The 72,089-nt window shown below is 34.2% G+C and overlaps 1 protein-coding gene and 1 long non-coding RNA gene across 2 annotated transcripts; both read left to right on the top strand.

The window, feature by feature from the left end:
• Positions 1-32,178: 32,178 nt before the first annotated feature.
• Positions 32,179-32,736, top strand: LOC128235746 (52 kDa repressor of the inhibitor of the protein kinase-like). Its single transcript, XM_052950545.1, has one exon. It carries the CDS (start codon positions 32,179-32,181, stop codon positions 32,734-32,736), a length of 558 nt encoding a protein of 185 aa, XP_052806505.1.
• Positions 32,737-61,404: 28,668 nt separating this feature from the next.
• LOC128234029 (uncharacterized) lies at positions 61,405-64,343 on the top strand. The gene is made up of 3 exons (XR_008260846.1): positions 61,405-61,469; positions 62,549-62,632; positions 64,250-64,343. It is a non-coding gene; the product is annotated as an uncharacterized LOC128234029 (long non-coding RNA).
• Positions 64,344-72,089: the final 7,746 nt, after the last annotated feature.

The raw sequence follows: 72,089 nt of genomic DNA, 5'->3' as shown, positions 1-72,089 counted from the left end.
GCAAAATATTGATCTAAATGCCAGATACGTGTTGAGTTGCATATTTATGTTTCTTTAAAACTTATAAAGAATTACGAATTAAGAATACAAATAACCATCGTCGTTCATTTCTATAAACTAAACATGATGTTAGGGCTCTCAGTACTTCATGCACGATGGTAGGGCTTTCATGCCTTCATACAAGAAGTTAGGGTTCTCAGACCTTCATGAAAGATGTTAATATCTCAGTCCTCCATGCACGATGTAAGGTTCTCAGTCCTTCATGTACGATGCTAGGGCTCTTAGTCCTTTATGCACGAAGTAAGGGCTCTCAGTGCGTCATGCACGATGTTGGGGAATTCTGTCCTTCATGGACGATGTTAAGGCATTAAGTCCGTCATGCAAATTGATAGGGCTTTCAGGCCTTCGTACAATAAGCTAGGGCTTTCAGACCTTCATGAACGATGTTAGGGCTACAAGTTCTTTATGCATAATTATAGGCCCCTCAGTCCTTCATGCGCGAAGTTTGTACAATCAGTCTCCATGCACGGTGTTAGAGCTCTCAGTCCTTTATGCGCGATGTTAGCGCCCATATTTCTTAAGGCACGATGTAAGAGCTCCCAGTCCTTCATGCACGATGTTAATACTCTCAGTCCTTTATGTGCGATGTAAGGACTTTCAGTCCATCATGCTCAATGTTTAGGATCTAAATCTTTCATAACAATGTTAGGGCTGTCAGTCCTTCATGTAAAATGTAACAAGTCTCAGTCCTTTATGCGCGATGTAAGGACTTTCAGTCCATCATGCTCAATTTTAAGGATCTCAGTCTTTCATGTACGATGTTACGGCTCTCAGTAATTTATACGCGATGTAAGGACTCTCAGTTCACAATGCACGATGTTAAGGAGCTCAGCATCTCATGCACGATGTTAAGGCCCTCAGATTAAAACATGAACAATGTTATGGCTCTTAGTCCTGCATGAACGATGTTAGTGCTCTCAGTCCTTCATAAACGATGTTCGGGCTCTCAGTTATACATGCACGATGTAAGGGCTCTTATTCCGTCATGCACGATGTAAGAGGTCTCAGTCCTTCATAGACGATGTTAAGACATTCAGTCCTTCATGCATATTGATAGGACTTTCAGGCCTTCGTACATATGTCAGGGCTTTGAGACCTTCATGAATGATGTTAGGGCTCTCAGTTCTTTATGTATTATGTAAGGGCCCCCAGTCCTTCATGTACGAAGTTTAAGCAATCAGTCCTCCATGCACGATAATTGGGCTCTCTCAGTCCTCTAGAATTCAGCAAGGCTATAATTGACAATACACTGTTCTACTTGCACATTTACGTTTGAATAAGCCAGCAAGTTCATTACCGTTATTTTTGCAGTGTTAAAACAAATGTGGCGCTTATAAGGCAGCCAGCACCAATTGAAAAATGAAACATTTGCTTTTCATAAAATAGCTTTCCTCATTTAATTTTATACACCTATGAGAGATCCTACAAATTGTTTGGTGTTAGGTTTAGGTGTACTCTTGAAATTTTCTGCAGTTATATAATTACACAAGATGCAATACCCTGACATTGTATTAAATAACATTTTTCTTCTGAGGAAGACCATTGATCAGGAGTAATGTGTCCTGGTAGACTAATATGACACTACCAAGGACTGTATATTACCTTATTCGGGATTTATTCTGCCAGACAAGTATATAAAATAAAACTAGTGGGTAGAAGATATACGAGATACGTTGAACGTGATTATAAACAGGCGTTGAAAAGCCTGGAGATGGTATAGGTCCAGACTGTTCACCTACCTGCACTTTGGCACTTTGACCTTTGACACTTTGACACAGGTCCATGATCTTTCTTTCAATTTGTTCACTTCAGTCTTTGTCTTTCGTTTCGTTGTTTTATTCTTCATTTTCTTCAACGAAAGCATAGGTATTCGTAATTTATTCTTGATTTCTTCTTGCATATTGTCCAAAAGTTCGAACGTCATTCTAAACCCCGCCAACCTATTTTGTCTTTAGTGTCTTAAAATAAACTATATTTTAAATATTACAAGGTGCGTTCATAGCCGATTTTTTTCTGCCGTACATGAACAATATCTTTTAACGTATTTATAGACAGTAAATTACTGAATGATATTTAATTTTAATTAACAAATGAATACCATATGTGTCTCATAATGCTTACTGGCATTTCTGAAAGTGAGCGGTACATCGTATAGCTGCCCGGGGTTTATTAATACCCATCCATTAACATTGGTTTTAATTTAAACATTATCCTTATTTATACTTAATTATCATAGGTTGTTAACGTGTATCAATTAATAATTGAAGAATATTTTTCTGTGTTTTATTGATGTATGAAGTGTCGGAAACCTAATTTGCAAAAACAACTATTCAATACATATAATTACAACTATGAAAAGTAAAAGATCATTTTTATTTTGCTATTATCCAAGAACCGCAATCATCACTCGACATTTCCATGTAGTATGTAGCTTTCCCACGTGTATGAATACATCGTCGTATTGGAAAACATGGAGCTAGGTTAGGTCACAATATAATATTCGAACAATTGTTTTAAAAGAATTTGAGCGGTCTTTTATTGGTCCCGACATAAAGCACACACTAACATTTTATACATACTTCTAAAGAAATACATGCGTTTGAATGACTGATATTTGGATATACTTTTTATATCTATCTGAACGCCAGCCTCCGGCCGACATGATTCTACGTGTATCCTTGTGATGCATGGCTGCTGGTGTTGCCGCACCAATGCGTAACAATTGGGAAATGAACATTTTGTAGTTAATATTTATGCGAAAAACTACAGAAACAAGCTCATTAGCAAAAAGTTTTAACATAACCCCGGTTTAATGGCACTGGGTAAACGCCAAACACATAGAACATAAAAACAAAAAGTCACAAACCCTTAACATTGCACATTTTTTACTCGGTTGATACTCTACAGCGGTCTCGTGGTCTTCGTTGCATCGATCGAAAAACATCATCTTCTGGACAAACGTGTGTGTATGAACGTGGAATATGAATGGCCGGCCCCTTTGAATATGGTTCGTTGTGGACCCTCGAATAACAACAGTCAAGACATATTTTGTATACTCTTACTCGTCCGTAACCAATTAGATACGCTTGGGTTGCATAGGGGGAAATTCCAGAGAAAGAAACACAGACAACACATCAAACTATGTTTACAACTAAATGTTACGATACTTGAACGGTCAGCACAACAGAAATTCATGATTGGATACGTTCGGATTGCATAGGGGAACCCAAGAAAAAGAAAAACAGACAACACATCAGTCTATGTTTATAAGTTGCTGTTGAGAGTTACTATACTTGATCGGCCAGCACAACAGAAATTCATTGTGAATATAATCTGTTTGTTTAGTATAGTTCTTAAATAAGGCGAACTTTGTCAGGTAATTTACTGTCGTTAATACTTGCTTAATTTGGGTTTAACCGAGCTGTTCAATATTCCTGCGATGTACGAAGTTTATGGTAACAACATTTTATCTAAAATGAACATGTTTAATTGCACAATTATTTAACAGGCTATACAGGCAATACAATCAACACACTATGCAAATAATTCACATCGAAATAATGCTAAATAATAATAATAATAATAATAATAATAATAATAATAATAATAATAATAATAATAATAGTATAGTAAGAAAGTATAGTGACCAAGTAACGTTGTAACAATCTGTATGCGTAAAACAATCGAGGATCTTTCAACTAGTGCTAGACGAATTATCTATAAATAGAATCATAAATAACAAAGTAATTTCACTATCTATCAGATCAAATGGGAATAACTTTTCTATGCCCTGGGATGCAATATAAATGATTAATGATGATTGAACATACGTCTTAATCAGTCTCTGTCTGTGTTTGTGAGTTGTTATTGTATTGTCATTTCATTTGATATTAACTAATTGGATGTTTTTATCGCAGTACGTCTTCCTATACAGATGTAGAAGCAAACCCAGAAATAAAATGTAGGCAATTAAAGCACCAACAGCGGCTGCTAAGGCCTGTCAGTTTGTCAGAAGAGGTCAAGTGACTTCTTGCATCTAGTCAAGCTCGTGTCTATTGAAAACGTGCAAGTCGAATGGCACACTATGAACATCGACCAAAACATTAAAACAATAGTTTCAAAACTGAAATAAAACAGTATTGATATATCTGCATTGTAATAAATATGGACCAGAAAAGTGACATTTTTAAACTGAGCATGAATAACAAGTATTGAACTAATTGCTGAGATATCTCATAAATAGTAAAGGCAAATGTTTCATACCTCACCTTCAATTGCATTTAACCCCCCCCCCCCCCCCAACATATTTGTGTTCTAACATTATTGGAAAATAATAAACGGCACTGAATAAACTCTTTGTTTTAAGAAACAATCAGTTGATGACATACGTCGGTCACTCATAAAGACATCGGCGTTGATACAGATTTTGCCGTTGTATTTATTGAATTTAAAGATGCTATATACTTAATTATATTTCGAGACAGAAACAGCCTTGTCCATTCCGGATGATTTTGGTGATCTATTTATTTGTGGAACGATAGTTGTTCATTCCGATAGTGAGGCTTGGGACTAATTTCCAACATGCTTTATTTATATCTGGGAAGTTTGGAAAAATCGCCTAACGAATGTCATAAGTTGTTTTGTTGGAAATTGTTAATAGGCCGTTCTTTTCAGAAATGTAATGAAAGAAACAATCCTGAAATAACATAAGTTGATCATTGTCGTTGACACAGTTGTTGCCGTTTTCTAAGATGAATTAACAGTTGTCACGAACCTGATTACATTTCAGGACAGAAATGGTTTTGTCCATTCAGGGTAATAATGGTGATTTATGTTTTTCAGACTAACTATTTTCTCAAAAAAATATATTTACAACAAAGAATCGCATCAAGACTTCTAGGTAATTTCTAAAAACTGATCTGATGGTCGTTCTTTTAAAATACAAATGTGATGAATTTAATTAGAAACATCAATATTTTCGTCATGCTATAAACTTTTGACTTGTGGTGCAAAGACTTCCATCTTCCGTTACACTAGTTACATAATGAACACACAAAAATAAGTTGGTTATTACTTGGTTGTCACCAACGTATTCTTCAATCGCTTTAACTGAGTCACCCATGTCGACACTATTATGAACAAAGCAGCGCGTAGATGATTCCAATCTTTTAAAATAACAGTTTCCGTTCGCATGCCTAGTCATTGGTTTTCCCAAACATGAACCCCAACTCTAATTCCACCTTTATGATATACCTTATAATCCTGTATACATGTAGTATCGACTTGGTCTCTGTTAACGTGTTTACCTTTTATTCATGTTTACATGCCTTCTTTATTGTGTGTGTGTGTGTGTGTGTGTGTGTGTGTGTGTGTGTGTGTGTGTGTGTGATCATTTATATAACAGAAAGAATGTGGAATTTTCTAAATCCTATGTGAGTGGGATATACTCTCTATTCCAGTATGCATTTGTCATCCTCTTAAATCTCTTTTAATGTGATATATCATTTTCCTAGATATATATGGTATCTCTTTAGAAGCATCGAATACAGAATTAGATCGGATTAATGAGACCATTTAATTATACGCCCTAACGGCCCCGGATATAGGAGAGCACAAAAATGAAATAGGATTATGGATTCAAAGAAACACACATCGATTGTTTCCAAACCTTTGACCAGTATTTGTATGAGATTTTATACAATACTCTGAAAATATGTTACATATAAAGTGTCTTTTAAAAATAAAGGACATTTTATTGGACGATTAAAAACAGTGGAAACTATAAGAGCCAACGCAAAAGCCGATTGTGAAACTTAGCCTTCCACAGGTTAATTTCTGGCTAGTTTGCTAATGTTTGATTAGTAAGTAGTTAATATTGGATAAATATGTTTCAATTAGCAAACATTTTGAACAAGTTTGAAAAAACCGTTGTAACAGTTGACTACTGTAGTCTAAACTTTAACTAAATTTCTACTTAAAAGGGAAAAGATCGAGCACTAAAAATAAAAAAAATAAAAACACGTTACACGGCGACACAAACCATATAAAGGACAACACGCTTAAAACATTTAAAGAAAACATATAAGATACACAATGCAACATGGCAACAAACACAAGTAATCAACTATTGAAAAGATATCAATTACCAACATAGAGACACATCGGAATAAGAAAATAAGCAAAAACAAGACACATAACGCTTCAAGAAGACACACACATACACAACATAGTGTGCTCCATGGCAAAACACAAACAAACAAACAAGAATCACTATGATACAGAACGCCATATCAGAGGCATAATGCTCCAAAACAAACACCGAGTAAAAGACACAAGACAACAACCATAAACTGAAAGACATTAGGCTAGAGTATAATACACAGAAAACCAGATGCTGTGGCAGAATTATCGTTACATTATTGCTACGGGATTGCTGCTGTAGCTTCCTTTATGCTAATGAGGTACTACATGAAGTTATTCATTCGATGTAACACAAATGGGTATTTGATGAAAAATCTCATAGTCAAAAGTAAATTAAAGGAAATAAAATACTCGGACAAAATATGTTTCAAACAATGCACAATAATAATACATTGCTAATTCTGATTCATCTGGTCTATGGCAGTAATTGTAATACATTGGGCGATATGTTACGCACAAAAGTGATGAAGACCGCTTTGGTCGCATGCAAACATTATGTTGAACACATGATTGAAGAAAATATTGGCCCCATGTGCAGTTTATGTTGCGCCAAAAGAGGATAAATTGAATGGAGCGGACGGATACTTCATAAATCTTGCAGGGAGTTGTCATTTACGTTTTTATTGCCTAACAGGAGGAAACAGTGTTCGGAGTTATCATTTATTACTATATTAATTAATTTGAAAGATGATATACCCATACATTGCAGCTGGCTAATCTCGGGACAAACAATGAAGTATTTAAACATATATGGTTCGTATGTAATTGACAATGATATGATCCGGGAAATACTTAAAATATACATATTCCAATACAAATGGATCGGGACCGGTCTTATTCTTAAGGTTTCTTGATTAGCGTGATCGCATCCCTGACGTAATGGCGTCACCGTTCCATCTCGCGTACAAGGTCCTCTAATACGCTACAAATGGCCCTAATATACCTTAGAATGGGGTAGTTAATGTCGAAGATATCTCAGGATCCCCGCACGTGCGGAAGTCGAGACCAGTTTTTTTCCGCCAGGTCATTTTTAACTCAACGTAACGCATTCTTCAAGAAGCTTGGGACATTGTCCGATGATATTTAGGCTCTTTTTATGCCTTTAAAAGACATCTCATTTAAAATGTATAATGTTTGATTTGCTCTGAAATAAATAATATATTGTTTTCCGATCTGGAATGACACGCTCAGTTTTGAGTGAATGCCAAATTGTAAAGGCGGGGACTGAAAATTCAAGCTTGAGAATTGATTCAAATAACATTATTATTCATGCATTGCGCTGCTGAACTAACTCACTTGAATCGTTGATCACAATCTATTAACCGTTTGAAAAGCTGCCACAATGACGTTTGTTATACTTCGAATGCAGTTTTGATTAATTTGAAATTCCGAAACTGAGATCATCCATACGACTAAATAAGCCACTTTTTCGTCAATTTTGGTACGAGTTTGATTAATAAATATAGAGATGCGGCCAATGGAGACGGAATCACAAAACTATGATGTTTATGCGCTACTTACAAAGGACAAGGAAGGCAAAACACGGCTATAATGTTTAAGACATTTATTTTATTAGCAAGTAAACACGAATAGAGCCATGTGTATGTATCAAACACTGGAGGAGTTTTTTACTATGAGTGCCAGACGAACGGCCAGTATATAGGCCAGACTTATCAAAGCAGCTCAACTATCAAATAAGAATGACTGCTCAATACCCTAGGATGCAATTAAAAGTATTAATGATGTCTGAACATATGTTGTAATCCTTGTCTCTCTGTTTTAGCAAGTTTTTATGGCATTTACGTTTCGTTTGATATCAATTAATTGGACGTTTTATTACAAAACGTCTACCTATGCAGATGCTAACACAGACTATCGTTAATGGAATATGAACTTTAACAGCAAAAACAGCTAGCTGCTTAGGCTCGACAGTCTGTCACAAAGAGGCACGTAGTGTGTTTTTTTAAGCCAGTTGATGATGTTGTTTAGTTTTTGGAAAGATAGGAAAAAATGAATTTAGTGTAATGTTCGCAGAATTAAATCTACCGATCAATGTAGAAAGTTTTCTAAAGCTATTAAGAAATTAAATACTAATAAAATAGGCGGTCCAGATATGCACTTAAATAAATTTTGTACTCCTACCATATTTCCATACTCTTTTTAACAAAATATTTTATTCCGGTCATTTTCCAGCGTCTTGGTCTGAAGGTTTTGTTGTGCCTTTACATAAGAAAGGTAGTATAAATGATGAAAATACCTATAGGGTTATAACACTACTAAGTACTTTGGGGAAACGTTTTACACGAATTAAGAACTACAGACTATCTGAGTGGGCCGAAGGTTATTCTGTATATATTGAAGCACAGGCTGGATTTAGGTTGAATATGGGTACTATAGATAATATTTTTGTACTTCATGGTTTATTAACGCATGTTCTTAATCAAGGTAAGCAACTGTACTGTGTGTTAATCGATTTTGCTTAAGCCTTTAATAATGTTGTTAGGGATAATCTCTGGAGTAAACTTATTTAGTTAGGATTACGAGAAAAAATATTTGGAATAATTAAATCTATGTATTCATCAGTGAAATCCAGGGTAAAGTATTGTAACCAGTTGAGTGGGACGTATGCACGTGCAATAGTTGTACGACAAGGAGAATGAATATCTTGTTCTCCATGTTTTTAAATGATTTAGAGTCAATTTTCTATGAAAACGATATTAATGGTATCAATATTGATTCGTTTAAACTTTTTCTAATACAATATGCTGATGATATTATTGAGTTTGCTAATAATGCTGTGGAATTGCAGGAAAGTCTTAATTTATTGTCAGAATATTGTGAACGTTTGAAATTAGTGAAACTGATGAAACAAAAATAATTGTTTTAGGAAGGGAGGACGGCTGCCGGTAAATATTCATTTTTATTATAATGGTAATGAAATTCAGATTGTAACTCCCGGGGGCTCTTGTTCAGATGCCCAAAATACAATTGCAGGTCAAGCTTTATAAGCAATATTTAAGATGAACAAATATTTGTATTAATTTACGGACCTTACTATTGAACATAAGTTAGATTTGTTTTATAAGCTTATTTCGTTCATTCTTAATTATAGTAGTGAAGTCTGGGACTTTGTCAAAGGCAACGCCATAGAGCGAATACATATGCAATACAGTTAAAGATTGTTGGGTGTTAAAAGAAATACACAGAATGATTTTATTTATGGTGAGCTTGGACGTGTAAATTATCAGACAATTAGAAACAATAATATTATAAAGTATTGGGTTAAGTCATTGCGTACATGTGATAATAAGTTTAATAAGAAAATAGATCTTACTTTATTGAATAACTCTGAAGGGTACCCTAATAAGGAAAGTTGGTGTTCGTTATTAGGAGATCTGTTGAGTCCACTCGGCTTTTATGAAGTATGGCTCTTCCAAAAAGTAGGGAATGATAAATTATTTATTACTTATGTTAAACAGAGACTTAATGATGATTTTATCCAAAACTGGATTGGAAGATTAGAAGTCTCAAGTAGAGCATTTTTTTATAACAATATAGCATGTTTTAAACTCCAACCTTATTTAATCTCATGCAGTATTAAAAAGTTTCGTTTTAGTTTATCAAGGTTAAGTGTAACTGCACATATTCTTATGATCGAGGTTGGAAGGTGGGCGAAGCCCAATCCTATACCCGTTGATGTGAGGAAATGTAACACATGTCAAGTCTTAGAAGACGAATACCACTTTGGTCTGGAATGTGGCCTATACTCTGATATAAGACGTAAATATATACCACTATTTTATAGACGTACACCAAACATGCAAAAGTTTATTCAATTAATCTGATAAAGAAGATATATTAAGAAATCTTAGTATATATGTTTACAATGCATTTTAGTCAGATCAGTTGACATGTATGCGTCCTAATTATGGCATGTGTATTGTTATCTATCCGCTTATATTGTAACGTTTTGTATTGTGTAGTTAGTTATGAATATTTACTCGTTTATCAAACATGTATGAGATACTTTAACATAGAATTACTGTTACATAAGTGAGTGTTCAGCTTTTATTAATTAGTAAAACAAACTTCAAAATGATAGTTTCATAAATGACGCCTTTAAAAGAACGCATGATTGCTTAAATCTATAAGGATTTATTAAATATAACTTTTCACTTCGACACATACTTTCTGTCTGTATTGTTACTAGACCGAATATTTACACAAAGTGTTCATGTTAAATGATTCTCAGAAGTATGTTTCAGACAAACTGATCTTTCCTGATTCAGATACGACTATTACAAAAGTGAATTTTAAAGTTTTAGTGTTTTCCCTTAGGCTTCCTATAGTTTCGTTTTGTATAGATTGTCCGATATAGGGAGTTACAGATAGTTGAAAACATAACTCTCATCATAGCTCAAATGTTGTTTATATGTATATGTATACCCTCCATTTCCACGTATCTGTCATTAAACATATAACCTTATTGACATGTTGATTTAATTAATAGATTGTATTATATTTTTTTTGAGTAACTGAACTTATGAAGTTGGTGTATTTGCTCATTTCATATTTATGTTATTTTTGGCTGTTTAGTATTGCAATTTGTATGCATGGAATCACGTGAAAAGTCTATATTATATTTATATTTGTCCACATGGGCTATGGTCTCTGGATATTCTGTAAATAAATCTTGAACCTTGTAATATCTAGTACAAATAATAGAAATATATTTTCTAAAAAAGTAATCATTTTGAAGTTTAAAACGAATTATTGAAAAGATGCTAAGATTGCTGAGTTGGTTCGTTTGGTGAAACTGTCAATGCTAACAGTCTCATCTAAATTGTTTAAAAAACAACAACGGTTATTAGAAAAAATGAACAGACTAAATGCATTGAAAGACTTAAGAAGAAGTTATACTTTGTTTACAAAAGTCTTTTAAATATTGTCATTTCGACATGGATGTTGCCGTTTTCTGATCATATATCCGGATATTTTGTTAAGTCCATTTTAGGGAAATTAATCTAAAAGCTTTGATATAATGATATAATATTGACTGTGAGTTTTGTATTTACGACATATTATCTATGAATCATATGCCTTCACCAGTCTGAAACTCAAGATTTCTGAAAGTGTTTAATTATTTACATAATGAACGATTATGAATGTGAATGTTTGATGTTATTTAAGAATTGAATGTCTTCAGTTGGCTTACACTGCGGAAGCTTTTAAATACATATATGTCGGAACCGAAGTACATTCAATCTATCCATATTTGCCAGTCATAATAATTGCACTGTTTCGAATTGGTCACGCGAAAGCGGGTTACATAGAACACTAGAAACGAATGTGATGTACATTTCTATATGCAGCAATGTTGAATACACTACGTATAAAAATGTGACTCTACATATTTAGGATTTCTTCAACTGGTAGGCCAAACATATTGACACAAAAGAGAAAAAAATCAATTTGCGGAACCGATTGAAACCAGAAGTATAATACCTGATATGTCGTTGAGATTTTGCTGAAAAGACCGCCTTGTTACGAGTTCCTTGTGCGTTGTTAAAGCGTTGTATTTTGCATAAAAATTCGAATAAATATTCCCTCCGAATAATAAAAGGACGAAAAAACCTAATCAATTTTTCCGATCTGTTACATAGTTTCTGGACGCAAATGCAACATTGTCATTTAATCGCATTAAACAGATTCGAGTCATTGTTATCTCTCTTTTGTCACTGAGAGTGAATGCATTGTTTGCAAGTCCCATTATGTTTTAGTATAATATGAGTACCAACACTGATATTTTATCTTTGCTAAAATACTTGCATCATATATGACATATATTGTAACAGAAGTTTAATAGTTTTATGTGAAATTTCATTTGAAAATGTTAAATATTTCTTTAATTTTTTTTATAGTCTATTCCAGAAACTGCTCATGTACTTATCTACCTCATTAGCCTATGAGATCAGTAATCAAGTTTTGTATTTAGTTGTTTCTTTCCAAAACAATGTGTTACTTAAGCATCGTGTAAACCTAGAGAAATTATCAAACATTTTATGATACAATATCATAATTATATATACTATTTTTATATTTTATTCTGTAATAATTTCATTCTAAGTGGCACCTAGGGTTTTAAGCTTGTATGGTATCATCAGCCGTACTTGCTTGGCAAAGCAATTTGTTGTATGTTGTTTTAAACCTACATTGAAAAACTCCGTAGTTTTAGAACAAAACTAGCATTTATTGATTTACATTTTTTTCTCTTGAGATGATGTTATATAATTTCGGCAATCAGTTTTCAAATTGCAAAGGGACAGCTTGAAATTGTTTCATGTATATTGAGAAAGCACATTTTTCTTTCGTTAATTAATTAATATTGCATAAAGTAATGAGTATTAATTGCCTTCATCTGTATTTCCAAATATTCGTTTTTTTGTTAATGCTTATAGCACTTTTCAAATTGGAACATTGAATTGTTTGGCACAGGCAGAAATTTTAAACCATATATTTTCCTAAATTTTAGAATATTCTCACTTTGAAATTGAAAATAATCGTCTTTGTAGATTACATCTAAAATGAAAGGACTTGTTGATGACATTGAGCTATACAAACAATTATGTTTCATCTTAAAAAGTCTTCTTTTGTAAATAAATGTTAGGAAAGAGATTTATTAAACGTGGCATGTTTATAATTTTGAGCTCAAGGGAGAATACCAGAGTTTGTTCACCCACGTAATTCAAAAAGTGATCCTGCCAATAATCGGTAATAAGCGGCAATACGGCATAAATTGATACCACTAAGGCTTGAATAACTGAAAAACGCTTCTTTAGTATAATTAAGCAATTCCTTTCGTCACGAAAACTAAGCGAAATTTCATGAATTTCAGAACTTTTTGAGTAATGTTTCCTGGCGTTCGTTTGTTTTACTCCACACCTGCGTTAGGATACTCACATCCAATTAAATGTTCAAATTAAAACTTCAACGCCTTAGATACCAATTATATATATTTGGATGTAAACAAACTAAAACAGCAAGTTAAGGTTTACTACGAAGACAGCCACGACGTTTTCTGATGATTATTAAATTTCAGAAGAATTATCCGATTCAGAACTGGAAAGATAATTTCATCAATTACAGATAAAACTTTTAAACTGTGTCATTGGGGCAGTAGAGAAACACCTTTGGCAACTAGCAAATGGAAGATGAAGGTGAATATTGACTTAGAAAAATAAGTATGCTTCATTCTGATGATAAAATGAAAACACAGTAACCTATCATGAATGGTATCGATTATAGATCGGACATCACACCATTAAATCAAGCTCAGTTAAACTGGATCTAAGTTCAACTTTTGATCTATACGAATTTAAGAAGGCACGAGCAAATTCCACTGAATCTGAACCATACTCCCATGTTGACGGCATGGATATTACAGATCCCAGTAGCTTAAAGAGCGATGACTTCGCAAAAATCATTGATCTAATACAACAATCTTTTCATCAGAAACTACCCACAATTATCATTAGCATCGTCGATGGGGTTCTACAAGACATTAACAATAACGTTAATGCACTTGAAAATGAAAACGCCTCACTTAAAACAAGAGTCATAGATTTTGAAACCAAACTCAAAAGTACTGAACATTCTCTTGATATAAAAATCAGTTTATTGAAAGGTATTGGCATCACAAATTCATGTTGAACTATTTTATTATCTTAATATTAAATGCAGTATGTATAGGTATCGGCCTCACCGATTGGTCTTTTATCGTTTCATTGTCTTATTATATTATGAAGTATGTTGAATGTAACGGCGTTAATTAATTAAGTTGCATTTTAAATACTCTAGATAAAATGTGCACTATATTTAAGGAATTGACCCCACACGTTCATGTTGTTTCGTTTCATTCTCAGGATATACAATGTAGTATATATAAGGTATCGGCCTCATACATTCATGTCGTAACGTTTTATTCTCTTGATATACTATGCAGTATATTGAATGTATCGGCGTTATTTAATCATGTCGTATTGGATAGATGACATCATTTAAGGAATGAATTGCGGGGTTGATGTCATTATCGGGGTATGAACGCAATTGGGTTGGTCAATGTGTGTGGAGACCAACCCAATTGCGTTCATATCCCCGATAATGACATCAACCCCGCAATTCATTCCTTATATTTACACTAATAGTTCATTATTTCATTCAAGAATTGTTAAAAAAAAACCTTCATTTCATTTAAGAAAACCTTTCAGTAACCCGTTTTTACCCATTCGGTAAATAGAACGACCCGACTATAACCGGAAACATTTTTTTTCAAATGACGTCACAATAACGCGGGAAAAGATCAACCACTTGAAATCACTTTAAAACGTAAAATTGAAACACTTTTGGGACCAATATATTTAAAATATAATAAACTAACACTTTTTAAAATGTTGATCTATATTTTACGGGACCTGCAGACACAATACAACCAATAACAAGATCAATAGCTTTCATGTATATTGTTATGCAATGAATTACGATCCGAACATATCCGAAGATGTTGCGTTCACCAATTGATGAACGCAATTGCCGAAAGGCAGTTCATTTTAGGAATGGAAGTTGAGGTGTAAATATATATGTGTAACGTTTAGTTTAATGTTATATTTTAAATTGAACATTATACATTTAGTTACATTTTTACACGAAAAAATGCGAGAGACAACAAAACGATAAATTATATATTCTGTATATGGCTTACCAATCGCTAACATTATGCCTATAATTTCTCGGCTTTCTCACATGTCTTTGTATTAAAATATACTGGAGACACTCAATGTGTGTGCGCTTAACATTCGCACATTTATCACACTCATCAACAGATAAAATTGTACCGTAACTGTCCTTTAAACATTTTTTTTCTAAACGCTCACATATTCCTATGTGCTTCATTCTCATACCCGGGCGACTGTTCCTTGACCCTTCTGTATCCAAGCGACGCTTAACCATGCTGACATACTGGACTTAGTTCTCCTCTCGTTCGTAATATGTAGCCTCATGGAAACAATCCACTCAGAATGAAAGGTTTGTATAATGTTAGAATCAGGTTGTTACTAACACTGTTGTTTATATGACCAAACGTTATGTGTTTTGTACGTCTATTTTCACCGTTCAATTACAGTGTGCAATGTGCAGAGCATAACCAACTATATTTTGAACTTATATATTTTGAAATTCTTAAATTTTCTGAGACTTGGATGAGCAAGATCTTCCATCATCCGAGATTTGTTCAGGGAACCAGATAGAAAGGATAGCAGTGTGTGTATACCACATGATAAATTGCGTCATAAATGCTACGCCGGAAGGCAATATTTTGCTTCGAATGAAGACTTAAAACAAAGATAGCTTTCCTATTTCTTCACCATGTTAAATTAAACATAGCGCAGTCTACGCCACTTACGGAGACACGCCATCGGTCTTTTACCAGAGTTTGATTTAGAGTTAAGATTCTTACAACACTTCGGAAAACCTTTTCACAAAACGGTTGTCTGACGGAGTGCACTGATCACCTAATCACCTAATCAAACCCCGGTAATAAAGCTAAGGCCTCGCTCTTTAAGCGGTATAGACTGCCCTTTGTTTCATTTGAAATGGTGCAGTAACAGAAAAGTTATCTTAGATTGAAATCTTCATTTTCAGCAAGATGTTGCCTTCTGACGTAGCATATATGACGTAATTTATCACGTGGTATACACACATTGGATAGAGCCGATAGTCATTACAGGCGAAATCAACATCAATACACGTAACCAAACGTCTGCTGCTAAAAAATGAACTATATGTGAGTAGTTTTCCCTGACACAATAATTGATTATCCTACTTATTTCACTTAATCATCTGAGCCTCATATTGATCTGATCATGGCAGGAACACTAAATTATTCTAATGTTGTTGCGGTTCATTTCTTGACCAAAATGTAAGATAACACTGTCAAAATCTATTGAACTTCTAATTTCCAATAAACAAAACATTCCTCATTTTATCGTCATATTTGGCTTTTAGACAAGGGTGACTTCAATTAACTTCGCCGTATGGCTGCCAACTATAATTGGGTGTCTCTCTGCGATAATGATGTTGACATTCACGGTTCCAATATCATATCAGCCGTACCAGATAACTTGAAAAGCTGTCTTTCCTTAATGGAAGCGATGATTTTTAAGCCTGTAGCCAGTCATTTTAAATCTTAAAAAATGTATAACGTCTCATAAAGGCCTATTATTTGGATAAATCTCTACGTTGGAATACGTCGTGGGTTCACACTAAAATAACAATGTTTTACAATAAGCTTCCCATTTTCCGGTATAGCTGTTTAACATGTGCTTTGACATAGATTTGGGACAAATTAAAAACTTTTAAATCCGTTGTTTAATTAATAATGCTAGCACTGCAGTATTCACTGCTTTGGCACTGGGTATTACAAGTATCTGTTTACTCATTATTGTTGTTCGCTTGGAATTTCTAAGAAAGTGACAGTGTGGCACACGGTACGCGTAGCAACGGAAACTATAATAACTGCCATATACTATCAAGCAGTAAACTCAGTCCGTTAGGCAATGCATTAAAATCTTAAGCAATCCAAACTTGGGTTTAAAGTTTCGGTGATGAAGAAGTAGCATATCCCCGAGACCAGTTGGCGTTCGCCAGCTATTTTGCTTAGGCATTCCATATGATTCACAACAGTTCTTATGACTAGTAGACATAAACAGTCAAACATAATCAGATATGAATTTCTTATAGATGTGTTCAGTTGGAAAATATCCTATCACTGAAATATCCTTGTATAAGGGAATGGACTGATCATTCATTTTATATATGCATTATAACAAAAGTATATGAAAGGACATAATATCAGTAGTAGTCTTGATGACGTTTCAAAAACATGATTTTGTCTTTGTTCTGATTTAAATGTCCTGGAATTTGAAACTGTTATAACATCAATTAATCAGGTTGTTAAAGTACACAGTACAGCTTAACCGCAAATAAACACTCAATGTACACATTGTTCTGTTTTGTGGACGAAAAACGATTACGTTGGACGTTTTGAGCCAATATGTGGGCCAACATTATTATGTTATCCTTATTGTTGCATTATATAAGTGCATTGTTAATCATAATTTAACTTACAATAGAAAATTAAATTGCATTAGTGTACAACTTAGGCAATAAAATGAAAATCAATTTTTATTTTAAATAGACCATTGGCCTTCGCTTATATAATCGAACTGGCAAGTTCACTTAATGGCGCACAATGTAGGTTGATGCCAAACACACTATTTCTTATTTTAATGCATTATCATGTTTAACTCATTTGACTGTATGATCGAAACAACATGTGTTTATGGTATAGATAAACCAAATATAATGCTTTATAAATGTGGTTTATTAATTAATCGCTGCGTGGCCATAATTTCCCAAGTTTAACAATCGCCAAAATATCGTTAATGTTTTTTATACGTGTCTAAATCTTATGCTTTTTGGTATCATAATATCATAACATTCGGAACTCCTCGGCCATTTTTTCAAAAACAACCTCGGATGTATTTGGACGGTTTACATACTAAAAAATTGGTACGTTTAAGTCCGCTGCAAGTAGATCGCGTAGTAATTTTATTTAGCAGTTAAACTTTGTGACTTAACTCTTGGGATATTTAATTATGTTTGCAATAATACAATTCAATGGCAATCAATTTAAACTTAGATCAATAAATACAACTCTAACACACTACATTTAATTAATGATATAATTCAAAATTTTACGAACTACTTCAACTGATATACCTGTATACATCCGAGATTGTTTTTGAAAAAAATGGCCGAGGAGTTCCGAATGAATATCATAATTGTGCGCCCTTAATTATGTATTGTGATATTGTGACTGCTTTATTGTCTTCAGTTTTTACTGGACCCAGCTAGGCACCGTAGTCCAACTCTATGTGTATAAACTCGTTAACATGAGATGGATAGTGTGATCACGTGAGTCAGAGACCTGAAGCTCCAATTTATCTTTACCCACAGGAAAACAAAATTCCAAGAAACAACAAATGTCGATGTCGTCAGAAATTGTCAAACAGAAAGTATGTAATTATGTAATCCACATGGATGTCAAAGAGATCTTGTGTGTTTATAATTAGGATTGTCCGAACGAAACATACGATCAGGATCTGTTGTGATATCACGAAAAGAGTTTTCTATCCTTGAAACTTTTAATATCCGAAAAGATGGAGCTCTTGTCCCTATTCCCACGTTTAAATTCATACAAAACGTCTTCGTATATAGTCAAAATACATGTCTGATTATTCATACTGTAAAAACACATCAGGTGAATAAGTTTGTCTCTCTCTTCACTGACCACCGACCCGGTACACAAAATATGGATCAAAATCGCACATTAACCTGCTACAAACTGAGCCACTGTCATGTCGCTTATTGTTGCAATAAAGATCAGGAACAAATGCATGTGGCCATATTTAAGGTCATTTAATCGATAAGTCAGACACTTAAAAAAACTTACTAGAATTGATTTCATATCAAAGATGTCTCAAGAAAGCCTCTGGTCAACTTTCCGACTTAGGTCGGACATTCTGCGGAGAACGGCCAAATCAGCCGGCGATATCTGTGGAATAAAGAGTCTGTTGTCGGCAACGATCGCCATTGCTCTTAGATGTCTTTTCAAGAGGTAAGTTTCACGGAGAAACCGACGCCCTTCCTCGTCGGTACGCCGACGTCTACCGGCTTATGTAGAGCCAACCGTTCATGATGTGAGTCGTAAGAGGTCATCTTCTTCGGCGTAAAGTTTACATGCTCCTCTTGTAAATCATTTTTTAATCAGCCAGAAATTCGATAGCCTCTTGGACATTACGCGTAGCCTTTGTCTTCGGTTAATCGCCATTTTCTAGTGACGCTATTTTTTATAAGTCAAATACTTGACGTCTGGGCGGGACGAAATTAAACTTAACAAGATCGGAATAAAACAAATAAGCCATTATTGGTGACTGCACATTCAAAGTAATTCACCATAACTATAAAATGTTAGGGTAAATGCTGTTAAGCATTGTTGTTAGTGACGTTTATGTGTTTTTTCAATTGTTTTATCCAACAGGTATATCTAACAACGTTTAAAAATATCAAAAACAATGATGTTTCATTTTTTTGAGAAGTCATAAAAGCAAATTATCGAGACATATGAATTAAAACAGTTGGAGTATCCAATTACCATGGCAATATTGTGACAAGTTATACTAAGCCCCATATAAAAGTTATCGATGAAACCATATCATATAACACACCAACTTACTTTGTAGATAAAATGGAGGAAAATACAAAAATTAGTAAAATAGTCTACAGGAATCTTATTATACAACTTAAACCTGAAAAAAGAACTCGAGAAGAAAACTGGGAATCTCAATTTGATCTTAACTCTACACAATGGAAAAATGTGTACACACAGGCGCTCAAACTAACAATAGGTACGAAACTTCGGGAATTCCAATATAAATACATAATGAGTAAGCTTCCAAACAATGATAAGCTTTACACGTACAATATTGTTGCATCAAGGTTATGTGATTTTTGTGTAATGAACATCAACTCAAACATCCATATGTTTTGGGAATGTCACATTTCGCATACGTTTTGGGGTGAATTTAGAACATTCATAACAAATTCTTTCAATGAAGTGAGCTTTAGAGAACTATCATATAAAACCATAAGCTTTTGTGATTTAATGCCAATCAAAGAAAATTTGGTTTTCAAATATTTTTTATGATACTTCTAGGAACATATTTCATTTTTAAATTAAAATGTGAACGAAAGATACCAACATGTGCGATGTTTGTCCAATATCTCAAATAAACGACTTAAAATAGAGAAAACAATAGCAATAAAAAGTAAGAAGGTTTTTAAAGTTAGTAGGGTTTTTTTCATTTTAAAATTTAACATTTATGTTAGGAACACTTTTCCAAACATCAAATACACACCACCTCTCCCATTTTTATTTTTTTTGTCTACCTTTTTTTACAAGTCCCAAACACTAATAGGAGTTTTCAAACAAAGAGTTAGATCAATATTTATTTGTTCACATTGATATTATTTAGTATAACGGTTTGTATTAAATGGTATACATATATATGTCTTTTTATAAATGTTTATATGAATGAACATTTGGGAAAAAAAAAACAGAAGCCAGAAACCAACGTGACATTTGTTTTAGCGTTAATGATATACTTCCTGATGCAGTCAATATATGGTCAAGGTCACTCAGAGAATTACTCACGGAAGTGATGTAAAGATAAAAAGTGGACAACAATATGTTATTGTTAAAGATAACCATTCATTGAAAGAGCATTTTGTCACATGAAATAAATCAATTCCAGGAATTCCAGGAAATTCCGGGAAGAATCATAGCATTTTTCATTTGATGTTAAGCCAATGTGTACGGATGTAAAACAAAAGATATTGGCACAATAATTACGTATTTGCGCCGCTTTCTGAATAAACAGAGATCTTCCTTTAAGTAAATAATCATCACAATTACCCGTTGTAATCAAAGTGTCTGGATCTGTAATTAGGTACCTCGCAACTTGGGATTCAATTTCAAGAAACGGCAAAAACGATGTCAACGACACTATCTTAATGTGTGACCGATTTATTAAATTTGAGACGAAAGACGACAGTGTTGTTTTCGACATTTGTCACGTTTAACATATTCTGGATGTGTTTATTTCTGGTTCGGGCTTTCAGTCAACAGAAATAAAAACAAATTTAAGTCGAAGTCTTAAGTGTTTGTCAGTGAAGCATTTACTAACAACATTACTCTCAAGGAACAATCTCAAAGCAAGGCTGCCATTTCGTAGTCTTTGTTTCGAAAACATTACATCTCGATTATTATATATCGCGTCAGACAACGTAAGAATGAAGATTAACTTTATCAAAACGATATTTGATAGCTGTGTAATACTTGTTGCTTTAGTGCACTTTATGTCTTTTGGTTAGTGTTTATTTTGCCTTCAAACATAATCTTGGTTACTGTCAGGCTAGGCAGTAAAATGACCATATCAGATGAACGAATTAAAACGATGCGGTTGACATGGAAACAAGAAATAGACCAGGAAGATCCTGCCTGTTTAGCTTGTTAATGAAATAATAAACCATTAAGCTTCAAAACCTAAAAAGATGGAAATAATTAAAAGGTCTGATATGGTATAACCATACATTGAATCACTGCCATGTGTCAAATAAAAGAATTAAGGCATGTACTAATGAGTAGGCACTTCCTAAATTATGCAAAATACCCTAAAGTATCGTTTTACTGCGGTAAAACAGGAGGAAATCGACGTAACAAGTGACGCCATTCACGCTGCCGCTGTTCTAACAACCGCTTGTATGCTTGTACACAACGTCCAGTTGGAAGCGTTAACTTTTATTTTTCAAGTTGAAAAATCCAAGAGAAATGTTGCAAAAACGAGAGTTAATTTAATTATGACATGCTTAAGTACTATGGTACGTCAGTGTATGAGCACATAATATACCGGGACCCTTTTTGCAGTGACCAAAAGTTTGCATACAACGATTAACCGAAATGCTAGCACCATTAAACCTTAAAGAAAGCCCTCAAACAAATATGTCCCTGGACTTCAAGTATGTTGGCCTTTCTAGTTGTCGCCAAGGACTAAAGGCATTTCTGCGTGTCTGGTCGTTGCCCAGGACGTAAGGAATTCTCTTTGGATTTAAGGCCATTTCGCGTGTCTGTTTTTCGCCCCGCTCTTAAGGCCATTTCGCGTGTTTGTCTTTCGCCCAAGACTGAAGGTATTTCGCATGTCTGGCTTCGCCCTAGACTTATGGTATTTTCGCGTGTTTGTTTTTTGCCCTAGACTTAAAACATTTTCGCGTGTCTGTTTTTTGCGCCGGACTTAAGGAATTTTCGCGTGTCTGTTTTTCGCCCAAAACCTAAGGAATTTTCGCGTGTCTGTTTCTCGGTCAAGACTTAAAGAATTTTCGCTTGTTTGTTTTTCGCCTAAGATTTAAGATATTTTCGCGTGTCTGTTTTATGCCCAAGACTGAAAGCCCAAGCCCAAGACTCGAATATTTCCGCCCTGAAATGCATGCATTTTCGCGCAAATGTAATCTGTAACTGGTTCATCATATTCGTTTCCACGCAATTCCTCAATTACTCTTTGAGTGGCGGATATAATATGTAACAAAGATTGTTTAAGTAGGCTGTGCAACATTCCTTCAATTTTAAATCACTTCCTTCGGACGCACACACCTCAGTGACTCGGCAATGTAAAAATAACTTTCATAAATTGTATTTATTATTTAGAGCACATTATTTATTTTGCGTAAAGTATGTATCATATAGCCGCTCTTTTGAAAAAATGAAACAGGAACACACTTTTCCAGATGCAATACCCCTTTTCCGGTTTATATAATCATCAAGTATATTTCTGTATAACACATGCGCAATATTACAATATCACCCCGCATGTCTGTACACACTTTCAAAGGAAACACCAATTGCATATGTGGCAACATTTCAGCCAGTTATAAGTTTATTTTATTTATTGTTTTGTAATAAAAATTTTTTTGAATGAAGCAGTAATTTTTATTATATCACGAGAGCTAAACGTGATATGTTCTCTTGATTTTATAACAATACATCACTCTCTGTAGTCAAACAGTAAAATGACGTCAGATTAAGTTAATTTTGTTATTTAATACCGGATAACGACATTGATAAAAGGAATCTGACACTCATCATCATACAATACATTCTTTTATTCAACTCGTCCAGGAAATATGCAAGTAAGCTCGCAAAAATCTTATTGAATAAGGATGTGTGTTATTTGACGACTTGTGCACCTTACAATTCAACGTCTAAATGAAAATATATGATTTTAATCTATTTAAACTAGGTAACCTGGGCGAATTGTTTAATAAGTACTGGCCCCTAATTCACAGGTTTAGTAAACAAATTGCAAAAGTTGAAATTCATCTTTTGAAAAAATACATAAAAGTATGTTTGTAAAGAGTTCTTACCCGTACAATCTATTATCAATGTATTTGTTTTCTTGTGCTTATACGGATAACAAGGCTGAATAAATTATTCAATTCATGACCGTAATCAACGAACAATTCCTGAAATACATCATTGAACTACATAACTGTACAGCCATTCAAAGTAGATGAGGGATTGTGTCAGTTAAATGAGGTGAAATTCTAAGCCGGGTATAATAATTCAACTAACAGAGTACAAGCTACCAAACACTGCATGACACAATGTTATAAGCTGTTTACAAGCTCCTTTCAGAATACATCAATTGTTCCGATAATGGCCGTTTAAATATTCATATCGAAGTTGCTTGAAAAAAAGCTTCAAATCTCTTGTTACGGAATCTGTTTACTCCAAGAAAATAATAAAAGATAATTTAAAATCGACAATATGTCAGAATATCATCAATTGTTCCAATGTCTTTTAATGGATACAATGTAGCTGTGTACTGATAAAGAACAAGACAACGAGGGCAGGTTCGAGAGGTAATATATTACTATATGAACTATTTTCCTTTCCTAAGTAACAGATCGCTTATAGATGATTGGCTGTTTGTTATACAAATGAATATGTCCATTATTAGATATATCCATATGATAAGTATGTCCATTGATAAATATGTCCAATGATTAATATGTCCTTATGATAAACATATTCATTGATAAACAATCAAAATAATACAAATGTCAATTACTTGGGCTGTCTCACGTATGATAAAATAGCGAAATTTTTTTGTCGAAAACTGACATAAACTTGGCATCGATGTGTACAATACATTGGAACTTACTAACTGAAGTACCACATAGTTTACAATTTATTTAAGTTTAGGAGTTATTTCGTATTTTCCCATTAAAAAGATTACTGGGTATGTCTACCAGGTAGAATTTATTCTTAATGCGTGATTGGCTAGTCGGTGTTATCACGTGATATTACCGAGGTAGGTGTAAAGCTTAATTATGTCACCCGATTAGAATAAGCCTTTGTAGCTGAGTGAGTAAGACACTGGACTACAATTTTGGCGACGCGGGTTCGAACCCGGTCTCCGGCACATTTTTTTTTTTACATTTTGGTACTTTTTACAATTATGATATCAAAGCGTAACACATTTTATTAGATAATTGTCCTGAGATTCGTTACAGAAAAAAAACTTTATTTGGTGCCAATCTGTGACACAGTCCCTTTAATAAATGTCCATCGATAAATATGTTAATTTGATAAATATTTCCATTGATAAAAAATTCCATATGATAAATATCTTCATCAATAAATATGTCGATATGATTAATATATACTTATGATATATATGTCCATATGATAAGTATTTCCATTCATAAGCATGCCCATTTGATAAATGTGTCCATTGATAAATATATTTATATGATAAATATGTCCATATGATTAAAATATCGTTTGATAAATATATCCGTATGATAAATATATCCATATTATAAATATGTCCAGTGGATAAATATGCCCATAAGATAAGTATGTCCATTGATAAATATGTGCGTATGATAAATATGTCCATGTGATAAATATGTCTACTGATAGATATATACATATTTTAAATATGTCCATACGAAAAATATGTCCACGTAATGAATATGTCTATTGATAAATATGTTCATGCGATAAATATGTCCATATGATTAATGTGTTCATTGATAGATATATCCAAATATTAAATATGTCTGGTATGATAGGTATGTCCATATGATTAATACATCCACATAATAAATATATCTGTATGATTATTTTGTCCGTATGATCAGTTCGTCATGATGATAAATATGCTCCTATGATAAGTATATACATATGAGAAATAATTCCATATAATTAGGTCCCCTTTTCTAGGTAACAAGTTAACTTCCTTGCAAAATATTTACTTAAATGCAAGATATGGGTGCAGTTTTATATCTTTGTTCCTTTATTACCTTTCACGAATTAAGAATACCAATAACTATTATCGTTCATATTTAGAAATTTTGCACAACGTTATGACTCTAAGTCCTTAATGCAAGTTTTTAACGGTTGTCAGTTCTTCATGCGATGGTTTGGCTCTCAGTCCTTCATGTAGGATGTTAGTGCTCTCACTCCTGAATGCACGATTTAAGGGCTCTCAGTCTTCATGTATGATGTTAGTGCTCTCACTCCTGAATGCAAGATTTAAGGGCTCTCTGTCCTTCATGCATGATGTAAAGACCCTCAGTCCTCCTACCCGTTGGTAGGTTTCTTAGTCCATCCATAGTCGTGCAAGGCCCCTCATGCACTATGTAAGGGGTCTCAGTAATTCATGCACGATTTTATGGCTCTATGTTCTTCATGCACGATGTTGAGGCTCTCAATCCGTCTTGCCTGATGTCAGGGCTTTCAGTCCATCATACACGATGTTAGGGCTCTCAGTCCCCCATGCATGATTTCTTGGTTTTACGTTCTTCATGCACTATGTTATATCTCTAAGTTCTTTATGCAGAATGTTGGGGCTCTCATTCCGTCACGCACGATGTAAGGGCTTTCAGTAATTCATGCACGATGTTATGGCTTTCATTCCGTCTTGCCTGATGTCAGGGCTTTTAGTCCATCATACAGGATGTCAGGGCTCTCAACTCTTAATGCACGATGTTTAGGCTCTCAGTCATTCATGCACATTGTCAGGGCTCTCAGTCCTTTATGAACGATACTAGAGCTAAACGTCCTTAATACACGATGTTAGGCTCTCAATCCAGCATGCACGATTTTAGGGCTCTAAGTCTTTTGTGCACAATGTAAGGGCTCTTAGTCCTTCGTCAACAATGTAAGGGCACTCATTACTTCATACACGATACCAAGCCTTTTAGTCATGTATACGCGATGTTAGGGCTCTTAGACCTTCATGCACGATGTCAGAGCTCTCAGTTCTTCATGCACAATGCTAAGGCTCTCAGTCCTTCATGCACGATGTTAAGGCTCTCAGTCCTTCATGCACGATGTTAAGGCTCTCAGGCCTTCATACATGATGATAAAGCTCTCAGGCCTTCATGCACGATGTTAAGACTCTCAGTCCTTCATGCACGATGTAAGGGCTCTCAGTCCTTCATGCACGATATTAGGGCCCTCAGTCCTTCATGTACGATGTAAGGGCTCTCAGTCCTTCATGCACGATGTTAGGGCTCTCAGTCCTTCATGCACGATGTTAGGGCTCTCAGTCCTACATGCACGATGTAAGGGCTCTCAGGCCTTCATGCACGATGTAAGGTCTCTTAGTCCTTCATGGACGATGTTCAGGCTCTTAGTCCTTCATGGACGATGTTAAGGCTCTCAGGCCTTCATGCACGATGTAAGGGCTCTTAGTCCTTCATGAACGATGTAAAGGCTGTCAGTCCTTCATGCACGATGTAAGGGCTCTTAGTCCTTCATGGACGATGTTAGGGCTCTCAGGCCTTCATGGACGATGTTAGGGCTCTCAGTCCTTAATGCACGATGTAAGGGCTCTCAGTCCTTCATGCACGATGTTAGGGCTCTCAGGCCTTCATGCACGATGTTAAGGCTCTCAGTCCTTCATGCACGATGTAAGTGCTATCAGTCCTTCATGCACGATATTAGGGCCCTCAGTCCTTCATGCACGATGTTAGGGCTCTCAGTCCTCCATGCACGATGTAAGGGCTCTCAAGCCTTCATGCACGATGTAAAGGTCTCTTAGTCCTTCATGGACGATGTTCAGGCTCTTAGTCCTTCATGGACGATGTTAAGGCTCTCAGGCCTTCATGCACGATGTAAGGGCTCTCAGTCCTTCATGCACGATGTAAAGGCTGTCAGTCCTTCATGCACGATGTAAGGGCTCTTAGTCCTTCATAGACGATGTTAGGGCTCTCAGGCCTTCATGGACGATGTTAGGGCTCTCAGTCCTTAATGCACGATGTAAGGGCTCTCAGTCCTTCATGCACGATGTTAGGGCTCTCAGTCCTTCATGCACGATGTTACGGCTCTCAGGCCTTAATACACGATGATAAGGCTCTCAGTCCTTCATGGACGACATTAAGGCTCTCAGGCCTTCATGGACGTTGTTAGGGCTCTAAGGCCTTCATGGACGATGTTAAGGCTCTCAGGCCTTCATGCACGATGTACGGGCTCTTATTCCTCCATGCACGATATAAGGGCTCTCAGGCCTTCATGTACGATGTTAGCGCGTTCAGTCGATTATGCACGACGTTAAGGCTCTCAGTCCTTCATGCACGATGTTAAGGCTCTCAGGCCTTCATGCACGATGTAAGGTCTCTTAGGCCTTCCTGGACGATGTTAAGGCTCTGTTCTTCATGGAAGATGTAAGGGCTCTCAGTCCTTCATGCACGATGTAAGGGCTCTTAGACCTTCATGCACGATGTAAAGGCTCTCAGTCTTTCATGCACGATGTAAGGGCTATTAGTCCTTCATGGACGATGTTAGGGCTCTCAGGCCTTCATTGACGATGTAAGGGCTCTTAGTCCTCCATGCACGATGTTAGGGCTCTCAGTCTATTTTGTCCATTAATGTTTTCTTGATCACGTAAACTGAAGCCCCCAAATCCCTGTCACCATATAGCCACGTGCCTAAATCAGTTCATTCCACGATGTCTTGCCATAGTGAATGCCCCATTTACTAAGGACGTACCCAATGCCAAAACGCCCAACATAAATAACATATTAACAATATATATACATACTTTTAAAAACATACCGGCTTTGCAATGACTGATTCTATTCGGATATACTTTTGGTATGTCAACCTCTAACATTGCAATAGTTATTTTCAACACAGCTTAAAATTGAGCTCTAGATGAGCGGAATCTAAATGTCCTGCCCCTTTTTGTTCCTGGTTTTTGGTCGGTCCTTGAATTAGTAAAGTCATGAAAAAACTGGATACATCAATTGAGAGGTCGGAAGCAGAAACTACACTATTTACATATTAATACTTGTAAAAGTTATCTCTATATTCAACAAATAACAAGGAAAGCCGATGCAGCGGTCAACAAACTTCATTCATAGAAGTTAAAGCAGGTTAAAGGTACTCGTACCTTCGGTATTATCTGTTGAAGCATATTGAATGTAATATATTAACAGGATTTGATGTAGCCGACTTTTGAAACCCAACTTTTTTTTTCGAAACTACATAATAATCTATTACATCTACATCCCCACCAAGCTTGCATTTCTAGCCAATATCTATTTTGTACAATCTTGCAGTCTTATTTATTTGACATTCCAGTGACAAAGATGACATACACATATCAACCTGGTCTAAGCTTAGTGGCCAAGTTACGGACATGCCATACACACGTCTAAATTCTTCTAATTTATTAAGACCTACGATTGAAATGTATTACAGAATAGAGAGCATTCAATTAACCTTCACTTCAGATATCGTGGAATGGGATCCGATCTATGGCGCTTCTGCTTTAAATCTGCCCACCTGTTGGTGATAAATATTATCAGCAATACGTTTTTCGTGAAAGTCCCACAGGAACTGAAACCACATTGAACAATCCTTTCGCATATCTCGTTGTGTTTTTGTTTGGAGTCTTCTTTCATACAACGGACAGCTTCAAACAATCGCCTTAAAACGCGCTGCGAAAAACAAGGCTATCAGACTAAAGAACGTCATATTCTACGCGTAATTTTCATTTGTTGCCAAAACGCTTTCAGTTAAATTACTTAGCTCTACCAGCTTTGAAAATGGTAGCATTTCGTTGGAATCAATTTCTTTGTAAGGCCCAAATTTATCCCTTGGACAATTGATGTTCCAATTTCAAAACAGACGGAAGCGTGTTTTAAAGTTGGCAATCATTTGTTTCGTTTGATCCACAAAAAATGTAATCATCGAAATAATTGTCGTATTATTTTTTTCACTTCGAGATGTCAGAGACCCGCCAATGAACATTGAACAAAAGTTCAAAAAATTCTAATGATATGTAGCATAAATGTACAAAATTATTTATTTGTTCTTCAAGCAATTGAAAAACATAGAAGTTTAGAGGTAATCATCTGAATGACCCCAGTCTAATGTTAGTTCTTATGGTCGCCTAACACCCAATGTCAGAACATATTCTGGCTAAATTTACCTGATACAAATTATTTGTATATTCTTACTCACCAGTATCTGATATGATATGCTCATTCTGCATAGGCGGTTAATCAGAGAAAACAGACAACACATCAAAATATCTCAATAAGTATCTGTTGAGGGTTACTTAAACGAACAGCAGAACAGAAATGCATTGTGAGTATAATCTGGTTAACGAGTATTCAACCTTAACTATGTGCTACACGTACGACAAAACGGCAACAACGGAAGAAACCGATAACAAATACCTAAGAAAATGATTAGCAATACATATTAAGGTAACTTTCCTTTAAGGCATATACTTGAATACCGAATTCGTGTTATGCTGTCGTGTATTGTGTCAGGTAATTTATTGTCGTTCATACTTGCTTAATTGGGGTTGAACCGAAAGCTGTCAAATATGCCTGCGGTATACGAGTCTATGGTATCAGCATTTTATCTAAAAAGAACATGTTTAATCGCACAGTAATCTAACATGCAATACAATCAACTCACTATGGGCAATAATTCACATCGAAATAGTAATAAGTCATAAAAACTAAAAACAATAGTGATAATAATTATATAAATAATAAATCTTTCAACTAATGCCAGACGATTTACCTTTCTATGGATTTGAAATCTTAAAGTAATTTTGCTATCTTAAGATCAAATAGGAATAACTGTCCAATGTCTGATGCACTAGAAATGATTAATGCTGATTGAACAAACGTCTGTCTGTGTTTGCAAGATGTTATTGTATTGTCTTTTCGTTTGATATTAACTAATTGGATGCTTTTTTTTATCACAGTACGTTTTCTTAGGCAGATGCATAAGCAAACCCAGAAATAGAATGTAGGTAATTAAAGCTCCAACAGCGGCTGCTTATGTCTGTTAACTTGTCAGAAGGGGGCAAACCACATTTAGCATGCAGTCAAACTCGTATCGGCTATTAAAACGTGCCAATCGAATGCTACGCGATGAACATCGAATGTTACGGTAACGTATAACCAAAACATTAAAACCATCTTTTCAAAACTGAAACAAAACAGTATAAATATATCTGCATTGGGATAAATATTGACCGGAAAAGTGACTTTTTTAAACTGAGCACGAATAACAAGTATGGAACTAATTTCTGAGATTGCTCGTAGATAGTAAATGCCTTACCTTTAATTGTTTTTTTTAAAAACAACAACAACAACATATTTGTGTGCCATCAATATTGGAAAGTAATTTACGGCACTGAATTAACTCTTTGTTTTAAGAAACCATCTGTTGATGACCTACGTCGGTCAATCATTAGATATGACCGCTGATACATGTTTGCTATTTTTGTCTTAAATTTAATGAATATATTTTACTTGGTTATATTTCCGGACAGAAACGGCCTTGTCCGTATAATTTTGTTGATCTATTTATTTGTAGAACGATCGTTTTTTAATCAGAATGTGATATTTGAGACTCATAATGAACATGTGTTATTTATATCTGGACAGTTTGGAAAAATCGCCTAACGAATGTCATGAGTTGTTTGGGTGGAAATTGTTCCCAGGCCTTTCCTTTTAGAAATGTATTTGAAGAGACAATCCTTTTAGAACAAAAGTTGATCATTGTCGTCGACACAGCTGTTGCCTTTTCTTGATGAATTAACAGTTGCCACGAACCTGATTACATTTCAGGACAAAAATAGTTTTGTCCATTCCAGGTAATTATGGTGATTTGTTTTTTCCAGACTATTGTTGTTTACTCAGATCACGGCGCTTTAGACGATTTTTTTTCTCAAGATGTTCTATTTACATCAAAGAATCGCATCACGACAGCTAGGAATGTTCTAAAAATTGTTTTGATGGCCGTTCTTATCAAGAATGATTAGACTCAATTGTATAACTTTGAGTTCTCCACTACTTTTTAAAATACAATGATGATGAATTAATTAGAAACATCAACATTTTAGTCATGTGATAAGCCTTTGTACTTGCGATGTAAAGACTTCTATCTTCCGTTACACTTGTTACGTAATGATCACAAATATAAGTTGGTTATTACTTCGTATTCAAAAAAGTACTCTTAAAACGCTTAAACTGACTCAGCTATGTCAACACTATTATGAACAACGCACAACAGATTATTATAATCTTTGAAAATAAAGCAATGTGTATGTATAAAACACTGGAGTCTTTCTTTCTAAGTGCCAGGCAAATGATTTGTATTTTGGCTAGACATATCAAAGTAGCTCTACTATCAAATAGAAATAAATATTCAATTCCCAAGGATGCAATTAAAATTTATATTGACTAAACATCTGTTGTAATCATTGTCTCTCTATTTAAGCACGTTTTTATTGTATTGTCGTTTCGTTTGATATCAAATAATCGGACGTTTTATTACAAAACGTCTACGTATGCAGATGCTAACACAGACTCTAAATGGAATGTGTGCATTTACAGCAGCACAGACAGCCAGGCATACTCCCATACTCCCGGGAGTACTTCGATTTTGAAAAATGAAAATTCTAAATGGCCTAAATCCGGTGTAAAACTTGAACCCTAAGGGGGTACAGGCGAATTTGAAACCAATCCAGCTCGGCATTATAAAAGTTAAATGTAAAATTTCATCGGTAGAACTGTACATAGAATCGTTAACTACGATGTTCCAAGCATTTGGTCACTGATGGTGGCCCTGATGCTCACGTGAAAACATTAGTCACCACAGTATTGAGAGATTGGAGCAACATATCCAAGGTAGTTTTGAGCCACATGAAATCAGAGGCCCACCTGTCTAACTGTGATTCACCAGATCATTTCCTAGCAATAATGAAGGGCGAAAAAAAAGACATACTATGTAACATGTCATCCCAATACAATGTGGCCGTTGAAAAGAACAGAAAGATCCTTGTTAGTATAACAGAAGCGATAGTGTTCTGTGGGAAACAGAACATTGCCTTGAGGGGGCATGAAGGTGATAAGGGAAAATTTCAGGCCCTATTGCGCTTTCAGGCCAAGCAGGATCCCATTTTAAAAGAGCATCTAGAACACGGAGATCCAAGATCTATGTACCTTAGCCCCGATATACAAAATGAGCTTATTTCCATTTGTGGAAAACAAATCGCAGACAGTATCGTGTCAAAGTGCAACAGCGCACCCTGCTTCGGGTTTATGGCTGACGAGGCAACATATGCCAGCACTATGGAACAGATGGCCATGGGCCTAAGATACTTCGACGGAGCTGATTTACGCGATGATTTTTTGGGGTTCGCTGAGTGCGAATCAACTACAGGCGAGACGTTGGCCAATGCCTTCTTAGCAAATCTTTAACTGGCGGGTGTTGACGTAAACAAAATTCGTGGCCAGGGATATGATGGCGCTGCCAATATGTCCGGTATCCGAAGAGGCGTACAGGCAAGGATCCAACAGCGTATTCCTGGGGCTGTGTACACCCACTGCAAAGCCCACTGCCTCAACCTGGATATTATCCACGCATCAAAAGAAATGTATGCAAGGAACATGATGGCTACCGTACAACAAATAGCGTTTGCTTTTAACTACTCCGCTAAACGCCTCCTTCGCTTCCAGGAAAACGTTGACAACGATGAAGTTGCCCGTGTCGAGATGGATAAGCGCACTAAACTGCAATCTCTGTGCGAGACCCGCTGGGCAGCTAGGGCGGATGCTTTGCACACTTTCCTATGCTCAATTAGGTAATCTTGAGTAAACATACTTAAATTATATAATGCCTTAATGCTCTAAATCAATATTCTTCAAAGTGTTTATTGTATTTTTTCCTAATTATGTGATATTTCTTAGTCTGTTATCTTATCACTTTTTTATTTAAAATAATGTACGTCTGAATAGCTTTTGATGTTCATATTGTTCGCTCACAAACCATTCTCGAAACATTGATTTAATTGTGTCATGAATTTCCAGAGTTGTTGTCAGTTCCTTGGACGAACTCGCTAGCGACTATGGTGACAGCAAAACCGCGGGATACAGTCGCCCTATTCAGAACTTCGAGTTCATCACTACCCTAGTGGCTGTCGAACATGCGTTGTCAGGGCTCGTACACCTGTCGAAACTCCTCCAGAAGAAGACGTGCGATTTACTGGAGGCAACAGAAGAAGCACGTGTTGTTGTCGCTATGTTAGAGGTTTGTTATTTAATTCATTTTCCTAACGGCTAGTTGTGGGATGAATTCATTTCGTTATGACAGCAAAGTTATAGAATAGTGTTAATCACGCCTCGGTTAACCGACAAAATCATATGTAAGTCAATATGTACCAGTGTACTTGATCTTACTTTGGGTCGGACTATAGTTATACTTTTCATCGGCGTAAATGGCCATGTATATTTTTTCCTAGACCCGTCACTCATAAACAGTGCACTAATTTCATAGCGTGTATATATGTTTACAGAAACAATTCAATTCTTGTGTGTGTACATATGAATTGAACTTATTTGCAGTCATATGTTATTAAATGTTTTTCCCATCTTTTGACTTACAAAAAGAAAGATGGACGTTGCCGTGCGCTTTACTAATGCGTTGTTTAATGTTACGTCACTATCAATATCATTTGAGTCTGAACGCAACGATCCAACAGTAAGGGACAACCTGTACGAAAAGGCTATGTCACTAGCAAGAGACATTGGGGTGGAGCCGTCCATTCCTCGAGGCCCGGGGCGACAGGCAAACAGGCCTAACGCACCAGCGGCAACACCCACAGAATACTGGAAGGTCAACAGGTTCCTTCCTTTCATTGACCACCTAGTCGTTGAGTTAACAACCCGCCTGCTTAAACCGCATGGGAGATTTACTGCACAATATCTTCTGTCGACGAAAGTAGGTTTTCATTCATCCTTTTTTGATGAAACAAAATATGTGATATCAATGAAAATACTTGGAATTGAGTAATTTTATACATGTATAGTTAAATAAAACATCAATTATATTATTGTTCCGTAGAAAACAAAGTGTGTGTACCAAAACGTTAAGTTCTGTGAATATCTATATTTTTCTCTAAATCAATTGCTTATTTTATTGTTTAATTATAAAAAGTGGGTCATGTTTGTTTTGTTATAGGCTACTGAACTGACACCTGCCAGGGCCGCAGAGATTTATGCAGAGTACAGTCCAGACTTAGAGTGTGACGAGGAGACGTTTGTCCGGGAGTGTAAAAGATGGATTGCTAAATGGACCACAACATCCCCAACTGAGTATCCAGACCTGGAAACATCTTTGCGAGTGGCCACCGAGGCATCATATCCAAACATAAGACTTTGCAGGATGGTGTTGATGTGCATGCCCGTTTCAACAGCTACGGCAGAGCGGTCCTTCTCCACGATGAGGAGAGTCAAGACGTACCCCCGCAACACGATGACCGCCGAGAGGCTTTCAGGGCTTGAGCTTCTTAACATTTATCAAGAGCGAGATATCAACGCTGAGCACGTAGTGGATGTTTTTGCACGTAGAAAAGACCGTCGGCTGGTGTAAGTGGTCAAAGTTTAAACGTGTGTTGTTGTGTAAAAATAGTTCAGAATGGGAAAAAATCCATAAGATAAACTATGTATACATTTGTGTATTATTTGCTTGTGATGTTTTCCATGTTTAAATCAAACTATATGTGATATTTGTCCTCAATGCAACTTGTTCATCTGTATATCCTATATATTCGGAGGGAGGCATCTCCACCAAGTATAAATATGTTTTGAATAGGTATTGCTCGATCTTGCAGTTTTCCTTTTTTGCTTCAGTTATTATTAACTTAAAAATTGCATTTCAAGTTACCAGATATGCGTCCAATGCCACCAAATCGCACGAGTCAGGGGGAGGACCCCCCGCTAAAAATGGGAGTACTTCAAATTGGGTTCCAGCTACGCCCCTGATAGCTAACTGCTTAGGCTTCACAGCCTGTCAAAGAGAGGCACATAGTATGTTACATCTAGTAAATATCTAGAAATATTTATCTGCTTTTGAAAACGTGTATCTGTGCACTATAAACAATACAATTAAGCTGCAAAACTACGGTTACATAAAACAAGCAACATATTTCTAAGCTGAATTGAAACGGTAAAACATTCGCATTGGAACCATGCAGCTTAAAGATTATCTGTTTGAATCTGCATAGGAATCATTTAAATAAATGCTTAGATTGCTGAGTTGGATCTAAAGGAGTAATTGTCAATTCTTTCTGTCACCTTTAAACGGTTTAAAAATAGGTATTAGAAAATAATGAACGGCTCTACGCTCAGATTATAATTTTGGAGAAATATAATTTTGTTTACATAATTCATTTTGACATAGTTACTACCGTTTTCTGATAACAAGCCCGGACATTTATTTTGTCCATTCCCGGCTTTTATGGCGATCTGTTCATATGACAGTGTATGAAATTCACTGTTCATTCAGAAAGGGGCGTTTGAGATGAATACTCTAGTCTCAACATGCTTTATTAAAGTCGCCTTACGACTTATATGAGAACATGTATACTTCATTCATCTCTAACTTTATGGAAGTCAAGTGAACCAAAGTATGGTATTTCATCATATGTTTTTTTTTGTAACCAACGGATGGTAACGGTAACCATCGAACATCGAACGTTAATTTAGATGGGAATAAACATGGGAAATAGCATTCTCTAAAAACTAGAAACTAGAAACTATGCCTGAAATCAAAATGCATAGTACCTACAGGTCGTAGGAGTCCCTGTCGAAGACTGGTTTACGTCGCCTGGTACTTGGTTGTTATCATGCGATATTTTTTGCATCTACTTTGTGAGTGGGTTTTACTTAGGGCGTTGTAAACATTGTTAGAAATAGTTTGATTAGATACTGGTGCTTCATCAGCTATGCACATAATAAGTAAACGATTCGTCGGAATGTGATTTAAAGTTTAACATATACCACAAGAATGCATATATTTTCCATAGATCTGTAGAACTTAAAGATAACTATTTGGAGTACGATTACCTATATGTTTGTCTCATTGCAAACTATGTTTAAAAATAATTATCACTAAAGGTGTCTAAAAGGCTGGACATAAGTAGAGGTTCTTTTAAATAGACGAGATGTGAAAACGGATTAGGACAGGTTCATGTGATCCACACTACAATGGCTCACGGAAAGGTAGAATCTAAAAAATGGAATTCATGGAAATACTGAGCTCATTTTTCCCAAACAAGTTACTATCATGTTGTAACATATTGAAGTTTTATGCTAAAGTAGACATATTGTCTACATCGGTGACACACATAATGTATCGTTGCGGTAAAGAGCGTTGCACGGGAAAATGCTAGTATTATCATCTCAAACAATCAAACAATGGAATATATATCAGTTCTTTTTAATGAAACCAAGTTATGTTTAAAAGCACAATGATCAAAGCCAAACAATAACTAATCAAGTGGCAAAACCGCTTCATGACAACAGACGTCATAAAACAGACAACACATAAGCATTGGTCAATTATGGGGAGACCGCCTTAGTCAGTGACAATTAAGTAAGGAGGCCGATTGAACTCGAGAAGATATGGTCTCTAAATGCAAAATGTAAAGCTCATGTCTTCGCGTTCATCAATCGAAAAAGTTCGATATTAAAGAGGTTGAAAAATGCGAGTACGTATTCAAGAATCTTTTAAAACTATTGTTCTACGTCATTCAGGCATTAAAAAGTAAGAAGGCCGCTAAAACTTGAACATAAATGGCATTTAAATGCTAGGCAGATTGTTTGTAATGATATCCGTATATCAATTTAGCTGTACGTTAATCCTGCATTAATTTCAGTCGTAATTAAGTAATAATCTATTAACAGATGATGTTTTAACACGTTGTATGTCACCATGTGTAGATGACTTAAATCCTTTCACAATTTAAAAGCAACTTGAATATCATGAATTCCATATGTGAATGAAGCCTGACAACATGATGAACGTAGGTGTTGAATACGTATACAACTAAAGGGAAGAAGGCAACACTTATATGCATGATCATGGTATCATCAATCGAAATAGTTCAATAATGAAAGGGTTGTAAAAACTCTCTTGTACGAGTACGTATTCAAATATGATTTAAAAATATTGCTCTACGTCATTCAGGCATAGATAGGCTTGCGCAAGATGAACGGTTATGATTCCTACACATTCCTGAGATTTGTTTCGACAGTATGTTTGCCTATATATACACGTTGATCGAGATGTATTACACAACTGGTATTGCAATCTGCAACTTGAAATTGTAAGGTTTGATACACGTTCAAGTACAATTAGTGTTTCGCTAGGTCTACATAGTATAATTCAACGTTTCCAGTTCGTCTTAAACATCTTACAAAAATCTGTGAATTTTCTGTTTGGTTATAATAAATCTTAGACGAATGTTTCATAAAACGAATTAAATCATTCACTTGATCTTTTAAACTGCACTTCAAAAATCCTTGAAATGGTATCAAAACGAAAACAGATTGAAAAAGCACTCTAATTGGTGCATGCATTAGTTTAATTAGCATATGAATGATCTCAATTTCTTAACTGTTTCTTTACCCGTTCGTTTGTATACCTATCTCGAAATGTAACGGGTAATGGATTTAAGCATTAAGATAAAAATAGATATACATAAATTTTAATTTCATTGAACTGAATAAATATGTTTTAAACTAACATAAATCGATACACAAAAACAAGAATATGTATGCGAAAAGCTACAGAAACAAGCTCAGTAGCAAAAAGTTTAAACATAAACCCGGTTTAATGGCACTGGGTAAACGCCAAAGACATATAACATAAAATCGCAAAAAAGAAACCTGGAAGAACAGCACAAAACTCCAAAAACAGCACAGTGCACATATACTATATATAAAAACTAGGTATGTTTACTAAGGATTGTTAGGTACCGCCTTGGGACGGTCAGTAAAATGTAATTTTACTGGGGGTTTAACCAGTTTATGTGCACAAACCTCACTCTTATCCCAACAATCCTTAATAAAGATAAAACGCAAAAGGTAAATCTTATCAAAGTATGCATTAACTTGAGGAAATTTATCAATTAAACAAATAATAATAAATTTATAGGTAAACCACAAGTACTTCTATGATTAGAGATCCCAACTCTATCTGCAGACGGAGGAATACAATTCAGAGCACCTAATGCAAAAACGTTTCAAAGAAACGATGCAGTCATTGTTTGAAACTATGAATATTACACAAAGTCTGCCTTATAAAATAAAGGTTTAAAACTTGTGTGCTCATAGAGTTTCATAATAAAAAGCATCATTTTACTTAAACTGGGAACAAATTAAGAAAGCATTAATAAAAATAAAAGCGACATGTTTTAGCTAATCTTTCCTTCCAAATGATTTGAAAATGTAAAATATTTAGAGAAAATAAAGTCACATGCCAAAACACTCCGAATCAGCCAAAAACGTTTTCGTTTTCTAGCAAATCTTATCAACTGTGCAATAAAAGCACCATATGATGGTGAACTAGGAACATCGCCATCTACAGAAGGGTAATTAATTATTTTAAAATTAAAATCATCACGTTTATCATTAAGATTGATAGTCAATATATCTTCCTCTACTTCCGAGTTGCAGATCTAAATAGGATGCTTTTTAAACGGATGTATTAGATTTAATAAGGTGTAATTGTGAGGGGTATATCGATTGAATATTATCTGTAAACACAGAATTATCTAAACTTAGAATATCATCAATACATCTAAAAGTGCTATTGAAGTTATCAACAAGAGCAAGATCTCCAGACTTAGATGATTTCAACATATATTCACTTTCATAGCAGTAAGAAGCCAATTTTCCAGAAAACCAAACGGGTTTATAAAGTAAACTTAATATTATAAACATTACGACTTTCTAACTATTTTCCAAACAGTTACCTCATAAGGCGCTGATCGTGTTTAATAAATGTCTAAACTATGTTATATCTTTGGTTCTATGTCTTTTTACGAGTTACAAGCCACTGCCCCTGTCACAATTGACTATTCCGCGATAAATGGTTTCTGGTCAAAGGAAATGGGAAAGGTAATAAGACTTGAAAATGAACTTGACAGAAAGAGAAATTAAATAAGTATCTCCCAGCTGGGTCTTCGCCCTTCTCACCTAGTCCTTCCGGTTATGGTTCCATGTTATTCTACAAAAGATGCTTTGCATATTTACAGTACTGAGCGAAAACACCGTCGTTGAAAATGTTTCCTGTCTTTATAGTAAAAACCAGATCTAGACACATTAATTAAGGATGTTTGCCTATGTAAGGACATTAATCTAAAAGCTTGTGAACAAATATATAATAATGACTGTGAGTTTAGTCTTTAAGACATGTTATCTATGAATTATATGCCTCCATAAGTCTGGATTTCTGAAAGTGTTTACTTATTTACATAACGATAATAGATAGATAGATAGATAGATAGATAGATAGATAGATAGATAGATAGATAGATAGATAGATAGATAGATCTTTTATTTCCTCCATACATGGAGAGCATAACATATATACAGCAGGTTTAGTTGATACCAAAGTACAATACAAATGCCAAATAATGCATGGATTTATATACACAACATTGGACAAGATATAAACATACAAAATAAATGAACTGGTGTTTTTAAATTTGACGGATGATTACATCTATATGTGCACGGTCAGTGAAGATAACTACTCAATTATCACAACTAAGATATAAATGAGTAATTGCCCGAGGTGTTTGGTTGATTTGTTTATAATTGCAGATTTTTGGAACCTAGAGACGAAAGCGAAATTCTAAATTCAATACTGCATAAGGAGAATCAAATGTAAACGACTGAATTTATATGAAAATACAAATGTGAGAAGCTTTTTTTGTTTATAAGAGTAAAAACATTTGAAGTTCTTTGTATTACCTAACATACTTCGAGTTATTATTGCTCGTATATATCATCAAGATCTCTGTATGTTGAATCAATAGTGTGGCAGACTAAGACTAAATGTTCAGATGAATAGTCAATAAAAAAAAGCAGTTATTACAGTTATTGAGCATTTAAAGACATAATAACAACAACAGCAACACTAAATGCAATATAAGGATGCATGTTTCATTCTTAACAAACGAACCTTCATTAGAGGCGATATATGCACTGCCTTTATGTGTAAGTCTAGGTTATATTACGCAAATTCAAACATGTTTTTAAGCACCTTTGCTGAATCCCAAAATGACAATTTCATATCTGACATTTCTGCAGAAATGTTCAATATATTAAGGCACTGTTCTCTCCCACTTAGAGTCATGAACTTTCTAAAATAAACCACACCTTTAAGGTCATTGACATGTTCCCACAGTGTTTGCCTCACATGGTCGATCTTATAACAGTAACATATGATATGTTCTGGCAGGCTTTCACACATAAGATGACACATTTCACAGTTGCGAGAGTATTGTCTCGTCATAAATGAGGCACTAAAGTTCATTAGAAATGAGCACATCGACAATAGTTTTGGAGAGGCCTTTGCCGCTAACCATGAATTTGAATATTTCCCCGGTGTGATTATGTTTGGGGTGAGCCACCTTGAATTAAGTTGGAGCACAGAGTCGAACACTTTTTGCCTTTCCATTTTCAGCACCTTATTTTGGAGAATACTTTTCCAAGCGTAGGAAGAGGGGAACGTACCGTAGTCCACGTAAGACACTATGTATTTATATAATGAATATTTCATCAATAAACGAAATACGTCCGGAACGAAGCCGACAGTCTGTTTGTCACAATGGAGATAATTGACAAGTCTATGGTTAAATATTTCCTTAGCAAAATATTTTGTCGGCAGTCGACATAATTGGCCCAAAAATGTAAGTTTTCTATAGTCTATAAACACTTCGATAGGGTGAATCGTCAGCGCACTAAATGCAAATTGGTTACTGGTGTTCAGCTTTGTTTTCTGCATATGTTTAATGCAATACCTATGAGCTGTTTCGAGCTTTGGTATGTCTGATTTCGAGTAACACTCTCATAAACAGTCTTCAAAGTTAATGGAGACATCGACTTCGGATGAATTTCACTGTTGCAGATGTTAAGGTACGTGCCACGAAGCTTTATGGAGCTTGTCGATGACAAATTGGAGTTGCATATTATTCCCAAATGTGTATACGCATCACATTCACTGATAAGTTCATTGGCCAGATGGAAACTGTGACATTGATGTAAACGATTGTTGAATGTTAAGACAGCACATTTATTTGAATTGTATAAAAATCTCCATTTTCGCGAGTAATTACAACAAATGCTCACCATAGTGTCCATTCCGTGTTTAGATAAAGAAAGCAACACCATATCATCGGCTACCGTTGGTGATCCTATGGAAATATTATAAATACACAGCCCACAACCACCGTCACGCAACTCCTTTATAAGTCCGTCAATAAACCCAAGGTACATTATAGGTGACGTCTTTCGGTCTTGAGGATTTCCTTGTAGGACGTGAATGTGAGGGTAAGACTTATTATGTAAGATTTGAATGTATTCAGTTTGCTAACACTGCGGAAGCTTTTGAATAATTATGTATTGGAAGTAAAGTACATTCAATATATCTATAGTTGCCATTTGTAATTATTGCACTGTTTCAAATTGGTCACGCGAAAGCGGTTTACATAGAACACTAGTAACGAATTTGATGTACAATTGTTTAATTAGTAGTGTTGAATACACTATATGTAACAAATGCGACTGTGCAATAAATCTGATTCAAGATACAAAAGCGAAGTAACTGACAGTATATATACATGAGCTATGTAATTCATAGATAAAAAAACTGACATAAGAGAGAGTCAGTATGCTAAGTAAATACATGTGTGCAATACTCATTAGCAATATGACAAAAGTTAACGAGATAAAAGATTATTGAAGTAGTATGCCAAGCATATTGACACAAAAGAGAAAAAAAACACCTTTGAGGAACCGATTGAAAACAGTAGAATAAAATGCCCGATATGTCAGTGAGTTTTGCTGAAATGGCCTTTTTTGTTACGAGCTCCTTCGTTAATATGATATATTATTGGTAATGTAAAGAAATTCGAATAAATTTTAATCAGAATAAGAAATGACGACAAATGCTAAATCATTTTTCCCGATTTGTTATATAATTCATGTAAAAATAAACAATGGCCACGAAATTAAGGACGCAATTGCAACATTATTTTTAACCGTTTTAACAGATAATTTAATTGTTGTCTTCCTTTTTTCCCTGGGCGTGGATATGAATGCATGTTTTTTTAAAGTTTGTATGTAATCATCAACCGTACTTGCTTAGCAACACAATTAGTTGGATTTTTGTCTTTAATCTATTGTTGAAATTTTCATAGTGTTAGAAAAAACCCACTAGCATTCATAAACAATGTTTTCTTTTGAGATGGTGCTATCTCATTTCGACAAGTAGTTTTCAAATTGCAAAGGGGCAGCTTGAAACTCTCTGGTGTATACTGTTTTGAGGAAGCAACGCAAATATCTTATTTATATCATGGCGGAATAATCTTTCGTTTAGTTCATTAACATTTCATGAAGTTGGAACAATTACCTCCATCTGTATTTCCATTCACTCAACATAAAATGAATTGGTAATGTTAGAATCAAATTTTTACCTACGCTGTTATTTGTATAACCGAATGTTATGTGTTTTGTATGTCTTTTTTCATGGTTTTAATTACAAATTCAATATTGCATTTTCTGAGACTTGGCTGAACAAATATCTTCCATCATTGGAAAATCTTTCAGAGAACCCGAAAGAAAGGACAATAGTCGTAACAGGCGAGTTTAGCCTCAATGCCCGTAACTAAAGATTTGCAGCAAAAATTCGAACAATATCTAAGCAGTTTTTCCTGTCACAAATAATTGATTATCCTACTTATTTCATTAAATCAGCTGAGTCGATTATTGATCTTACCTTTGCAGGGAAAACTGATTCATTCTAGTTGAGTTTCGGCTTTATTTATATACCAAAATATGAGAAGCCAATGTCTCATCTATGGAACTTTAAGTTTTCAATAAACGACACATTCCTCATTGTATCGTCATATTTGGCGTTTCGACAAGGTTGACTTCAATCAACATCGCCGTATGTCTGCCAACTATAATTTGGTATCTCTCTGCGATAATGATGTTGACATTCACGGTTCTAATATAATATCAGCCGGACCAAATAACTTGAAAAGCTGTATTTCCTTAGAGGAAGCGATGAGTTTGTAGCCATATTCTAGTGAGAAAGTTAAGACTGACGAATCTTTGGTATGCTGTAAGCATCCTTCTTCGTTATTTTGTTTAATGGAAAACTTGTTTAATGTCCCTTTAATTGCTATCGTTTGAATTAATCTCTACTAATGCGGTAAGGGCACACAACCTCAAATGGCAATGCATTACGCAGTGTTCATTTTCCCACCATAGCTGAATAATATGGTACTGTGCTCTGACATAGATTGTATGCTAATTTAATACGTTTTATGAAGCACGTTGTTAAGATGGATAGCTTACAAAACGTATCGATTGATATATATATTTTAACATAGGCACTAAAGTGGTATTGTTTTCGTTTTTCCAAAACCTTATCAACACTTAATACTATCTACATTGGAAGAATACACTTATTTATCTAATAGAACCATAGATATGATTATCAATTGATAACAGAGATGTTGTTGCGTGAAAAGTTGATTGACATTATCACGTGATATTATCAATGTATTGAACAGAAGTCCATTATATTCCATGGTTGCTAAAGACCCTTTGGCTTAAAGGTTTAGGCTTCGGTTTTCCTATTTTTTCTTGTCTTTATCGGCGTTGGTTTGCACCCTTATAAAACCCAAATATTTCTTGTATATTAGAACTGTATTTGATTCTGCAATTTCGATATCAAAGAGTGAAATAATGATACAATAAGTGTTTTCAGGTGCATTACCGGAAAAAAATAATTTTGGTCCAACCTTCTCGTGCAAACAATGTACAATATTTGCTCAAGAATTAATTTTAATTTCTATTTTCACATGGAGCATTGGTTTTCTTATAGGCGCACAATGTTCGTTGATGCCAAAATCAAGTTTTTAAGCTTACACACTGGAATGTACAATGCGACCTTTAAATATATAACTACTTGAAGAGTTTTCCGTTCGTTTGGTCACTTAGTATATACATCTCTCTTTTTAGAATATATTTATTCTGCCTTGTACGTCATTTTATTATTATTTTTATTATCATTTTAGTTTCAGATGGAGATTATTTGATTGTAAAGTTGTAGTTGTTAAATATATTGTATTAAAATTAACTGCATTAACAAATATACATTAATTCGCGTAAGTCTCCCGTAAACCAACCTTACATCGGTCGTTATTGCAATGTTTAACCGCATTCGCGTGACTTGTGTGGAGCAGTGTTATAAGTATACCTGGCATACATAGATATGGATAGGGCACACATATTTGCAACACTCATATTCATTTCCGTTTTATAGTTATTCGAAAGCTTCTCTAGTTTTAGCCTAATAAAGGCATGCGATTCCTAAATTATGTGTCTTACACTGACCTATATTATCCTTCCGTAAAGTAATAGCACTAGACCAGAGTATTAGACTGATGGAGACTTGTTAAATAATAGGTCTAAGCGCACAGTCATTATCATTTGATTAATTAGAAAGCTTTTAGACTTTCAGAGAGTTTGCTTAATAAAGGCAAACACCCGTAATTAATGTGGATAGATATTAGCTGTACTTTGACCAACAGGAATTTTATTTCTACCTAAATCATATCCTTTTTATCATTTAAGTCAAATCTGTTTTGAGTGTCCAAAAAATAAAAAGTAATCTATGTTTTGGCTTTAAAAACTTTATTTATTTTCTGTGTTAAATGAATGCGCGCTATTATACGATATACTTATAACTAGTATTCATAAACTGCCCAAATTGAATATAATGCTTAGGCGTTCCTAACCAGAAACCGCATTTAACGCTTTTACATTTGAAATTCAATTGTTCCATCCGAAAATTAATGTAATTGATTTTTCTCGTAGACTAAATAACGCAACTTTGAGAATCGTTTCGCTCGACCTATACTTTTATTTCGTTTCAGGTATCCTAAAATATATTTCGCCATTTGAAAAAGATATCATCATGACGTTTGTAAAACATTGATTTCAGTTTTGATTATTTTGAAATTCCAAAAAGGAGAAAGCAATATAAATACGACTAAATGAACCACTTCTTTAGTTTTGACACGAGGTTAACTATTAGAAAAAGGGGAAAACATGAATATGCTCTTGAAGATATTTTTCAATATATATTAAACTGGTAAAGTAACATTGTAACAATCTGTATGTATAAAGTACTAGACGGTCTTTTAACTAGTGAAAGACGGATTATCTTTATACAGAAATATTAAGACATGGCCATTGATACGGGTATTTCCGTTTTCTTCATTGAATTTAAAGTTGCTACATACTTGATTATGTTTCCAGACAAAGACAGTTTCATCAACTCCGAGTAATTTAGGTGATCTATTTATTTGTAGAACGATCACTGTTTATTCAGACTTATACTCTTATCTCAACTAGTGGTATTTATATCTGTAAATATTCGAAAATTCGCCTAACGAATCGTTTGAATTGTTTTGTTGGACATTGTTCTTCCGTCGTTCTTTTCAGAAATGTTAACACAATTATTGCCGTTTTCAAAGATGAGTTAACAGTTGCAACGTAATGATTACTTTTCCGGACAAAACTAGTATAATCCATTCCGGATAATTATGGTGAATTATTTATTTTAGGACAATCGCTGTTTACTCAGATGGCGGCGTCTCAGACTTCAGATTATTTTCTCAAGATGTTCTATTTACACAAAGAATCGCCTCACGAGTGCTATGAAGCCTTTTGATGGAAATTGTTCTAATGGTCGTTCTATTTAAGAATGTTTATACTGCTTTGTATTACTTTATGATATATCCACTACTTTTAAAGTTAAAAATGGGATAAGTTTATTTAATAATATCTATAGTTTTGTCATGTAATATGCGTCTGTACTTCTGTGGTTCCTTCTTAGTATCTGTAAATTTCTTTGTCAGTATGCTTTGCTTATAATGTATTGCATTGAAAATTTATACAATGAGTTAAGATAACTCTAAATTGTAAATAATAAATATTTTGCCCCTTTGCATTTTGACATGCATGTAAACACATATACATCAATAACTCAGCAACTACATTGTAGAAAGCATTAAAACTATGATTACTTTGTCTTAAATAAGATACAAAGAAGGTGTTGCCACTTAGTATTTGACTTAAAAATGCTCAAGATCGTTTATCAAGAGAATTGCATGAAGCGTACTAAAGTCAATATCTATCTCAGCATCTACTGAGATACATTGAAACGGTATACAAGGGTTTCCTACCATTCATCGTACAATTCTGGTTCAGGTTTTGCGCGTATTCTAATTATACAGTGATCCGTGCGTCTTTCACCAATACTTTGCAATCCTTAAATCTAAAAGCGGAATGGTCAAGCGAACTGTCTCTTTGAAAGCTCTTGTTCATACATACATCAGGAATATATACTTGTTATGTAGATCTGGCAAATTTAATGATAATTTCATGGCAAACAATAATCTTTATTTTTTTAAATGCAAGATTCATTTGAAGATAAAGAAATATTTGTGTTTAATTGTATTCACGAAAATAATTAACTCTTAATCAGAAATTTGTGAATAGTTTAGGTCAGGTACATGTGACCTAAAAATAATACGCCAAAACGGCATAGGTAAAGGTAAAGCACAAAACTGGAAAAAAGTTATGGATTTTAAGAAATACACAGCAATTGTTTCCAACCCTCAGCATGTTTTATGAGATACTATATTTATATATTTTAAACCAACCGCTACTCTCTAAATATGCGTCATAAAATTAAATAAAAGTTTATAAGAAATATGCACAAAAGTCAACTACAAACTTTTACAGTCATCCACAGGCTATATACTGGCTAGTTGTCTCACTAAAATGGTTGATTTATGAGTAGTTATAATTTGATAAATATGAACAAATAAGTATAACATTTTGGAGAACTTGGAACAAAAAAAAACAAAACGGTGTCTTACAGTTGGCGGCTATAAACTGAAATTTAACTAAAATCCGGCTTAAAAAGGAAGGGAATAAGGCCAAGTATCAGACAGGTACAAACGTAACAAACGGACACAAACAAGACAGGTAAGATACAAATTGCTACAGATAAACAAAATACCAAAGAAGAGATACGACTCTTCAATACAACACACAGCTACATAACAGCAAACACCAAACATCGAACACAACGTTAAAGACACAAATCACCAACAAAGACACGCAACGCTTAAAGACAACACACACAACATAGTCTGCCATGGCACACAGATCTCTCAATGATACAGGACACCAAACATTAAAACAGAGACATTATGCTTTAGGGTAACAGACACCAAGCAAATGATACAACAGTACAAGACGGCAAACACGGAAAGACACAACGCTTCAAGACAATACACACCAATACCAATAAACACCGAACCAAATGTAAGGATAGAATTATCGTTACATTTTGGCAAAGGGCTTCTTATCGTAGTTTCCTTTGTGTTATTGACGTACGACATGAAGCTTTTCAACCGTTTTGATACAATAGGGTTTTTAATCAAAATAATAATTTCTCAAGAGTGAAAACCAAATTATATAAAATGCAATACTCGGACTTTATATTCTTCAAACAAATGCAATGTCAACACAGTTGTAAGGGACGTGAACATGAATCAGTTTTTACTAGCTAAGCATGGTCGAAACGAACATGAGCCTTACGCAACAACCACACAATAACCTTGCCCTTGTGGTACTCTTTGTTGACGATGTATCTGCTCAAACAAAACAAATATTAATATACGACTAGTAATCTTTCGCATATGTTCAAACGACAAAAAGTTGCCCAGAACGGGCGAATGCTTCATAAATCTCGAAGGGGGTTGCTATTTATGTTTGAATTGCCGTATAAGATGAAAACGTTTGCGCGGTTATTTTTTATTATTGCTAAAATTGCAGCTGGCCAGTTATGTGATAAAACAATAAGAAATTCATACATACATGGTTCGTTTATCATAGAGTATGATGAAATACTAAACATACTTATATTGCACTACGTGAACTGGTCCAGTATTCCGAAACCCACATTTCTTAATATGAAAAATATCAAATGCCGATGAAAAATTACACTAAAAAACGATCTTAAGAAGTTTGGTTTAATGGATTTGAAGATTCAGGAAAACCATATACTAATTTTTCAATCCTCTACAAGAGGAAGCCTAGGAAACCAGGTAGTACCAACAGTCAAGTAACCTTTCATAGTACACATAGTACAGCCAGTCGCTGTGATGAGGAGCGGCTGCTTGATTGTGAATTGAGAGGTCGACCAAAAGAAAAACACCAACTAATTAAGTGATAATGTACACATTCTTACATACAATCAATAACATCCTAACGACCTTATATGTGTTTTGTATATTTATATTCGTCTAGTTATAAAATACTAAACATTCCAAAAAGCATTACTTTAGTTTAACATTTACTGATTCCAGGCTAAACAATTAAAAAATCATGGTGATACTATATATGAAGGCTGTATTTCCAAGTTGTATATGTACGGGCGAATATTGCCCGATAGTTAATCGAAATGCCTGATCTTCTTAGACTTGACTTTGGACAGCAAATGGAGACAGAGTTTTAAACAATAATGTATTAAGCCATTATCATCAATGATTAAGAGGTAGATTTGAATCTTTATGGAAGCAAATGGGTCAAAACCAGATTGTTAAAGGTCGTTATTTATAAGTTGTAGATGATTGTTATCTTCTAAATCAGATGATAAAATACATGCGAATATTCATATACTAGAAGAATATTGAATGGTAAATATATGTCGTATAAAATGTCAAATTAAAAAGAAAGAAAAAATCCTATATTAAAGAAAGACGGTTGATTACTTTTATATAAACTTTTTGTGTCAAGAAATTCTCGTATTTATGAATCATCTTAGTCAGATCACTTATGCAGACTACCGAAATCTTGTCTCATCAAGTACATGAGGTAATATATAAATAACGAAAAAAATTGAATACATTCTCTAATATATCACATGAAGATATTCTTTATAACCTTATTAGACCATTTTTGTTATAGTGTTCAGAAGTTCTCGGATTGTCAATGCGATTGAAAGGATACAAACTCATTGCATAAAACATTAGTGTTCGGTGTGTTACCAGATATTTATCTATAGTGATAAAAGTACCAAATAATAAATGCTTAAGGGCTATCTACAATGTTATGCTTGAAAATGCTGTAAGATTTCTAAACAAACAAACTTAGCTGTCTATGTTTAAACTAAAGCATGTTTTGGGTTTTTACCGTGTTATGATAGCATGAGGGGAAGGTTTTTCACATTTTATGTCACTTATGAAGCTGCTATTAGTCAATTGCTGCGGTTAACATTAAGGTTGTTATGTGAAATATATCTGTATTTGAACAACGAATATCACACATTGTAATGTATTAGTTGATAAATTTTATTTCTTGTTGGAATGCCAGCTATATACAGAAATTAAAACTAAATATATTCCACGAGTTTATCGTATACAAACGTGATTGAAACGATAAGAGTGTTGCATACAGAAAATATTGCAATTATAAAGTATATATTTGAATTTTAATAAACAAAAGATTTGGTTGGGAAATAATTGAACTTTCAAGTTTAGTGTGCTTACTCCGTGATAAACTACGTAACAAATAATACGTCTAAAGGCAACATTTTGCTTCGACTGAAAAACAAAGATAACATTTCTTTTTCTTCACCACTATCAACAGTGTAGTTATGTTCCGCTTAGGGTTTACACAGTTTAGTACTTTATGTCCCAGAACCTTTGGGAGTACATGACCAAGTGATTCTTCTGATATGTATGCTATTTCTATGGTTCCGAAAGATGTCTCATTAAGAATGTATAATGATTGATTTGCTATGGAAAAATAATATATATTTTCCGATCTGGAATGACGTCTTCAGTTGATTGAATAATAAATTGTAAAATATATCATCAAAACTATTATTCTTGATAATTTACGTTATGTCCGAGCTGCTGTTAAATCGCCTGTAATACGCAGCTATTCCAATCACCGAAAACGCTTTTATCATCAAAATCCATTGAACTCTGTCGGTAACTGAACAGTTCAACCTTCAGAATTATTTTACAGGACATATTTTTTTCAGATTTTGCGCTATTCAACGAAATCACTAGAAACATCGATCACAATATATTTACCGTTTAAAAAGCTACCACAATGACGTTCGTTAAACATCAAATGCAGTTTTGATTAATTTGAATTTTAGAAATCGAGATCATCATTACGTCGAAATAAGCTACTGCTTTTTCAGTTATGGCTTACCCTATAAAAAAGAGATGTGGCCATTTCAGAGCGACTTACAAAACTGTTTGATGATTATGGTACTGCCTGTTTAAGGACAAGGAAAGAAAAACACGGATATATTTTTGAAGACATTTATTTTATAAGCACGTTATTATCATGTACAGAACTTATATGTTGCAGTAAGGAACCCTAATTTTTTACTATGAGTGCCAGGCTAATGATTTGTATTTAGGCTAGACATATCAAAGAAGGTTTACGATCAAATAACTATTCAATGCCCTAGGACGTTATAGAAAGTATTTATGATGTCTGAACATATGTTGTAATACTCTATTTTAGCAAAGTTTTATTGCATTGTCTTTTCGTTTGATAACAACTAATCGGATGTTATATTGCAAAAGGTTTATCTAAGCAGGTCTTAAATCAGACTTTCCGAAAAGGATTGTGTGCAACTATAGAAACACGAACAACTAGCTGCTTAGCCTTGACAGTCTTTTAGAACGAGGCACATAGTATGTAACACGTAATAAAAAACTAGAAAAATATCTTCGTGTTTTAAAATGCACTATAAACAGCACAATTAAGAAGACAAAATAGCGTTTACATTAAACATGAAACAGGTTTTCTAAACATAATTGAAACGGTTAAACATATACATTGATAACATTCAGCTTTACGATTATTTGTTTGAAGCTGGCAATGAATATTTTTAATAAATGCTGTGTTGGTTCAATGCCAGAAATTGTCATACTTACTGCCACGTTTCAATTGTTTTAAAAAAATTGCTAATTAGAAAATATTGAAAGGCTCTACAAGCAAATAAAATCGATTTTGAAGATTCAAATTGGTTACAAAAGTGTTTCTTAAGTGTCATTTTGACATTACATTTATTTTTAACATACTCGGCTATTATTGTAATTTGTAGGAAATTCACTATTTTTTCAGATAACGGCGTTTGAGACTGACACTCTTCACACAACATGCGTTATTTACTTCGGTAAGTGATGGGTAGAATCGTCTTATGAATTATATGAGTACATGTGTACTTGTTTCATCTTATGATAATCAAGTGAACAAAAGTATATCATTTATTATTTCATCAAATAGTGTTTTTTTTTAAACTAACATGGCCTTCTATAAACACATAGCATTTACAGGTCTGATAAGTCTCTGCTGCCGACTGGTTTACGTCTCCTTGTACTTCATTAGTTTTTGTCAGTGAGCTTTGCTAAGAATCGGTGTAAACATTGTAGGTTTTAGTTTGGCAAAATACTGGTGCTTCATCAGCTAGGCATAGGAGCAAGCGATTTGTCGGACTGTGATTTATTGATTCATATATACCACACGAATGCATATATTTTCAATTGAACTTAAATATGACTTATTGGCGTACGATTTCCTATATTATTGTTGTTTCATTGCAATTTATATTTTGTAAATACCACCAAAGGAATCTTTAAAGGGTAGAAAATAAGACGATGTACTTTTAAATAAACGGGAAAACTAAGTTCAGGATTATGTGATCCTTAATTGACACACGATAACGGCACAAGGAAAGGCAGAACCTTAAGAATGAAATTCATAGAAATACTGAGCTCATTGTTTCCAAAATAGTTACCAACATGTTTTGTGAATACATTAAAGTTCTATGTTAAAGTAGACTTTACTGTTTACATTGGTGAAACATATCTTGTATCCTTCAGGTAAAAAACATTGCACGGGAAATATGGGATTATGGCCTGAAACAATAGAACTATGTATTTTACAAGAGACTTGTTAAGTTGTTATAAATTAAACAAAGTGTTGTTTAAAGTAAAATGATCAAGGCCGAACAATCATTTACCAAAGCGGCAAAACCGCTTCATGACAACAAACGTTATCAAACAGACAACACATCGTCATTGGTCAATTTTGGGGTAACCGCCTTGGAGTGGTAAGTAAGAAGGCCGATTAAACTGGAGCAGATATGGTCTGCAAATGCTAGACAAATGTTGTTGTTTTTAAATATATCCGTACGGCAAATTATCTTTGCGTTCATCAATCGAAATAGTTCGATAATGCAGAGGCTGTAAACAGCTTCTTGTAAAAGTACGTACTCAAGTATGATTTAAAATTATTGTTCTACGTCATCCAGTCATAAATGAGTTAGAAGGCCGCTTTAAATGGAGCGAAATTGGTATTTAAATGCTAGACATATGTTTTGTAAGGATATTTTTATCATCCTTGCGTTTATCTTGCATTAATTTCCGTCGAACCCGATTATGATTATGTTTATATATGAAGTTTTAACCAAATTAAATGTCACCATGTGCAAATCACTTAAAATTCTTTCACAGTTTAAAACGCAATTTGAATATCATAAATTCAATATGTACTTGAAGCCAAAGAAAACAATGGACGTAGATGTTGAATACGTATACAACTAAATGGAAGAAGGCAACACTAAAACGTATGGCTGTGGTATCATCAATCGAAATAGTTTGACTATGAAGTGGTTGTAAAACGCTTCTTGTACAAGTACGTGTTCAAGTATAAATTTAAAGTATTGGTCTACGCAATTCAGTCATAAATAGGCTTGTCTAAGGAGACAGTAATGATTCCTACACACTCACTAGATTTGTTTCAGCGTATGTTTGCCTATACGTACAGGTTGATCGAGATGTATTTCACCACTGGTATTGTCATCTGCAACTTTAACTTGTTTGTATACCTATCTGGAAATGTAATGGGTTATAGATTTAAACATTAAGTTACAAATAGATATACATTTACCTTAATTTCACTGAACAAAATAAATATTTTTCAAACTAACATATTAAACGGGTTAATAAAGTTACTTTTATATTATAAAAACTACGACTTTTTAACGATTTTCCAAAAAGTTACCTCATATGGCGCTGATCTTGTATAATAAATGTCTAAGCGGTGTGATATATTTGGTTCTTTGTCTTTTTCATGAGTAACGTGTCTCTGTCCCTGTCATACATGACAATTACGCGATGGTTGGTGACTGGTCCGGGAAATAGGAAAGGTAATAAAACTGGAAAATAAACTTGACAGTGAAAAAGAAATGAAATAAGTATTTACCAGCTGTGTCTTCTCCCTTCTCTCCCCCCAGTCTTCTCCGGTTATGGTAGTCATGGTCGACAAAGCCCGAATAATCATCGGTAGCTTACCTTGAACCCTTTATTGTGGAAAGAGTGATCTTACAGCCCTCGCCTAAGGGATAGTAGGTTGGAAACCTCTGTAATGGGTGCTGGCATGTGTTTCCAAGGTGCTACTGTTCTTTTGTTTTAGGCTGTAGATGTCGTTATACGTAAGTGTGTGTGATGGTCTGGTATTGGACCTGAAGAACTGTTTCAGCTGAGTCTTGGTTCTTCTGGTCTCCCGTGTTTACTCTCAGCAATAGGCTCAGCATAGTTGCGATGCTACTGGTGTTGTGGTAATGTCGACTTTACCTTTGAAAGTCACAGTTCAGCTTTCAATCAACTGGGTCATCGCGTCTTGGCCAGAACATAAACACGGATATATTGATATACATCATTTCTCAATTCTTCTTAGAAAATTCATTCCAATGCAAGCAATATTCTTGACAAATAACAAATAATCAAAATAAATTAAACAATTAATTTTGACTAGCTATTTTTTAATATTTTCCAAAGACCTTTTTTTGATATCAGCTGGTGGAAAGTTTACTTTAGTATAAAATGTAATATTGTGCCTGCTATGTTGTTTTCATTTGGTGTTGCCATTTATTTTAAGGCCAACCTCTTTCGATCTACGCCATTCATCTTTTAATTAAAACGTGCCTTTTTCAATTATAAAATATTTGTAATCAAAGCTGTAAATTTCGTGACCATGAAAGACACGTTCTGGTATACTTTCCATGTTATTCTACACAAGATGCTGTTTATTTATAAAGTATTGACATAAAACGCTGTCGCGGAAAATGGTTTCAGTCTTTCAAAGCACAAACTAGATCTAGACGAATAATTTAAGGAAGATTGCCTGTGTAAGGACATTAATCTTAAAGCGTTCAAAGAAATATGTATTAATGACTATGAATTTATTGTTTTAGACACATAATCTATGAATCATATGCCTCAATAAGTCTGACTATCTTGATTTATGGAAGTGTTAAATTTCTTACATAACGATAATGAATGTAAGTGTATTTAAAAATTGAATGTATTCAGTTGGCGAACATTGCGGAAGCTTTTGAATAATTATCTATCGGAACTGAAGTCCATTCAATCAATTCAATAGAAGATATATAAACAATAGCATTGTCACACTAATCAGATCAGTGTATTGTATGTCAAAGGACAACGCTTCCAAGGTTTCTAACATAGGGTCATCGACCTAGGATCTATTTAATGGTATTGTTTTCCCTTATCAGACGATGGACTTATCACAACCTCCACCATCTTTATATGTGATCAAACTTCAGATTCTTTTATATGTTAGATCACAGGTCATTGACAAACAAAAGTTCATTAGAACCCAGCCATCGCGTGATCGAAAGTGATTTCAAGAAATTTAAAGACTAAAGCCTGACCGTTTAGTGTCAATTCGTACAACAACATCATATCTAATAGCCACCCAATTACTCTCCAACGTACCCATTGTAATAACTTAAAAGTGAAGACAGTTAAATGAGCTGCTGACAGCTCAAAAGACGAGATTGTCGTTATCATATATCTAGTTTATCATTCAGGGTGACTAAAGCTCTTCCATTGTGGTGAGCTATCACAATAAATCACTTATGTAACCATTGTCAAATGCCAGCGCTCGATTCACTGGACTCTGTTTATCATTATGGACACCTTCGTTGAACCTTACAATGACATGAAGGTTTTTCAAACAACTTACTAAATAATATTTTATTTTGACCACCAAAAATAGGTTTTGAAGATATAACAGTTTTGTCCTCTCTTACCTTTAAGGTGATGATGTATCGTTTACATTTCATTAAATCAACCCTACAGAAATGTTAAGATGTGTTCGATCTTATTGAAATGAAAACGTGAATGTTTTTTATTATTTATTTTCGAAAGAATTAACAAATAAATCACAATATATACAACGCATTTGGCACAAACGACCTGATTTATGAATTGTAAAAAACATAAAATGTATAAACATATAAAACAGGTGTATATCAAAACACAGCTATTTGATTGAAAACAAAAAGCATATCTCCTGACTTCTAGTTAAATTATGGTTTTCTGTACCAATTTTCATTTGAATATCCTTAAAGTTTTTGAGTATGTAAGCTTAAACAAGATAATAACATATGTATGAAAATGAGTAAATTATAAATCACAATTTGCTCTTGTTAAATTTTAAAATATTGTATTAATGGAATAAAGTAGCTATACATTGACTAAGGTTACACAAAAATAAGTAAAATATAAATCACAGTGTACAATAGCATTAGGCTTTATCTCCCTGATATGAAGTTAAAAAACAAAAATCAAAAGTATATACATAACATGAAAATAAGTAAAATATAAACCACAGTGCACAATAGGCTTTATCTCTCTGATATGAAGTTATAAAAAAACAAAATCAACATGAAAATAAGTAAAGTATAGATCACAGTGTACAATAGCATTAGGCTTTATCACCCTGATATGAAGTTAAAAAAACAAAATCAACATGAAAATAAGTAAAGTATAGATCACAGTGTACAATAGCATTAGGCTTTATCACCCTGATATGAAGTTAAAAAAAACAAAATCAACATGAAAATAAGTAAAGTATAAATCACAATGTATAAAAGCATTAGGCTTTATCTCCCTGATATGAAGTAAACAACAAAAAATAAAAAGTCTATGGGGGAATATCTCTGTGGAGGTTTCCCTCGTCTTCCCGATCTTCTCAAAGCTTGGGCTGATGGAGGTGGTGGAGGCGGTGGTGGAGTAGCTGAGGGAGGTGATGGAGAAGGTGGTGACGGTAGTGGTTGTGCAGGTACAGAAAACGTTATCATATTGATAACAACACACTTGCATCTATAATAAAAGTCACCCGTATACAATTATTTGGATACGTACAAGGTGTCAGTTTGGGTCAAAGTCCTCAATAGTTAGATCTATGCTAGAGAACACAAAGTGTTCTTTGTTTCTTTTGAGTAGCGTAATGTAGAGTAAAGAGAAATATCAATAGAGCGGAGGTAAACATCAGTTAACTGTACCCAAAATTCTCTCATAGCGTTATTATTGGCTAATAAGGTATTACGAACAAAGCATCGTGATGACAGCTCCACCCATCATCCCACGCTACACAGTCCATAGGTTAAAATGATCGCCCCCCCCCCCCCTTGCTGATGCTTTTCAACATTTCTATAAATACCCTCATCTCTTCACATCATCATTCATTTTTTGTCAAAATGGCAACAGTTAGTCAAGAAAACAGATTACTAATGAATGTAGGACAGGGGGAAAAATGGCGGCTACCTCCTTTAGGGGGGTAACCTATGTTCATATTAGTGATACTCGTAAAATTAAATCTGTGTCCTTAGCTCTTCATGAGCTAAGGGAAATGGTGGATGCTTTTGCATCCTTAGAGGAATTTGACCATGAGATGCATCCGGTAAGTTTTTTTACATTTCATTTCATATACTTTAATTATTTGAGGTACTCTATTGTACAACCCAATGTCTACTTGATACAGATGATCTTAGAGCTCACTTATGATGCTTGCTTATCAGAAACATTTTACTTGGTATCTTTTCTGCAATTATTCAATTATTTTATTTCTGTATATTACCACACACACCATCACATATATATATTGCAGTCACCTGCTCCTACGTATGAGGATATTTCCCCAGTAAAGGGGGTAAGATTTCTTATCATAACCATGTTGTTGTTGTTTTTTGTGCATGAGTATGTTTAATAGGTTACAGTATCGAATGTATTGGCATATCATCAATTTAATTGATATTTGAAGGATAAACGATTTTTCTCAATTGAGTACAATTTACTAAACTGTCAAATATTATTCTTTTTTTTTTAGACTCCAAGTCAGGTAGGGGTGCCTTCCTCAAGCCAGGTGGTAGGAGCGTCCGCTTCAAACCAGGTTGGGATGCCTCCTCCACGCCAGGTGGTAGGAGCGTCCGTTTCAAACCAGGTGGGGGTGCCTCCTCCAAGTCTGGTGGGGGTGTCCCCTCCAAACCAGGTGGGGATGTCCCCCTCAAACCAGGTTGTGAGGGCGTCCGCTTCAAACCAGGTGGGGGTGTCCCCTCCAAACCTGGTGGGGATGTCTCTCTCAAACCAGGTGGTTAGGGCGCCCGCCTCAAGTCAGATGGTGTCCCCTCCAGAGATGGTATGTAATTATCCATTTGTTCCTCTTTTTTTTAATTGAAGTTTACAATTACTATATCTAGCACATTTATGATATGAACATCACTATATAGACTGTTGTTTTTTTTGTTTTGTTTTCTGATTACATTTAACATCACTTGCTTTGCAGCAAACAATCAACCTGGAGTCTGAGGAGATACAATTCGTGGCTGTAAGTGTCTTTAATAGATATATTTTTATTTTAAAGTACCGCATAATATATTTTAAGTCTTTTTTATATTTTTTATCTCACTTTACAACACCAATAAACAGCCTCATTAATTTATTTTATTTATTATTATTATTTTTTTTTTTTTTTTTTTTTTTTTTTTTTGCAGGTTGAGGACATGTCTAACGAGCTATTTTATACCATTCCGGTATGTTGTATCAATAAATAAAATATCAAACAAGATTTTAATATTTATTTTCTTATAAGTACAATACAATGCAAATACAAATAAAGTTGATTATAATTGAATTCAAACAATTTGTTTAACAAAGATCATACATTTTTATTTATTTTTTATTTATTTTAGGTTACATTTCAACAGTAGAGCAGTAGATAACATCACATGAAATTACATGAAATTAGATGTAATTTGGTATAAAACATAGAAATTATATGTCTTGTATCTTATAATGTCCATAAGCATATGATTTAATTCCATCTTCTAATAAAAATCTTTTGTCATCAAAACTAGATAATCCTACTTTGCTGATTGTTTCCAGATAAATTTTATGGTTATGACTTCTTAATGAATGCATTGTTGAGTGCATTTGAGAATTATTAAATAATACATGTTTATAATCATCAAGAGTCAATGATTTTTTAACAACCGCTTTTGATATCCCTTTTGCTCTTTTCTCGTCTATATTATCACACTTAAATCCATACATTTTCGATCGCAAATCGCAATATTCACTAATACATTTCTCATTTGTTTCACTTTTCATTTTTCCCATTACTTGTTTGTTGAAGTCACTATATAAAAAATGATCTTTAGGGAAATCTGAAGTGTCAAACAAATGTGAATAAGCCAACATATCTTGGAAAATGCCCGGTGTTGTACATGATACTAAAAATGAATCTGTGTCCGTTAATTCTAGCTCAACGTTGCTACCATACACATTTTTCAAATGATTATAATAAAAATCGTACATGGTATATTTTGACAAATCAAGGATACTCATTCCAACAAAAATTGGTTTATTTAATTTTGTTTTTTGCGACTTAATTCAACACCAACAAGGTCTTCAGAAAAAATCCGGTGCATCTTATAAGTGGGTTTGGATGACACCTTCTGTAGTCGTTTTTCTGTATGAACAAGTTCTACGGACCGATGCTTCCGAAGATCCCATGAGGTTTCCATGATCTCTGAATGAAAGTGATGGAAAGACTGTGGGCCATTTTGAACTAAGTTATCTACGAGGGTCCCAAGAGATGAAGAGATGAAGGGAGAAAACCCGAAGAGTCAAAAACCTAAGATTTCCAATACTAAAACTGATATACTTTTCAACTGACTGTGGGATGCAATTGATTTTATAATTTTTAAATGTACCAATGCTTTGACAAAGCAAGTGACCATCAAAATTTTTAAGATTGTGGAAGATGACTGGGATGAAACTGGGTTGTTTACATTGTAAATTACAATTCATATGTGCAGCTCCTATGTATTACCCACTTGTGTGATCATGATGTCTTGCTTTCTTTTCCTTGTTACCAAACACTTTTTGACATAAACAACATGTGTTTGCTTGTTCGAACTGTTCTTCTTCACTTTCCTTTAAAACTAGGGGTTTGATATTTTGCATTTGTTGCTGTATTTCATGACTTTCTCGTAAAAGACATTCTAACAATTTTTTGGGTGCATCTGGACCTCTGTAGATAACAGTATCTTTGGTTAATTTTGAATCAGTTGAAATAACTTTATATCTAAAGGAACAGGGTTCTGACAATTGATTTTTTTATGTTGAAGCTGTTTGGTTGTTAGTCTCTATTGGTTTATTTAATGTTTCAAAATCAGCCACAATAACATAAGGGACGCGCAGCGTTTTTTCATAATCTTTAAATTCAAGAAGGCAGTCTGCTCCTGATGGAAGTTCAATTTTTTGAGCATCATGGACTTGACAGTATGAAAGGTGATCATCTAAAAAACTTTGTTTACTAAATCCATTGAGGCAATATCGACAATAGTAATATGCACGATGTCCTTTCTTACCATGACTAAGAAACCTGTTTATGTTTTTTATAAGCACATAATGTGAACTGTTTTCTGATTGCAAAAGCAATAAGTCAATATGATGGCGTCTGTTTTGGCAATTTGTTATGCGTAGTGGAAGAACATCATTGTCTTCAAAAGTAAACACATTAACAGACAAAAATGGGTTTTGCTTCTCAAATTGATTTATTTGATTCAATGACATTGAAAACAGCAGACCTTTTGTGTTTAATTCATTTTCAAATTGTTCATAATCACTCACCAGAAGGGAATCCAAGGGATGAAGAGATGCTAAACAACACCATAGAAAGCATTTTGGTCAAGATTTCTTATGTTTAGTAAACTTTAATAGTTAATAAGAGGCTTGGGTAGCTCTACAAAACTAGATCCGGACACTGGAGAATATTTCACAGTGTGCACAGTTATACTTAATACATGTTTGAGAACCCACCCAGAGCTTTCTCTTATGTACTTTTCAAAACTTTCAAACATTTTTTGAAATGCTTCATTTAAGTTGTTTTCATCAAATGTTATCAAATTTAAACTTCTATAACTCTTAGATCTAAAATGTGGAGTTGATGTATTGTCTCCATCTTTTGTGTGTTTCACTAGCTCAACCTGCACTGATAAATACCATTTCATAGGATACAATTGAAGTCTTTTTTCTAAAATATTTTGAATGTTTTTATTGGCATTGGCAAAAAATGTCAACAGATCATATTGTTCATGTTGATTTGGTTGTATGGTAAAATCTTGAATGTGTTCTTGCAGTGGAAGTTGGTGTAGATGATGGTGTTCTTGCAGTGGAAGTTGGTGTTGATGATGGTGTTCTTGCAGTGGAAGTTGGTGTTGATGATGGTGTTCTTGCAGTCGAAGATGGTGTAGATAATTGACTGTAGTTGTGTTCATTTTGAAGGTGTGGACTTGGAGAGAGCGGTGTTCTTGCAGTCGAAGATGGTGTAGATAGCGGACTCGTTCTGAGGTTGTGAAGTGATGAGAAGTCCTGTTGTATGATCTACATTGCTTGTTGAAGAGGAGCTTTGGGTGTCACTGCTTGGAGGTATTTGATTATATTATATGGAGTTATTTTTCCACCAGTTTGTTGATGTTTTCTAGACAAGTGTTTTTTAAGATAATCTTTTCTTTTAAATTTGTCTCCACAAACTTCACAATTGTAAAAACTTTTGTGTGTGAGCGCATGAGATAACAAAGAAGTCTTGTTCTTAAAGTGTTTTCCACAAGTATCACACTCAAACATTTTTGAATCCAATTTTATCATTTTTTGTCTCTGATATTCCTCATATTCATGCGCATATTTTGAAGTAAGGTAATCACTAAAACTTTGATCATCCATGTTTGAAGGTTTATGTTAAACTGACCCCACTTCAAGTCAGAAATACTTTAAATATTCTACCTTTTCCCGCTTATACATTGTAAACGATCCACTTTTCTTGGGTTGGTTTTTTCCTAACAATAGCTTTTGTCTTTTTAAGCTCAATTTTCATTTTTATCTTTGGTGATTGTTCTGTCTTTGTAGTTGTTCTTTACGACCTTTTGTTTCTAATAAATCTTTTGTAGTAGGCCATGCTTTTTCAAAAACAATATTTGATCGTTTTACAAACTTTATTTTCTTTGGATTTAAAAGTTGTCCTCCTTTTTGATGTGAAGTATCCTTAATATCTCTTGTATCATCGTTCAATTTATTATGTATTAATGATTGTTCCAATTTTTTATGATGAAACTGGTTATTGTTATCACTTTTTGTAAATTCCTTCCTCATATGTTCATATTTTGATTTTGAAATCAATACTAGTTCTTGAGACATGACTCACAAGGTTGTATTAATGATATAAATTGCTTAAAATCTTTTAGGAGGAGAGCTCTTCTCTTTTTTTGTGATAGCCCTTTTACCACAAACTTACGAATGACATTCCTATATCTTTTCAATGACTTTTTGATATTGTCGGAAATTTTTAGATTTCCAATGAGAATATTGTAAACCACTTCCACAATCACACTCATTTGTGATTTCGTTAATGCTTTTATCAGCATTTTTTGTTGATTTTCACTTGTGTTTAAGAGAAATTTTAAAAAATACTTTTCCTTTTCCATTTTTTCACTCATATTTTTCTTTTTCAGGTCGAAAGACAATCAACGTCTGAGAGGGAAATATGTTGGTGCGCAATTTATACAACTTGTTTGAATGTGGGCTTACATCAACGAGTAAGTAAGAGTATTTGTTTTGTGTTGCTTTTTTATAGGCATCCATAAAATATTTTAAATCACCTGGAAACATTTGACGAGCAAGTGTTTGAATCTGAAGTTGGTCTCTCTGGTTATTAAACAATACAAAGTAATGACTATTCAGACTAATAGTTCGGAAATACTTTCCTCCAGAAAACAGATTTTGTACCACAAAAAAACACTGAATTTTTTTGTGGTGACTATAAATCGTAAATTAGTTCACAATGTCAATACTTTCCGAAGCCTTTTGCACTAAATCATCAATGACTAAAATCTTAAATCCAGAGTCGTTACCCAAAGATCCATTTATTCTTTAGATGGTAAACCTCCAAAGAATTCTATGTTTTGCACATGTGTTTTCATGCTGTCATATAATGGTTGATAAGTTGAATAACAGTATAAAAATTTTCTTGGAGCATCATTAAACATAGAATTTGCACTCTTAAAAAGTTCAAAAAGAAAGGTAGATTTTCCGCTTCCACTCGCTCCAGCTATAATGCAAGTAGCTGGGCTTTCAAATTTCACAACAGTGTTTGCCATGATGTTAATACGAAGACTTCAGCAATAAAAAACAACAACACTTTTAATTAGTTATACATTTTTTATTAATGCTCTACATGATTGGTTAAAAACACATTGATTTTGTACACAGTTGTTAAACATGCTACTGACATAATTGTATACACATAAATCATTACTATGAATATCATTGGAAAACATATTTACAATATCATAAAACAATACACCATTCAATCTATGAATCAAGAAAAATAAACAGTACATTCCACAAACATCACTATACAAACTTTGTAATTGCTTTGAATTTGTTAAAAGTGATGAAAAATTTGATGTGTATTGAGGGAAATAGTCATTAAAGTTGTTGACAGGCATTCCATAACTATCAAAATATTCTATGGCGGTAGAGTTTGGAAAGTAAAAGGCACACCAATTGTATGATCATCTGTATTTGCTATAAATCCACATGGAATATTCATTTCTGTAGGAAGTTCATTTGCTGCATAAACACAAAGTACAGACTTTCTTAGCAAAGGGAAACAATCTAAACAACACTGAATTTGGGATGTATTCATTCTGTAATTATGTCTCTTTGTGAATTGATTTGAAAAAAGGCAGGAGAGCTACTATGTACAATACAACTTGTTGTATCTGTCAATGATGTCTTAAACTGAACCTCTAAACGCACCTTGCCTGTTTTAACAAGAGAAAGAAATGTGTTGTCATCCAGAAAGTTTGGTTCTAACTGAAACGAAAAAAGAGTTGATGATTTGGCAAAGTCCTCTCTATTTATATCCAGTCCTGAGTTTTTGCCCCACTGTCCATTTGTTAGAAACATGTTTGTGTAGGCTCTCATAAAAGATTGCCCTTCAGATGCATCAAAATTTAATTTTAATGGGCTACCCCACACTGGAACACCATCCACATATAAACATATGCTTTGAATGTTACAGTTCAAGAAATGAAATGGATTGGATTTATAATCACCAGATAAAGCCTTTGATTTTACAAATGCCACAACTACTTTGTTTGGTTTTTGTCCTTGAAACAAATTATCCCATGTAAACATTGTACTTCAAGCAGCAAGACTTTGCGATCGACACTCTACTCTGTCAAATGGATATTTAACTGTGCTGTTTTTCAACAACTTTGCATGGGCTACAATAAGAGCTGGATTGACTCGTACCTTCTTTGCTAGTAAGTAAATGTCTATAATCTTTATTTTATAGTTGGGAGATGCATCCCCTGCTGATAGACAAAATGCTGGAGAGCTTCGGTATAATTTCAATTTGACATCAACTTGATTTAGTAAATAGCGTTAAATAGTAAATAAACTGTGATACATTGGTCCTTGAAGCTCCAGAATGTTGGAGCCTTTAATGTATCCTGATCTTAAAAAGAGACCATTATTACCAGCGCTGGCATCCGTAACAGCTGCTCCAGTACTGTCATTATCATCTTTAATATATAATTGAGATAATAATTGCGAATGGCTAGCATCATGACCGCTGTGTAACAAAGTCTGAATCATTGCATTATATGGATTGTAATTTGAAGAAATTACAGCTTTGTTTTGTAATGAGACTTCAGTGGCTGAAAATAACGCTTGTAAGAATAAATTTACAAGTCCCACTTTAACACTTGTAATATCACTACCATCTGGATTTGTAACTTTTAATTTCACACATAATTGTGTTCCTATAAGATCGAGATAGTCCATTGAATTTTGTCCACTTATTTGGAACTCGATAGGAGTATCATCTGACACTTGTGATAAAGGTCGAATTTCTTGGTAATGCACATCACTGACAGCAACTTGTGTAGGTGGTAAATCAAATAATAATAGTTCATTTGGAACACCCTCAGAAAATCCATCTTGTAAAAAAGTATGACATTTTTAATAAGTGAATATGTCCTGGGTTGGTCTTGGAAGTTTTTCTGTTCACTTTTGTAGCACCTTTTTAAAAGTTTTTTTCTGTAGTTTTTGATGTCCTTTTCACGGATTTTTGTGCCTTTTTCAAGTTTTTTAACGTTTATTTTGGTGGTATTTTGATCTATTTTCGCTGTCTTTCGGTGTTGTTTTATCTTTTTGATTGAACCCTTAACGTTTGACTGATTGGATAATGTATGCGAAAAAGATGATACTTCAGGTGTTTTTATACCTTCTCGTTTCAGTTCGCTTTTCGCTTGATTTACAATTTGCTGTGTGGGGGAAGTCATGTTCAATGTCAAGTCACTTCTCTCTGCGGAAGCCTTATGAGGTATGGCAAATCCTTTCACAGCCTGTGATTTATTTTGTTTAAAGTAATTAATCATTTTTTCGGGGTATGGTACATACAACTTAGAGCGATTCATAATTAGGGTAAAATGAACAAATGTTGCAAAATTGTTGTCTACTGTCTTAATATCAAATTCAATTTCCTGAAACTCTGTTTTATTTAATGGTAAATAAAATGGGGTATCAAACACATAACTCCATTTTTTATCGTAATTTGTTTCTACTCTTCTCAGTAATGCATGTTCACTGCCATTTACAATGCTTTCTTTAGATATATTCGAATAAATAAATATGGTGTCTTCTTTTCAACTTTATAGTCTGTTTGTAAACAGATTTCTTTTAAAGCTACTTTCCAATATCCATCAAAATGAAGTGGTAACTTCAACTGCACTTTAAAGTTATACGGTTTATTATCAATAAAAATATCATTGCTCTCATTGTCTCTCACAAACACATAACGCTCCATTATTATTGTTCTTGAACTTGATCTGCATCAATCCAGCTATCAAATGATTTTGGAAATCCTTCCCATCGAACAAAAAACTCTAATTTTCCTTTGACTTTTCTCTTTTTTTAAACTTTATCAACATACCAAAGACTGTCTGCATCTTTATCAACAGGAATTATTTCATTTTGATTCACATAACCTGATATTGGTTCTTTATTCAAGTCTATGATCTTATACAATGGAAAACCTTGTTTGAAAATCTTGCTCTTTATTTTAAAAACTTCTGTAGTATATTGTTGTTGATAAGCTCTTCTAAAGGGATGTTTCGTGTAACTTAATCTAACCAAATCACCAATTTTATATTAAAAGCGAGGAGGCGTTTTGGGGAATTTTTTAGGTTTTAGATACATTTTAATCCAAAGTTGTGTCTCGGTTTTCTTTTCAACATCACTTGGTCCTAATCCATCCAAACTCCGATGAGGGCAATTATTGTAACTATTTACAATATCTTGAAGGTGATCTATATATCTATAATTTCGCTGATATCTTAACATTCTAAATATCATACCGCGAAGGGTACGAATGACTCGCTCTGCATAGTTTGCTTTAGCGGTGCTTTGTGTATTAAACAAGTAAACTCTCTTCTTTTGCATAAACGCTTTTAATTCACGATTGATAAATTCAGAACCTCGGTCCGTTCTTAACTTTTTAAACTTATGAACACTAAGAAAATCCTTGATTGCTGACAATACCGTGTTAGATTTTTTATTAAATAAGGGTCGAACGGATAGAAAACGTGAAAATATATCTATAACAATGAGTAGGTAGTTTTGATGATTAGAGATCCCAGCTCTATCTGCAGACGGAGGAATACAATTCAGAGTACCTAATGCAAAAACTTTTCAAAGATACGATGCAGACATTGTTTGAAACTGTTTGCCTTAAGGATTATACTATGTTTCGCTTCTGTAAGTCATTCACGCTGCATAGGTTGGTGCGCAAGTTGTGGTGACTCGAATGACTATAATCTGATAGTCGTATGGTGTAAACTATGGAATGTACAAATTAAGTTGTTTTAGTATGGGATCAGTTAGTTAGAAAGAAGAAAGGATAACGGTAGAATCAACAGGTAGGCGAAATGAGTGTGTGTTTGTGTGTGTGTTGGGGTAGTACAGGCACTGGTCAGATCGGCATCGGGGTAAGGATTGTTAAAATGTGTACTCAAAAACGTTTAGATTGACGTACATAGTTCTGGTCGTTGTCAAAGATCAGTTTGTTCGTTTGATATGAGGTTTCCTTCGATCTAAAGCGTAATAGTTGGAGAGACAATTGACCAACGGTGGATAATGAGATGATTTCTTTGGACGTCATATAATGGACAGGTGAAGAAATAGTGGAAGGTGTCCTCAATTCCACCGCATTGACAATTAGGACTGTTCACAATATTTTTTGAGAATAGATGTTCATTAAGATTTCTACAATGCATATGCAACATCGTGCGATTTACGCAAGATTTGAGGTCACCTTCGTAGTAGAAGTCAGGAACTTGTTTTATGTTTTACAAATTAAGTTTGTATTTGAAAAAACAGACACGGGTGAATATTTCTTCCGGGAATGCGTTCCATGCGGATATATTGGTGGCAGAAATGACCTCGTCAACAACTGTAATTTGCATGAAATGTTCCGAAGGTTAGCTTCATTTCGAAAGTTATAGGAAGTAGTATCGCCAACTCAGTGAAGTTAGATATGCTGGTGCAGGAGAGTAAAACATCTTGTAAAATAGGATAGGTTTATGTTTACGTCGCCTTTCTTTGAATGGCTCGATTCCAGTTTCAACATTAAAATTGGCCAAAGATACTACTCGAGTTGCACCGGATCTAATTCTGCGGTCAATGGAAAATAGTTCCTGTTTGTCAAAGTACAACACAGATCAAGGCGCATTATTTAAGGATATTTGCCTTCATAAAACTTCGAAAGTCTAAAAGCTTAAAATTGTTCATATAATAATTACTGTGAGTTTAGACTTTTAGACACATTATTTAACAAGAATAGGTCTTTATCAGTCTAGCACTCTGGATGTCTAATAGTGCTAATACTAGGATCATATATGTCAGTGTTAGACACATTATATAATAATTGCATGCCTTTATTAGGGTAATACTCTAGAAGCTTTTCAGTAATTATATAACGAAAATGAATGTAAATACTGCTATAATGTATGTCCTATCCATATATATTTTTGCCAGTTATATGTAAGAAATGCGTTTCAAATTGGATTTCGTGAAGTGAATTGTTGTTGACAGTTAACTTCATGAGCTAAGTTTTTTTGGTTTTTTTTATCAATTTCAGACGGATCTGTATTTTATCACTTACGGACCCAGTTAAGATCCAGACATATATCATCGCCTCAAGATCTTTCAGTCACTGATAATGGCTTTCCTGATGTTTTGTTTATACTTTGGCCGCGTCTATTTGCCATTTTAAATTAAAACGTTAGGCCGTTTATAAGAAGAATTTTAAAATCAATACAAATGATTAGAAATAACGTCAATGGTGTACTCCAGGATATAGAACTTCCAAGCTTATTAGAGACTTTTTAACTTAAATTGACAATGCGCGCTTTGGGTAAAAAACAGTCATACCCTGCATCAAACTGAGCCTATGGCACCCGAAATTTAACTCAAGATATCTAAGACATTTTAATCCTTTGCATTAATAACTTTCGTTTCCGTTTTTGCTTTTATAATTGCTAGATAATCGATCATTGTATTCCAATTATCGCCTAAGGTATGATCAATGTAAATATATTTGGCGTAAAAGGACAGAATAATAAATTGTTTGTTCACCTAATATATTCTTCAACAGATTTGTTTAGTATTAAACATTTGTGTCTACCTTTGCATAGGACTTAAAATTCCCCTTTATGTCATGTAACTGCTTTTTACACATTTGTAAGTTGATTCCCGCGCCTGCTGATGCGCCCGGCTTTTGTGTTCCTAGCAATAGGCGGCTAATTCGCTTGTTGCGATTAAAAATGCACGCGCTAAAACAGTAACACCCATCAGATAGTTATGGAAAGAGAGTGACGTGAAAGCTTTGTCAATAATTTCCGCATTATGTCTAAATAGTACATTGACGAGTTACGGAAGTGAAGTGGTAGGTCAAGCATTTTGACAAAAAGAAGACAAAAGAGATTGAAACCAATACAATATTTCGACACTTCGTGTCGGATATGGATGCATTTTTAAAGATGTAATCATCAGCCATTCTTACGTGACTTTTGAACATAGATATATAACATGCAGAGTATTAAAACTAAATGTTTTCTTTTATTTGTGAATTCTCTCATTGATACAATGCAAAACATAGGGACACAATTATTAGTCGAAAATTAAATCAAAATAAACCAGTTAAGAGCCACAAGGCGATGACTTAAACGACAATAAGCTGCAGACACAAACGCATAAACACCACGTAGTCAAATACAAACATCAAAAACAGACCGAACGTCAAAATCCAATTTAAAGCAACAACATGTTTCTCAGATAACGGACAATTTGCTAAACTTCCATTTTTTTGAAAATTTGAAATTATAGAAACGCTTCGTTTGTAAGAAAAACGTCAGGATCTTAATGAAATAACGATTTTTTATATATTGAAACCCTTATAAACTAACACTCTCGGGTAAAAAAACAGAACATGTGCACTCGTCTAATTAAATTAAAGCGCTGGACGCATTGAAAGACAGCGCGATAAGCGTTATTTTTCTTTTTTACAAACCTGTTTACAGGCAATAACAACTGAATCAAACTTCTTTTGTGTGCCCCCTAATTGTAACCGAGAAAAGTTTGTAATAGCCTAAGAATTGGTAATGTGAGTAGATTAATTTATAACACAATTTTCTTATTAAACAACGGTTATTGATTGACGTATATGTACTAGAATATATGCACGTTGCAAGTGAATGCTATTGGCAAGTTAAGTTAATGAAACCCGTTGACTATAAGAAAAACATAAACAAAGGCAGTGTCGTTTTTTTATGCTTATTTCCATGATTGGCATAATTATCTGTAATTTTCTTTTCCAGTCGGTTCCTCACAAAAAATATTTAAGATTCTTCGGCTCGCTTTCAAAATCATTTTGAAATCTTATGAACGTATTTCAATAAAGCTGTCGGTTAACTTGCGTTTAGTACCTCCAGCGCATTAATCATTTTAATATATCATATCGAAACCTAGATTCGATGCTACATGATTTTGATTTGGGTTACTAAAGTCTGCAGCCAAACTGTGATTCTGTCAATAACCGGTAATACGGAATGAATCGACACCACGCTTTTTTAATTGATGTTAAATCGTTCTTTAGAATACTTTCGCAGCAACTTTTCCCCAAGAGTAATAAAGTACTTATTTGTATTTTTACAATGACATTCCTTACGGATTTTTTTAATTATAACTTATGAGGGGGCTTAAGCAAAATCGTTTTGGATATTTCAAGTGAGAAAAAAATGATATAAACACTAAAGAAGTTCCATTAACAACTTGAGTAATGTAGCTTAGTGTTCGTTCGTTTAGACCCCACTGCGTTGTGATACTTACATTAAAAAAGTACCTCAATTCTTCCATCAGCTCAGTAGGTAACAATGACTAATATTTGAATGTAAACAACTAGAACAGCAGGTTCGCCACAAAATGATTCATATATGTAGACATATATTTTGCCCCCTGCATCCATCTCGAAATTAATTATCCTGGTGACACTTTTTAGGAAAGAAAACATGCTACTTACTCTTAATAAAAATGTCAAAGCAGTTTAAGGAAAGCGGCTGAATCGTAATTAATAATGAACTAGTATCTTTAACGAAAGCAATGCATCCCACCTCCGGCATGTTATTTATAGCTGCATCGTTGTTTGAATCCTCATCCGCGTAACTCTTCATCCATCTGTAATGACTATAATAGCGCATAAGCCCACATGGTATAGATTACAATTAATAAAAATACATGAAGTTAATAAATTTTATAAAATCACTGGTCCTGAGAAAAAACGACAAATAAACCAAATGAATAAAGATTGCAAACTATATTACTACATACATCAATTTGATGCTTCATTAGCTCTGCTTAGCATATTTGTATTCGTATTTCTGATTATTGTTTTCTATCCAAAAACTCTGCTATACATATATACTGTTAAATTATGATAAAATATTTCTCTTCATGATTTAAGAACTAAAAACACGAACCTCAGTATTCTGTTATTCGTTATTCTGTATTCAACAATGAAAAAACATTTATTTATATGACACAGCAAAATGGAAACATATCATTTAGATGATTGAAGAATCAATAAAATCATTTGTTATTTATATTATATAATAATTGTTTACAGTATTGGCGTTTGAGTGATATCTCATGCAAAGTACGATGATTTTAATAGTCTATATTGATGGCTATTATAATATGAAGCAGTGTATTTAATATTTATGTGAAAACTACAGAAACAAGCTCAGTAGTCAAAAGTTTAAACATTAACTCCGTTTAATGGCACAGGGTGAACGCTAAAGACATAGAACACCAAAACAAAGAAAATCACAAACACAAAGCGTGGGACAACAGTACAAAACTCTTCAAATAACACAGTGTATATATACTATATAAAAAACAAGGTATGTGTATCAAGGATTGTATCAAGGTACCGCCTTGGAACGATTAGTAAAATGTAAATTTTCTTGGGGATTCAACCAATTCACGTGTACAAACCTCACTCTTATCCCAACAATCCTGAATAAAGTATAAATGTAAAAGGTAAATGATATCAAAGTATTCAAAACATATATTCATGTGTTTCGATGTGTCCCCCGTAAGTCCCATAAACTTGATTTGTTGAAACACTTAAGCATCATTGGTACATTTAAGGTGTGCTATGTAGATTTTTTTGCATTCAATAATACCTTTCTGTTATCTGGCGTGACCTGTTTCTATTTTTCCATATGTTGCCCTTTGTGATTTTGCGTATTTTGTGAGTCATTTATTGGCATGGCTACTCTCATTGACTTTTGTTGACTGCGGATTAGAGTTAATGTTTTTACAAAATCGTTTGTGTTTAGATAGTATAAATATTTAAATGCCTTTTTATACTTGCCTATAGCTAGAAGCATAAAACATCGTCTTTGTAATCAACAAGAATATAAA

This window comes from Mya arenaria, chromosome 5, assembly GCF_026914265.1.
Source record: "Mya arenaria isolate MELC-2E11 chromosome 5, ASM2691426v1".
NCBI classification, from domain to species: domain Eukaryota; kingdom Metazoa; phylum Mollusca; class Bivalvia; order Myida; family Myidae; genus Mya; species Mya arenaria.
Note: the sequence above shows the minus strand (reverse complement) of the source record. Positions and strands in the feature narration are given on the sequence as shown.

Excerpts from the sequence above, each read along its gene's own strand:
- LOC128235746 (XM_052950545.1), top strand. The coding sequence starts at position 32,179 with ATGAAATCAGAGGCCCACCTGTCTAACTGTGATTCACCAGATCATTTC.